This window comes from Hyperoodon ampullatus (assembly GCF_949752795.1).
Source record: "Hyperoodon ampullatus genome assembly, chromosome: 3".
Taxonomy (NCBI): Eukaryota; Metazoa; Chordata; class Mammalia; order Artiodactyla; family Ziphiidae; genus Hyperoodon; species Hyperoodon ampullatus.
This window is the reverse complement of record NC_136916.1, coordinates 60,301,948-60,374,036: the sequence shown is the minus strand read 5'-3', so window position 1 is coordinate 60,374,036 and position 72,089 is coordinate 60,301,948.

The window sequence follows — 72,089 nt, the reverse complement described above, 5'->3', positions numbered from 1 at the left end:
GCTCTCCCACTTAGCACAGTAAGAAAAGCCAGACACAATATTATTTTTAAAAATCTGCTCGAAGACTTGAGTCAGCTAACATAATGGTGAAGAGTATTAAGGAAGAACAGAATTTATGAGAGCTAAATTCAGAATTTGGGGCTCTCAGCGTATGTTCTCTGACCAACATTGAATTAAATGAGAAATCAATAATAATAAGATATCTAGAAAAACACCTACGTATTCAAAATTAAACAATGTAGTTCTATATAATCCCTGGGTCAAAGAAGAAATCCCAAGGAAATTAAAAAGTGTTTCCAACTGCATGAAAATGAAAATACAATAACTAAATTTGTGGATTTAGTTAAACCAGTGTTTAGAGGGAAATGTATAGCTTTAAATACTTATATTAGAAAAGATGAAAGGTCCAAAACAAATGCCCAAGTTTATCCTTTAAAAGCTAAGGGGAAACAAAAAAAGAGAGGCAAAGTAAACCCAAAGTAATTAGAATTAAAAAAAGATAAATGCACAGATTAATATAGAAAAGATCAAATAACACAAAAAATTAACAAGGTCAAAAGTTGTTTCCTTGAAAAAATTAACAAAATTGGTAAATCAATCCCTAGCTACGGTGATCATGAAAATACAGAGAGAAGACGAATGACTAATATCAAGAATAAATAAAGCATTATTACCATAGACATTAAAAAGTTAGTAAGGGGGTGTTATAAATAACTTTATACCAAAAAAATTCAATGCCATAGATGAAATGGACACATAACTTGAAAAATACAGTTGACAGGAAATGTCACAAAATGAAACAGAAACTCAGAATAGCCCTGTATCTATTAGATAAAATTGATTTGTTGTTAACACAACAACAACAACAAAACTTCCCAGAAATAAAACTCTGGACTCTAATGTCTTTACTGGTAAATTCCGTAAAAAAATTAAGGATGAAATAAAATAATACCAATCCTATATGAAATCTCTTAGAAAATAAAGAATGTGGGACCACTATCTGACTAAATTTTTGAAATAAGCATAACCCTAATACCAAAAACCTATGCAAGGTATTGCAAAAATAAAGTAAAATAAAATTAGATAAATACACCTTATAAACGTAGATACAAAAGTTCTTAACAAAATTTTAGCAAATTGAATCCAGAAGTCTAGTGCCCCTGTGTGGCTGCCAGGTCTGAGAGTTTGCAGCAGGGGTCGCTCTTGGTTCAGCAGGCAGGGAAAAGTGAGGACAACCTGGGGTCCAGAGGGACCCCTGCATATGTCTGCCACCATATCTAACCATGATGACCTTCAGAAAGTCATAGCTGCTGTTTCACTTCTACCTTCCAAATCTATATAAGAAAAAATTGGGGGTTAGGAGAGGCGGACAACTGTAACTGACTTATTCTACAGGTAACTCAGGGATTCTGGGAAGCCTAATTTCGGTTTAGCTGAGCTGGCACGTTCCAAACCCTGAAATCAGCAGAGCAATGACCTACAGGGCAGGTTGATGCTAGTGTCATCGAGGGGGCACATGGGGACTTCTGGGGGGCTTGTGACATTTCTTGCCCTGGGTTATGGCTACATGGATGCTCACTCTGTAGCTGTACATTTTTGTTTTGTGAACTGAACGTATGTAATATTACAAAATCAAATAAAAAAAAAAAAAAGCAACTGTGACACGTCTGTTTCCCACTCTACCACCTACTTTGAAGCAACTAGGCCATTCTGTGCTGATTCTTTCTGGAGAGGAGATGATAGTGAAAATGCAAAGAAAAAATAGACTTTTCCCCCTGACATTTTGCATTTCAAAACTTAAGCTCTTCAGGTAATGGAAAATTGCACAAGCACTATACTGTATAGACAAATGTCAATAGTGGACTTGGATTAAAGGAAAACCCAGACACAGGCATTACGTGGGTAAATCAAACAGTGTTTATTTATCTAAAGTAAACAGATGGAGGCCATGAAGTCAGGACACAGAGTGGAGAGACCAGCAACATTATTTGGGACAGGCAGAGGTGACCACGCAATAGGCTCACACTTGTGTATGATAATGTCTGAGCGAGGGTCACAGCAGACCTTTTTGAAGCTTGACTGCCCCCATTTGTGTCAGCTTTGTGTACTGAAGAGAAGTGCAGTTCTATCTACTAAGACTGGTGCTGTTGTCTTTCTCTACTTCATCGAGGAAGGTAATGCCAGGTTTAAAACTTGTGCAGTTCTGCATATGGCTGAGTGTGATTATGTGCCAGGACCACATCACCGGACCCAGAAGCTCTCTTCAGTCTCAGGTGGCACTATGTGCTATGTGGCTCAAAGGAATATGGTATAATCCAGTCCACTTGGGCACAAATGTGCTCTCTTTTGCCATCCTTCACCTCCCCATATCACAACAGCCCAGTCTCCATGCCCAGGTGTCTCTGGGAATCATGCTAACAAGCCCTAGGACCAGGGAGAGGACATAGTGACAAAGTCATTGCAACAGGAAGAAAATATCATGGGCAAGAGCAAGACTTCTGCCATCCCTGTCCTCCAAACTCCAGATAAGCCTTCTTTCCCCTCCCTAGGCTGGGGTTATGCAGAGTTGAGAGATGTGGTGTTATAAGCTGTCATCTCTCCGCTCCTAAAAGCTCTTCTATACTCTGCTTTATGACGGTGAAGGTGTAACTTTGCAACTCAGTTTCCTTGTTGCCAACAGCTCCCTGCCGGGTCCTGCTAATAAGGAACACTAAAGAGAGACCGGAAGACAGGAGGATGGAGAAGGGTCATACTCCTGTGGTTTTGCTGTTACCGTCAGCATTACCCTGGCAGCAGAGTTGGGTCCAGTTTCCAGTGTTTCTCTATGATCCCACGATAGACCCATCACACCCCATCAGAGGTAACTTAGACCTTCCCTCTGGGCTCTTGTGGTTCAATGGTATTAGTTCATGCCCCCTCCTCAGAGATTTGAGTCCCAGCTCTGTGAGACCCCTCTTCCAGGGTGCTGGGTTCTGATCTCTTCCCTTTGTTCTCCCAGTCCTAAGAGTGGTAGCTGTTTCCTGCAGTTACATGTTTGCATGACATCAGTGTTCTTTTTCTGCCTTTTCAGTCCTTTGATAGCCGTCCAGCCAATTCCCTATATTAAATCCTCTCATTGGCTGCTAATACGTATGGGTTTTCTCTTTGGGGGGATGAAAATTTTCTGGAATTAGATAGTGGTGATGGTTGCACAACCTTGTGAATATACTAAAAACCACTGAATTGTACACTTTAAAAGGGGGAATTTTATGATATGTGAATTATACCTCATTAATATTATAAACACTTTATGTTGAATTACCTGACTGGAAACTGATTAATATAGCATTAATCAAGGAGAGTGTGGTGTCTAATTTTATGTGTCAACTTGGCTGGGCCACAGTACCCAGATCTGTGGTCAAGCGTTATTCTGAGTGATTCTGTAGAGGTGTTTTGGGTGAGATTAACATTTAAATTGGTGGACTTGGAGTAAAATAGGTTGCCCACCAAAATGTGGGTAGGCTCAACCAGTCGGGTGAAGGCCTGCGCAGAATAAAAAGACAAGTCTTCCCCAAGCAAGAGAGAATTCTCCAGCACACTGCCTTTGGACTTCATCTGCCAATCTCTTCCCAGTTCTACAGCAGACAGCCTTCAGACCTGAGCTAGAATATCTGCCCTCCTGGGTCTCCAGCCTGCCAGCCCAGCCTGCAGATTTTGGACTTGCCAGCCTCCAAAATTATGTGAGCCAATTCCTTATAATAAATTTTTCTTTATATACATACACACATCCTGTTGGTTCTATTTCTCTGGAGAATCCTAATACAAAAGCAACTGTTGGCAGTCCCAGGGAGAGGAGAATGAACCTTGCTGAGACCCTAACAGATAGATTTGTGGGATCGTGCAACCACAGGATGATTGCCAGGAGCTCGAGAGAGGAGGAGAGAGGGACGTTTGGAGACCATTGACTGAGGAGTAGAGGGACAATAGACATTTAATGATGCTTCCCTGACTTAATGATATTGATGATGTAATAGATCTCCCCACTCTTTGAAGCCTTGGTTCTCTGTAAGTCCTTTGGAACTCAAATACCACCCCAGAGAAAGTGGGATGAAATTAATTAACTGAAATTAAGTTTATACTACCCCAGCAGAGCTCCAAAGAGAAATTCAGGCCAGTTTTGAGAATGTTAGAAAAAGTGTCCTTCCTTGTACATTTGTGCTTGTGAATTGGGATTCACAAACACTTCACAAACATTTGCTTTTACTTGTCTACTTTCAAGATACATGTTGGCATTTTGTGGTATGACATGAAATGACTTTTCAGAGATAGAACCTTCATTTGTAACTTTGCCACTCAGTATCAGGGCAGCTGTGTATCAAGGTTTTACAGTGTCTGGCTATGGGCAGAATGTTTGTGGAACTTCCAAAATATAATCTAAGATTGATGTAGAAGAATAAAAGTCCCCAAATAGCTGTCAAGTTTGAAAAATAAGAGCAAAAAGAGAGAACACAATTTATCAGACAGAAAGATGTGATAACATATGGCAAAGCCATGGGTAGTTCCTGTGCAGGAATGGGCAAATAGATATATATGGAAAGAAGAGGGACCCTGGGAGCAGACCCCTGGACATGGGAGCCTGGTGTGCAACAGAGTGCCCCAAACACCTGGGGGAAGAAAAGACTGTTTTTTAGATGGCATGGGAAAAACTTACTCACTCTATGAAAAAGAAAAGTTGAATGCCTATTTCTTGTCCTATACGAAGGTAAACCCCACTTAGATTTAAGAGCTACATTTGAAAGGTGAAGCTATAAAGTTAACAGGAGAAATTGTTGAAACACATCTTTGCAACTTGATAGCCGAAAACTTCTTAAATGGGACCCTCCAAACGTTTCTTCTTAGGGAGAACAATTAACGCATTTGATGATATCAATATTAAAGATTTTGTTAAATGATCTTCATAGATGATGTTAATAAATAGATGACAGATTGGGAGGTGTTTTTTATGATGTCAAAAATTATCGGGACAAATGGGGAATGTTGAATATGAACCCTAAATCAGACATTAGTAGTGTATAAATGTTAAATTTATTGAGTGGGGGAATTTTATTATGGCTTATGTAGGAGAATGTCCTTGTTCATAGGAGATTTACACTGAAATATTTATTGAAGTGTCTGAATCATTGGTAATCACAGAAGGGAAAAAATAAAGCCAAAATGAGATACACATTACACACATCAAGTTGACAAAAATAAGAAAGCCAGGTTATGCCAAATGTTGGGGAGGCCGTGGGGAACCAGAAACCATGATCTCTATAGTCTAGAGGTCTTAAAGGGCAAGCTGGCAGTGCAGAACGAAACTGGGCATACGTGTACCTTAGCATCTAGCCACCTGCTCTCAAATGCCAGAGAACCTCACTGGGACTGAGATGGTCACCATAGCATTGCTTATCTTAGGGAGGATGTGAAGCCACCTAGGGCCTATCCCCAGGGGATTGGATCGGGCAAATGAGGTAGACACCTACTAGTCGGGGTCCACTTCCTACCCAAGCCTTATTAGAATCAGAAGCCAGAACTTCTGAAAGACCTGGGGAGAGGGGCCAGAAACAGGAGAATGGGCAGGTGGCAGGGGATCCTGTGGGAAGATTCAGGACTCAGGGGTCTGGAATTAGTTTGAGTTGAGGAAAATAAATGTAATTATATTTTTGCATGTTTAAGTTTATGAGTAGAGCTTTACTCCTGCTATACTGTCATTAGCAGCTGTTAGGTTCCCTAACTCCCCAGGAGCCAAATGGAAAGATAATGCTTAACCCCAAAGGACCGGATCCATAGTGGTGGAATTTTAGGCAGAGGACAGTCTAATGGGGGGATATTTTTGTATGATGGTAGTGGGAAACCCATGGTGCAGCACACATGAAATTTTATGCATGGCCTAAAAAAGATTTTCAGAAATTCTAGAGCTTCTTTTTCTTAAGCAAAATGTATAATGATGTCCTAAAAATAAATACCCACTGTTTAGATGGATGCTAGCAAGGTCTTAGCAGTGTATGTGAAGGTCTTTTCAGGGAAGAAAAATAGATCAGTGTTCATTTACTGTGTAGAAAAAAAAAATCCCTCAAGTTTTAAAAGATTAATGTATCCGTTCTTTTTGCAGGTGTTGATTGTTATCTTGTAGCACTCAAAGGAATTTAAATTCCAATGCCTTTGTCTCTCTTGATGTAAAGTAAGGGACTGATATTGAACTTGCTATAACCAAGGGTGAGGACGCAGAGTATCCTCTGTCTAGCATCAAAGGAGTCTTTGCTTGTTGAATTTATGCCGGGACAAAACCTTGGGAAGAGAACTCTCTGAGCAGTGAGCATGTCTGAAAGAAACCGGTTCCAGTTCCCATCCCCCCCACCCCCCGCCCCGTCCCCTTGAGACCTAGGCCAGGGTGAGAGGGAGAAGTGAACTTGGACTGAGCTGAAACCACATGTCAGGGCCCTGGGCTAGGCATTCTATGAGGTCTGGTTTGTATTTCTCACACTTCCCCTCATGAAGCAGGCATCGTTCCCACCCAGCTTACAGATAAGAACACTGAGGTCCAGAGGGATTAAAGCAGCTGGCCCGAGGTCACACAGCCAGTTCATGAGCATGCCAGGATTCCAACCCCAGGTGGAATTCCTACCACACTGGGCTGCCACGCTCAAACAAAAACTGAAAAATATTCTGAAGCTTTATACCAGGCCTCAACAGGGCTCCAGCTAGTTTGTCTGAGCTTGTCCTAAAGATGTCCCCCACCCTTCTTAAGATGCTTTGGCATTCTGACGCAGTCAGCAGAAAATAGCTGCAGGAGCAATTACTGCCCCAAATTGAATCTGTAAATTTCAGGTCATTCAGATCTCCATTCCATATGCAGACTTTATTAATACCGCAGCTTCAGGTTCAAAATGTCATGTTCACTGAAAAATAGAAAAAAAAAACCCAAAACAGTCCATTGTAGCCACTGGGGCTCTTACAGAGCGAGGCTCAGCTGCCAGGGACACTTACCAATAGCCCGAAGAGATGAAGCTGGAGGAAATGCAGTCTGGCTTCCAAACCTTTAATAGGCTATGATTTTGAGGCTCTTTGCCTCTAACCTTTCAAAATTCCTGCTCTGCCGGGAGGAAGAGGCATCAACTAGAGATCAAGGTTGATGAAAAGCTGAATATTCAAACTGACATTCACCAAGAATGATGAAGGAGGGAGCTTTAATGGAATAACAAACGATTCTCCTGAAAGAAAATGTCAGACAGGCAGTTTTTTTTTTCTTGGACTTTCTTTCCTCATCATCTCCGGCCCCCCTCCCACAATCCACCCCCACACACTTAAATTTTGGCTTATTTAAACTTCAGGAGAGTTGCCAGCCAGGCTGGAAGAAGTGAAATTAGGACAGTTCCAAAGCCTTGGTTTTCAGACACTAATAAATTAGGTGAATGATAAGGCATTGGTGAAAACCTGCAAAGGGGCCAATTTTAAAGTGATTCTTCCTGCCTGAGTCAGCACTGGCTTTGGTGGGGTCTGGGATCATGGTAGAGAATCTCTCGGGTCATGGGAGTATGCTCTGCATTCTGGCATATTTGGGGATGGAGAGGTAAAATCCCATCCTGAAGTGGATTCAATGTAATTAGGTCCAACAGAACTTTTCTGCTTCCAGATGAAATGTTTGTTTCAAACAGATCAGCTTTGCAAGGATGTCACTGAAAACCCCGACTGTCCTATTAGGAGATAACAAGTCTGTGTGCAGTTAGTCTGTGGCTCATTTGGCTTTGCCTGGTGTTGGATTTTGTGTGATTATGGGGTCCTCCCTTGGGTTTTTTCTCTAAAGAGGGAAATGACTCATGTACTGTGGCCTCGTTATTTACAGGAGAGTGGCAAGATCTCATAAAGAAGGTTCTAAATGTTAATGTTTCAAATTGAGACGGTAAATTTTTGCAGCCAGTTCTATTTACCTATCTATGTTCTGTCATCCCTATCTGTCTGTCTGTCTATCTATCTATCTATCTATCTACTTACTCAACTACTTACCTATCATGGTCTAAATGTTTGTGTCACCACCACATTCATATTTTGAAATCCTAACCTCCAAGGATGATGATATTAGGAGGTGGGGCCTTTGGGAGGGGCTTAAGTCTTGAGGGTGGAGCCCTCATGAATGGGATTAGTGCTCCATAAAAGAGGGTCCAGAGACATCCCTAGCTCCTTCCACCTTTCAAACAGTAAAATGGCACCAGCTATGAAACAGGAAAGGGCCCTCACCAGACCATGTTGGTGCCTTGATCTTGGACTTTGCAGCCTCCAAAACTGTGAGAAATAAATTTCTGTTGTTTATAAGTGGTATTTTGTTATAGCAGCCTAAACAGACTAAGACATCATCTTTCTTCTCCTTCTTTTCCTTCTCCCCTATCTATCTAATCATTCAAAAAAATACTTATTGAGCTCCTACTATCTTCCAGGTCATAGGAAAAGCCCAAGACAAGCTTTTTTGAAGACCCCAGGGACCAACACTTGAATAACCTCCCAGAACTTATTAAAAATGCAGATTCCAGGCCCCTCTTCCAGGAATTCTGATTCAGCAGCTACTATTCATTAAGCACTTCCTAGGTACTAGGCAAGGTATGTAATAGCATCTAATCTTTACAGTATCCATTCCAAGGGGGATGATTATTCTTCCGATTTTACAGAGGCAGCTCAGAAAAGTTGAATAGCTTCCCCAAAGTCACATCTATTAAGGGGTAGGATTCTAACCCAGATCCATCTGAACCTAAAATCGGTGCTCTATCCATTATACTGCTCTTAGCTCAAAACACTACCCCAGTTCTGATGCCAGCCAAACAACTGGCAATGTACCCAGTTAGTTAGGCTGATAATGGTTTTCCTTTCAGTGGACTTGATTTGGGTCTTCCTCGGATATTTTCTCTGGCTGGAAGTATTTGGCCCCAAAACCCAGTGTCTGCAGGAGGAAGTCTAAATTCAAGGGTTGGCATTCAAGGCTCTATACAATTTAGCTTCCTCTTATTTTATCCCTTTCAGATCCCTGCACAAACTCTGGGGCCAAGTTGGTCTGCCCTCCATCTTTTGAATGCCAAGAGGTTGTTATAATGGAGGAAGATTCTTTCATCTTTTCCAGCCTTTCCACACACTCTGGATCCTATTTCCTTACCTTCAAGGACTATCCTTTCTTTTCCCTGTGTGATTAATCTCCTCTCTTTCTACAGTATCTCTTCAGCAGGTGAAATGCTCTAAGGTCTCCGGTCTTTAAAAACTCCTCCTTGAGCCTGCATTTCCCTCCAGCGATTGCATCATATCTCTGCTCCTCTTATCAGCCAGACTTCTCAAAAGAGTGTTTTCCAATGCAACACTTCCCATTCATTCTTCTGCCTCCTACTGAAATTGTTCACATCAAGGTCACCAATAACTTTCATGCCGACAAATCCAAAAGCTTTCCTACTCTCACCTTAAACTCCCTGCAGTGTTTGGCATAGTGGACTACTCCCTTCTTTATTAAATACTTTTTCCCTTTACTTCTGACTCATCTGAGGGTCAACTGCAGATGACAGAATCCACCCTAGCTAGCTTAGGCAGAAAGAGATTTAATAGGGAGAGTCCAGTGCTTATAAAAGCATTGGAAAGGTTGGAGAGGCAGCTGGAGACTGTCACCCTCCACATCTGATCCAGCAGAAACATCTCTGAGAAGAACACTGAAGAACTGGCCTGTCACAGGAGCTGCTGCCTCTGCCATGGCTGGGATGCTGCAACCAGTCCATTTTGCCCCTGCTGTAGTCCAGGCCAACTGAAGGAATGCTCCATACCTGCCTCTCAACACTCACAAAGTTAGGGACTCCCAGGACGCTCTGCTACAACTGTTCCAAAAAACCAAATGCCCCCATGGCCATGCTTGCCAGGAGGTGCAACAGATACATGCTATAGCCCATATTCCAAACTGTGAGTTAGTGTACCTGCTTGGAGAAAGCTAGGTCACATGCAGATCCGAGCTGGAGGGGAGCCATGGGTATGACATTCTTTGGCTTCCCATCCTCTTCGTGGGCAGGAAGGCTCATTGCAAGGAGGTGGGAATGAAACTGAATGAGCCACAGCTTCTCTGTGGGAATGAAACTGAATGAGCTACAGCTTCTCTGATACCACCTTCTTCTAATTTTCATCCTTCCACAGAGTCCAATATTTCTCCGTCTCTCTGTTCAACTGACCTCTATATATCAAAGGACTTCAGAGCTTGATTCTGGGTCCTCTGCTCTTTCTCTATCCTCTCCCTAGTGATCTCTCCAAGCCCCATAGTTTAAAAAAAAAAAATAATTGATTGATTATTTATTTTTGGCTGTGTTGGGTCTTCGTCTCTGTGTGAGGGCTTTCTCTGGTTGCGGCGAGCGGGGGCCACTCTTCATCACGGTGCGCGGGCCTCTCACTGTCGTAACCTCTCCTGTTGCAGAGCATGAGCTCCAGACGCACAGGCTCAGTAGTTGTGGCTCACGGGCCTAGTTGCTCCGCAGCATGTGGGATCTTCCCAGACCAGGGCTCGAACCCGTGTCCCCTGCATTGGCAGGCAGATTCTCAACTACTGCGCCACCAGGGAAGCCCCCCAGCCCCATAACTTTTAATCTCCCATTTTGATGAGTCCCATTTGTGTGTCTCCAGCCCTGTGTCCTTCTTGACCTGAATATATAAGAAGCATATCAAACAGAGCATGCTCCAAACAGAACCCAGGATCTCAGTAAAACACAGTATCATCATCCTACTGCTTTAACCAAAAACCCAGGAGACATCTGGATACCTTGTTTTCTTTTCCTCTCCGTGGTAGATCCTGAGCAAGTGATGTCACTGCATCCTCCAAAAAAACCCCACTGCATCACAGAGACTTTCCCTGGCTTCCCTATCTAAAGAAGCTTCCTCCCTACCCATTTTTCTCTGTTATATCAACCTACTCCTTAAATTCTCTCTCTTTTTTTTTTCTTTTTTTTTTGCGGTACGTGGGCCTCTCACTGTTGTGGCCTCTCCTGTTGCGGAGCACAGGCTCCAGACGCGCAGGCTCAGTGGCCATGGCTCACGGGCCTAGCCGCTCCGCGGCATGTGGGATCTTCCCGGACCGGGACATGAAGCCGTGTCCCCTGCATCGACAGGTGGACTCTCAACCACTGCGCCACCAGGGAAGCCCTTAAATTCTCTTTTTAATTTATATGTTTACTAATTTGTTGACTGTCTCCCCTTCTAGAATATAAACTTCATGGAGGCAGGGACATCACCTATGTTATTTCCCATTATCCCTCTAATGTTTAGAGCAGGGCCTGGCACATAATTGTTGCTCAATAAATATTTGTCAGATGAACAAGTGAAAGAATAAATGAATGAGGACATGATCACGAAGGCCCCTTCTAGTCTCAAATAGTCAGCCTGCTCAGAATGATCCAAATCTTACCCATTCATTAGTGCTCAGGCCAAGCCCTATCACCTTCAGGAAGTCAAGGATGGGATTCTCTTTCCCTCCTCTGCGCCAGTCATTTGACACATGGCACGCATCTGGGTGTCAGCATTCTAACCACGTTGCCCATGTTCTATCTTTTTTTTTTTTTTTTGCTGTACGCGGGCCTCTCACTGTTGTGGCCTCTCCCATTGTGGAGCACAGGCTCCGGACACGCAGGCCCAGCAGCCATGGCTCACAGGCCCAGCCGCTCTATGGCATGTGGGATCCTCCCGGACCGGGGCACGAACCCATGTCCCCTGCATCAGCAGGCGGACTCCCAACCACTGCGCCACCAGGGAAGCCCCCATGTTCTATCTTTTCATCTAGACTCTCTACTCCTTGAGGGCAGGGCAGTTGCCACGACCTAGTAATAGCGTCCAGCATTTACATAGCTGTTCTTGAGCCATGGGAGGTAGACAAACCTTCTCCCTAAGTCTTATAACAATTTCACTAGCACGAGCTAGTTGCTCTCAGATCCCACTTGATTAGAGGAGGCTCAGGAAGTTAAATGACTCACACAGGGTCACATATTAAATGACAAATATGAGATTCAAGTCCTGAAGCCCACTTCCTGCCTTATCTTTGGATCTTCTGGGTCCTCAGGTTGGGTTCACAGTAGATGATCCATAAAGATTTGTGAGATTGATGAGTAAGAGTGTGGGGTGGCAGAATGAACACTGTTCTAGAGAGCAGGAGACCCAGTTCATGCTTTGGGTAGCTCTAAGCAGGCCCTGCCACTCTCTGGGCCTTGGAGCCCCTTGGCAAAGGGAGTTGTTAGGTTGGATGATTTCTGAAGACTGCGGATTCATACTCTGGTACCCCAAGCAGCAACTCCTTGGAGAAAAGAATCTTTTCTTTCTCAGCTATATCCCCAGTGCTTGCAACAATACTAGGTACACAGTAGGTGCTCAATAAATACCTGTTGACAAATGAATCCCTCAGCCCCTCCCTTCATCTTGGTAGGACGGATGTGATGGAGTGAGGATTCAGCCTTCTCCAAGTTGCAATTAAAGGGAAAACTGACCAGAGGGATATAGTGGTTGGTCTGGCATTGAGTGTGCTGGGTTCCACGTGGTGGTTCAAGATCCAGGAGACTGCTGAGATCTTGGGAAGTGTGGCAGCCTCCAGCCAGACCATATTTCCCTACCTGAATGAGCTGTTACCAAAGGCAGTAAAGATCCTTTGCCATCCTCCGTGTCTCCATTTCTGGTCACTGCACAAGACATCCCTTCCTGGGCTGATGGCTACCAGCTCTGGCTCAACCTGTAATGCTGTCCACTCTAAATGATCTGGCGGAAGCAGCTTGGCATGCCCTCTGGCTTTCATTTTGTGGTCAAGCCCAAAAGCTCCAAATATATGTGACCCTGAGATTATAAAAGAAGATCAAAGGTTTCCTGGCAGGCAGGCCTGAAGGCTGCCTTCTTAAGTCCCTGCATCTGAGTGACCACTAAGGCAGAAGGTGAGAGCAGCCTTCTAATTCAGCCTGCGGTCTGCACACACCCACAGGCCTTACTCTGGGATTTTGACACCTCCCTTGGGAGCTTGCACCAGGAGGTCCAGCCCTCTGGGAGGCTGGCAAACCACCACAATGGCTTGTCTCCCTGCTGAGGGACACAGAATCAGCCCAAAGGCTGGACAAAGCTCCTAGAGCGGCTCCCGTGGCAAATATCAAGGGGGGAGTTTACAAGCCAGAGAATTCGTAGGGGCCTGGTTGAGCTCTCTGGGAAGACCTGGGCCATCCACCCAGAGGCTCCTCCCTCCTGCCTCTCTCTCCTCCCCTTTCACTTTCCCCCCTCTTCCCATCCTTTTCTTCGGCCTTTGACTATGATTTTCTTTGAAGGAAGAAATTATTTTGCCCCAGGAAACTCATTTATAGCAAAATAAGTGAAAGGTCTGGGCATCTTGCCCCACATGGGGCTCGTTTTCAGGTTATTGCCTTAGCGCGCCTTCATCTGGCTCTCTGGAGCTTGGAACCTCTCCCTGCCAACATCACACCTGGTTTCAACTGGAGGGGAAAAGGACTTCAGCTTTTCATCTTCTGGGCCTCTTTGTTATTACTGGAGCCAAGTTTTGGCCTGGGATCAGATAGGGGTGAGGGGTCTGGGAAATGGATCTGGAAAATGTCCCGGAGGCCGGGGAAAAGAAAGCTTCCCAGAGCCTTGGAGGGGCGGTCCCTCCTGGCTGGGGTAGGGCTGACCTGCAGCCAGACCAGCCTGGCGAAAGATGGAGCCTCTGGCCTTAGGGTCGTTGCTGATTTTGGATGCACGAGAAAAGACCTTCTTAGGCCTCTTGAGATGAGGAATTTTACGTGATTTGGCTTAAGTGAGAGATGCATAAAGATGTGAAAAAGCAAAAGGGTTAAACTGGGAGAGAACCATATGCTAAATTTCCTGAGTAGAGAGATTGCTTTTTGGGATAGTTTATAGTTTAGTGGTTAATATTTCCTTAAAAGCTGGATTATTTCTATCCCTTATTTATTATTTTTTTAATGTTGCTTTGAGAAAAACCAAATTATCCTTTAGCATGCCTAAGAGGATTTTGTCTATCGTATGTTTCAGGATCTTTATGGTGTGCATATCTAGCAAAAACCATTTCCCATAAAAATACTAGGGGAGGGCATTTCAATGGAATTTTAAGCTTATTTAAAATTAATTGCAGATTCATTTCACTGCACATTCGTTGAGGGTTTTTCTTTTTTCATTATTAATATGAAGAAATGGTGAGAGCTCTGCCAAAAGTCTGAGAGGAGAAAGTGCTGCTGTAAAAGTTTTCTAGAAGCAGCAGGCAGACATCTGCCTAAGGTATGCATTGTTGGGCTAACCAGGCTTTGGCCTGTCTCTGATTAAAGGGAGCCCACGGGCTCGATTGAGAGCCTGACTCGCGGGGCCTCCATCCTGCTTCCTGCTTCCCTCCCATCTCCTCTCCTGCCTGGGCAGCAAACAGCATCACAAAGAGGATACAAATGGCAGGTTCAGGGTCACGAAGAATTCAAAGATGGCAGAAAGCAGAGACTGGATGGCAGAAGGGTGGCATGCCCGAGGGTGCGGGTGAGAGTGGGAAACAGATTCTTCATGGATTGTCACAAGGCAAAAGTCACATTGGCCCCTTAGCTCTGTGCTGAGTGTACCTGGGAACTTGGAAGGGTACCTACCAGCAGAAACAAGTTGGTCATTTGTGTTAGGTAGCCACTCGAAGGTCTCTGTGAGGAGACCATTGTAACTAAATTTAGTTTCCTTGAACTGCTGAGGCCCCAAAGATGTATGCATTGGAATTTGGTCTTGATAAGTCTATGGGTCCTGGAGATGAACGAAAGGCCTTGGTGGGCATCCAATTCACCTGCTTGTTTTACACTGGGAACTTGAATGGGGTGAGGGACTTTCCCAAGGTCGCATTGCTGGCTGGGGAAGAACCAGGGTTAGGACCCTGGCTCCTAATTCCTAGTCAAGTGTGCTCCATTCCACATTGATGCCATGGGAAAATAATCTCTTAAACTGGAGAGCAGAGATACTGGGAGAAACTGGGAAAGGTTGAGGAGAAGGCACGGCCCCTTTCCATGGGGAACTTGCAGTATCGGGGAGTACCCAAGACTGGTCAGGTGAGAAGACTGTGTTTATTTTTTATAAATTTTTAAATTTTAATTTTTCTGCTTTTCCGTGATTGGTTTAGGGACCAGTTTTCTTATTATTAAGCTGTAAAATAAATGGGCAGTTATCACTGTCCAAGATGATTATGTGGACTTGTGAGCGTGTCATTCAGATCTCTCAGTTCTACGGCCGGTGCTGTCATGATCACCACTTTGTAGAAGAGACCAAGGATGTGATCTGAGAGGGTCCACCCCTACTACCATCCTGTGGTTCCTGCCTTACATAAGTCCCCACTCTACCTGGGCGACCACAGAGGCATTTCAGCTCCCCTGGTATCAGTGTCAGCTCAGATCCTGTGTCCAAGATTCCTTGAAAAGTCTTTTCCCTGCACAGTTACCATAGGAACTGACTGCAGGACTCTTTGGGAAGGGATCAGAAAATGGTTTATCATATATATTTGGGATCATAGTACTGGGTCCTTTCTCAAGGAGATCTGGCCTCCTCTTCAATCCATGGGCTGCAGGTCTGTGAGCTGACTTAGATCTGGAAACTGTATGCAGAACCACTGCATTCCAGTGTGGCAGCTTCTGCTTGCTAGCTCTTAGTATTTTGTTTTTCAGGTTTTTTTTGTTGTTGTTGTTATACATGTCAAATAACACCCTAGTTCACTGTCTATCTATCGTGCCCCCCAGAACAGCATGACCAATTAGCAGTCACCAAGATCCCCACAGGTCAAGGTGGCTTGATTGCCACTCCAGCCTTGCTGCCTATTATAGTAATTATATCCACCTTGCTGCTGCTGATTGAATGCTCTCCTTAGCATCAGCCTGTCTGGAATCCTGTCATCTCCACAAGGATTCTAGGGATCCCAGATCCATGGCAGCATCTGCTACTTTCAACCCTGTCCTGCAGAGAATTGCCCCCACCACCACCGAGCTTCTAAAAGATGCTGGAGAACCCCTTTCCAGTGCCATCTTTATTGCCTTATAATGAGGGGAGGTTCTGGTTGCTTCGAGGAAACAAAGTGAACTCTGTGCTTTCATATAATACATCCATTCTAACATGCCCACCTTCCTGAGAATACTACCCCTTCCTCAATATCACGCTAAACATTCCAGCATCTCCACCTCCTGGGCCATAGGCCATCAATGAGTCCAGCCTTGAATGAGGCCTCAGCAGTATCTTAGGGCTGGCTCCAAAGCTCTTGCCAAGACACTCACTCTGAGTTATGACATGTTCCCATGTCAATAAATAGAAAAGATATTCAACCTTATCTTTAGCTAACCACAGTGAGCCCAAACTCTCAAGATCCACTCCCACACATGGTCTCATGATTCTTTCAGGTGTTCAGCAGCCAGGTGCTGCCATTCCTCCAATGCGTAAGCAGTTTCCTCCCAGAGGAGGGACTGTTTCTCTTCTTGGGCTGTGCTGAATCCTGACCCTGGTTATTGGCCTGAGGCAACAAGTAATGGTACGGGAAGATCTTGAGAAAGCCAAGAATCATTTTGGGAGATGTCTGTCTCAGGTAAGGTTTATCCATGGTCTTCAGGCCTGGGGAGGCCACTCTTCTCTAGCAAAGAGAAGGGAGCTTCTTCTGCCCTGAGGACTTAGGGCATCTGGGGTTCAACATTCTCAGGCTTGTTCACCCAATGTCATCTCTTCCATATCTCAGGGTCCCACTCTTGCTATGAAGGCTTTGACTTTGATATGGGAAAATTGTCCTCTTGGTAGCATTGCCACATTTACCATTAGATCTGGGACTTGAGTTTTAGCCCAGGAGTCCTTCCTTGTGGGTAAAAGAGATGAGGGTCTCCACAGAGACCCTCACAGTGACTTTCACAGTGAACCTTGAGTTGATTGCTAACTGATCTGGGCCTGTCATTTTCTTTCCCTTCCTTTTCATTTAAAAAATAGACTTTAATTTTTAGAGAAGTTTTGGAGTCACAGTAAAACTGAGCAGAAAGTACAGATAGTTCCCAGATATCCTCTACACCTACCCCCAGCACACACATAGCTTCCCCCACAATCAATATCCCACACCAGAGTGGTACATTTGTAGAGTACAAAATAAGATAGGTAAAATGAATTAAAATATGTCAAATATCACAATAAATATAAAGTAGCTTAAAATCTCTTGGTAAAAGACAAAGATTTTTAGAGTTATTTCTTAAATATGCAAAATTCAGTTTATGTGCCATCTACAAGAGACATACCTAAAACATAAGGATACACAGAAGCTGAATGTAAAAGCATGGAAAATACTAAACCAAAGAAAAGAAATGGTGTGGTGATATTACTGTCAGACAAAATAGTATTTAAGGAAAACAGTGTAACTCACAGAAGCAGAGTATCACATAATGATAGAACATTCTTCACCAGAAAGATGTAACAATTCCAAGTGACATGAACCACCCCCACCCAAAAAAATAGGCTTAAAATATATAAGGCAAAAATTGACAGAACTGTAAGGATAAATCCACAAATGTATGATCAAAGTAGATTTTAACATCCCTCTATTATTAACTGATTTTTCTAGTAGATAAAAAATTAACAAAGATATAGAATATTTGAACAACACAAATTTTGACCTAATAGAAAAGTACTGACTCTTGCACACAAAAAGAGAGCACACATTCTTTTCAAATACACATAGAACATTTATGAAAATTAATTATAAGAAAGGCCATGGAGTAAGCCTCATAAATTTCAAAAGGATTATTGTCATACAAACTACATTATCTAATCACAATGTAATTAAGTATTAAATCAACAATCATAATGGCAAGAAACTACAACCCCCCCCCATTATTTTGGAAGTTGAAAAAAGAAACCCTTCTCCATAACTCATGGGTTAAAGAAATCATAAATTAGAAAATACTTAAAATTGAACACTAATGAAAATATTACATATCAAAACATGATGATGCAGCCAAAGCAATATGTATAGGGAAGTTTATAGCCTTAAAAATACTTATACTAGAAATGAAGAAAGCCTAAAAATTAATGAGCCAAGCATCAAACTTAAGAAGTTAGAATAAACGCAGAAAGTATAGGAATGTGATAATAAAGATAAGCAAAGAAAGAGAAAAGAAACATAAACTGGAGGTAATTTTTTAAAATCCCCCAAATAAGTGTTTTGAAAAGATTAATAAACATTTGTCAAGATCAATCAAGAAAAAAGGGCACAGTCTAAGGAATGGAAAAATATCCCCACTATATAAAGGGGTCTCATATCATTCTTAGTTTTTTAAAGATGAGATTTAAAGTTCCTTCTAACTTCATTCTAAGTTCTTCATGGGAAACCTGAGCCCAGAGACTGAGTGTGACTTGCACAGGGACAGACAGTTGATGGGCCTCTCTGCCATCTGCCTTTTACCTGTCTGATCTTAGCACCAATCTTTTCTTTTGTGTGGCCTGACATTTTTCACAGGAGAATTATTCCTTTGAGTTAGAGGCCATGGCACCTCTTAAAATAGGTGGTTGAGTATTGCAGCGTGTGTATCTCAGGGTTCCCTTCAATCAATTCAACCCACTATGGAGCCCCTACATTGTGTGAAACATGATTGAAAAATAAATGTAGTGAGAGTGAAAAATTAGTGCTCTTAACCTCTACTAACAGAATTCAGCTTAGAGAGGAATAATAGCTTTGGAATAATAGCTTGGTAAGCCACTGGGAAAGAAGGTGAGGGTGCTCATAGGAGTCCAAGCCACAGAGGTGACAGTTAAGTTGCTGTGAGTGAGAACGTGGGAGAATTCGGGTTTTGCTCATTCGAGGGCTGGGGAGAGAAGATCAGAGGAGAGGGAAAGAGGGGAGAGGAGGCAAGAGGGTGTGAAGCTGGGGACTACACGAATGGATGTGATCAGAATATGTTCCCTAGGGGTGCGGAGTGGCTGAAGGATTTCTAAGAATGAGGCTTGCTACTCTTTGGTCTGAATAAATGTGAGATGCTACAATGTATCATGTCTGTGTCTTTACTGAAAATATTTTCACTTAACCTAATTCCCACTGTGAAATTGTGAAAATGGAAGGCTGTGGCTTGTCACTTCAGGCTCCAGGATGAAAAAGAAAAATGAGTAGGAGCTGAATTTCAGTGGTGATGATGAGAATGTGAGCCCATTCTCTTGGGTGAGGAAATCGTTTGTATCAGTCATGATTGCATTCAGCTGCAAGTTAGAGAAAACCCTCCAAAGAGGGGTTTAAACAAGGCATTGGTACAGTGTCTCAAGGTTATCATGGAGGACCCAGGTTCCTTCTATCTTACTGCTCTCCTTGTGTGGCTTCGGTCCTCATGGTTGCATGGTAGCTGATCTCCTGCAGACATCTTGCCCATGTTCCAGGAAAGGAAAAAGGGAAGGAAAAAAGGCCAGATGCATGAATCTGTCCTCTTTTGAAAATCTGTCCTAGAAGCCCCATCCAGTGACTTCTGCCCAGGGTGTGTCACATGGTCACACTTAGCTGCAAGAGAGTCTGGGAAGGAGACTATTTCAGTCGGGCATATTGCCTCCCTGAACAAAATCAGGGTTCTGTCATTAAGGAGGGCTCAGAAAATGGCTATTGGGTAGGCAATTAGCCGTGTCCCCCACAAGGCTCATCTAAACTAGAGCTAAATGGGCTGGGAGATCCCAGGAGCCACCTGGGTTATTTGGAGATGAATAAGACAGCCTTTGAGGAGTTCACGATTTAGAGGGGGAAGACAGACACCTAACTGGAACAACAAGAACACTGAATGACATTTTAACATCACATGGTTAGGGGAGGTGGTAGAAGTAAGCACAGGGGGCTCTGAGCACAGAGACAAGGTAGCTTAGCTGGGGAGGGGGAGAAGGCCCAGAGCAGAAGTTAGTCACATGGCTATGGTGAGGGAAGGGGCCTCTTTGGCAAAGGGGTCCCTGCAAGTGAAGCGGAGGGATGCGGAGTCCTGGTGGGGGGGGGAATCACAGGCAGGTTCATATAGGGGACTCTCAAGTCTAAGGTGGGAAGGGATAGGACTGAAATACGGCAGCAGGATCAGACCATCAAGGGCTCTCTCTGCTAGGGTGTGGATCTTTGCCCGCATCCTCAAGGCTCTTGGAAGCTACTGGAATGTTGCACAGGGCAGTGACCTGGTCAGAACTGTGTTTTGGATGACCATTCTGGCAGCCACATTGTGGCGGGCAGGTTGCTCAAGCAGAAGGCAGAGAAGTAGGCAGGATGAAGAGGGAAAGGGGGGCTGTGCAGTGGGAGGGATGGAGAGTAGAGGTGGTCTCTGAAAACTCTCAGATGTAGGGGTAGAGCCCATGCTGCCCCTCCCCAGGTCTGTCGTCCGGGGGATGAGTTTGTGGTGGTGCCCTGTACTAATCCAACCCAGGAGGAGGGTCAGGGCGTGGGATGGGGCTACTCTTCATTGCGGTGTGCGGGCTTCTCATTGTGGTGGCTTCTCTTGTTGCAGAACACCGGCTCTAGGCGTGTGGGCTTCAGTAGTTGTGGCACGCGGGCTCACTAGTTGTGGCTCGCGGGATCAATAGTTGTGGCACGTGGGCTTAGTTGCTCTGCGGCATGTGGAATCTTCCCGGACTAGGGCTTGAACCCGTGTCACCTGCATTGGCAGGGGGATTCTTACCCACTGTGCCACCAGGGAAGCCCCTGGAAAGAGAACTTTAATCAAGATGTTTAGATATAAACAGAACCTCCCCTTTTTCAAAGTTGAGGAAATTGCCCTGAGAGGGGTAAGTGAATTATCCAAGGTCACAGGACTGTTTACTGAACTCCAGTTTCCTGACTCCTACGTCAGTGCTCGCTCAGCTCACGGACTGTGCCTTTCTGTCCGTCGTGTTGGCTTGACTGTCACCTTAGAAGGAAGGGGAGTCCTTGTCCTGGGGAGATGGCATTCAGGATTGCCGAGGGGGCTTTGAGGCTTAGCAGCAATTAGATTTGGCTGCACTGGTAAGGGCTGAGGGAGGTTGCAGGGAAGCAGAGGTGTCTCGGGAGGGGGAGTGGTAGGCATGGAAGAGGGGTGTGGCGAGACTGGGGGAGAGGAAGCGAGGCACTGCCAAAGACCTAACCTCAATTGCTTGTGGTCCTCCCAGCAGCTCAGGAGGTTGGGTGAATCCTTCATCTGTGCACGGAGTGGCGCTCACAGGTGACCTAAGTTCAAGTTGTCCAGCTGGCCTCGAACCCAGAACCCCTTGAACCCTGTGCTTGTGAGACCAGCTGCTGTCTTAAGTCCTCACCGAGCCGGTTGGGCCTCTGATGCCCGCTGATCGACCGGACCCTCGGCTAGAAAGGGACCGGCGATCGGTCCGCAGGTGGCGCTGCGCACCCGAGCAAAGACGCAGCGCGGCCTGCGGGGCCTGGGGGTGGGACTCTCTCCTCTGCCAGAGAGCCGCTCGGCCAACCGCAGCGCTTAGGCAGGAATTAGAGGAGAGGGCGCCGGAATGAAAGGGCTCCCAGACTTCAAAGGAATTTCCCAGACTTTCCAGAGCAGCGAGGACCGGCGAGCGCGTTCATGGCCGGAAGTGCAGACCTGAGCACCTCGGCAGGAAGAGGGGGCCGCTGGGGTCTGTGGGCGCGTGGAGCCCCCGCCCCTCCATCCCGGACCACCGCCCCCCCACCCGCTTTTCCGGGTGTGTGGTGGGGAACGCAGGGCTCTGCCAGGCGCCACCTCCCGCTGACCCGAACCCCCAAGGCCACGTTTCACGCGGAATCTGCCCAGATGACTCTCATCAAAGGCCACAGCCACAAGGGATACCACCTAAGAAAGACTTGCGAACGGGTTTATAGCCATGTTTTGCTGAAAAGCATGCTGCAGGTATCCAGATGGAGTTTATTTTGCTTGGGGGGTGAGGGTCAAAAGACACGTGGTCCCTCGCTAGCTCTCTAGGGACTCAGCTTTCTCATCTGGTAAGTGAAGGGCTAGGGCTTGGCCTTTGAGCTCCGACCTTCTGAACTTCTGGGGGCGACTTGTTCACAACCCCACCTTCGCCACACAATTGAGATCAGGCCACTCGTTTCAGCAGGAGATTGGGGTCACTTGTGAGTTTTTCTGGAAGTTATTCCAGTTTAGCATAAGGGAGGTAGAGAGGCTCCAATGTCAGGATTTAGCGGGGACAAGATAAAATTCAGACATCCGGTGCGGTGCGGGGCCTCAGGGAGGAGGAAAGGGGAATATGGCATGGTGGGTGCTGGCTGGGGACCAACAGAATTAAAAACAACCGAAGGAGGGGCCGTAAAGGCTCTACCCTCTTGCTTGGCACACCATCCTGAGGTTTCTGGGGGACCCCCAGCTGCAAGCCCCTGAGCCTCCTTGGGACAGTCACCCCATTGTTGTAGTAAATGCTAAGCACTAACCAGGTGGGAGGGGCCACCCTATCACTCACACTCTGCAGTTTCTTGCCCACCCTGAGGTCCAGTGAGTTACAGCTGAGCTTGGTCATGGCAGTGCCCAGGTCACACAAGGTCAGGAGACTTTGGGAGGACTGAGATAAAGTTGGGACAGTGGAGGCTTGGAGGGCCGGCAGCAGGGTGGGGCTTCCCTCTTATCAGAAGAGCTGAGTCAAGAACCTGACATCTTCAGGGGCAGTGAGCTTCTGTGTGCTTGGAGGCTAAATCCTCAGACTCTCATGCTCATAATCTTCATTATACATCATTATTATTTCAGTTATGATTAGTAGCACCTCCCTTTTATTGGGTGCTTCCTGCAGCATCTACATCAGTCTTCATAACCATCTATGAGGTAGGTAGAGGCTCTTGTTATTCCATTTTGTGGATAAGAAAACTGACGCTTAGTGCAGAGTTATGTTACCAGCTCCCCCATCCCATGCGCAACTAGACAGCACACCTAGAGCTCAGGGTGAGCTGGCAGTAGCCCTGGGAAGTCGGCAGGGCACTGTTGGGCTCCTGTTTATGTAATGGGAAAAGTGTGCACCTGTGAGCCTGCAACCCACTGTAGGTATCAAAGTCAGTGACCTGAAGCCAAGGTGGCAGTCCAGGCCCGGCATCTCCTTGGGTCTCTCTCTGTGGGTCTTCATCCTGCCCAGCTCATCCACATGGGTGTGTTGGGTGTTCAACCCAGGTGGTTGAATTTCAGGCTAGTGGGGTTGGAGGACAGTTTAGTTTTGAAAAAGAAGATGAAGGAGAGGGCCTCTAGCAAGCCCTGGAACTGTAGTGTGGAACGTCAGGCGTCATCGAGGTGAGAGTGCGCTGACTACCCACACTGTCTGTGTGTAGGGCCAATCGAGAGCCCCTGTGGCTTCACCTCAGCATCCATGGCCTTGTTTTGGTTTTACCCTCTGGCCTGACGTGTCTTACGGAATCTAGCCTGGGCTGTCCTCCAAACTCAGGTGTGATCTGAAGGGACCCAGTACAGAAGCCACAATAATCTAAGACCCCTCCCTCTCCAAGAAGCGAGTGGGATGTGTGCTTGTGGGTGAGAAGCCAGGTCAGCGTGGCCTGATGAAGACATTTGCAGAAACCACTGACTTCCGGTCACCTCATCTTCCCTACTGCCAGCGCGTTAGAAGGAGGTCCCTGTGCTTGAGCTCAGAAATCAGGTTGGGCCCCAATGTAGGGTTGGAATTCCACCCCAAGGAAAGGCTGAGAGAATCTTCTTTTAAGACCTCAGCTGGGTGTGGTATCAGTTAAGCCGAGCATACACAAGGCTGGAAGCAATTTCTCTGCCCAGCTTCTCACCCATGGCAACTCTTTTCAATCATCCATTTGAACTGTTCCCCAAATGTGGTTCTCACTGTGGAGGGTGGACACTTTCCCCAGCTCCTTCTAAGCTTCAAGACCCCTCCTGACTCTACCATTCTGGGCGTTGACCTGAGTTTTTTGAAGATAGTTTGTTTGGGATTTAATCTTTTTAAAAAATTATATAAAAATGTATGTTTATTAAATTAAATAACAAGCTTTCATGACAGGCTAGTAACTATGGTAAATTTTAGATACGAATATAAACTATGTTTTGAGATATTTCTAACAACTATCACATGACATGAAAATAATCTGATTTCTATTGGTGCTAGTCACAGGCACTATTAATACTACTTTTTTGTTTTTTTAATAATTAAAATATTGAAGTGTAGTTACTTTACAGTGTTGTGTTAGTTTCAGGTATACAGCAAAGTGATTCAGTTTTATATTTATACATATATATTTTTTTCATATTGTTTTCCATTATAGGTTATTATAACATATGGACTATAGTTCTCTGTGCTATACAGTAGGTCCTAAAAAACAGATACTTCTCGGTTTTAGCCCATACTATCCTTAAAGGATGAGGTGTTTTGGATTTTCTACCCTTGTTTAAAGTGTCCACAGGCCAAATCCACCAAGTATAATATATAATACATACAGTGCTCCCATTAGGAAGGGTGAGGCAGATACCTGGGGAGCCACCTGGGCAGGTCTCCAGACATGTTGTGAATGAGAAAAACAAATTGTACGTGGAGGATACAGCTACTCACAGCCACAACAGCAAGCAAGGAAATAAAACTCCCTCCAAAGCAATATTATGAGCTTGTTTTGGGCACATTATGTGGACGTGTAAATAAATAGAAAGAGGCTAGGACGCATTCTCAGGAAGATGAGGGGTGGTCGTCTTTGGGGAGGGGAGGGAAGAGGTAGAACGGAGGTTGGTGCACAGGGACTTTGGCCTTATCTGTAATGTTTTAAAGTTTTATGAGAATTAGTTGTCTAATTAAAAATTGATATTTAGGGCTTCCCTGGTGGCGCAGTGGTTGAGAGTCCGCCTGCCGATGCAGGGGACACGGGTTCGTGCCCCAGTCCGGGAGGGGATCCCACATGCCGCGGAGCGGCTGGGCCCGTGAGCCATGGCTGCTGAGCCTGCGCGTCGGGAGCCTGTGCTCCGCAATGGGAGAGGCCACAGCAGTGAGAGGCCCGCGTACCAAAAAAAAAAAAATTGATATTTAAAAAACTTTGCTCTTTCTGGTGGTGGCTGCAGACTACCTGTTTTAAGCTCCCAGCTGGCATTTTGCACCGCGGGGAGCAGGCTTGTGGGCTTTCCATCCTGGAAACCCAAACACGTGCAGAACACCTTGCATACCAGGCGCTTTACCTGCGTGAGCTCATGTGTCATCAGCCAGCCCTGGGTGCCTGCAGCCCGATCTCTGGAGCCTTTGATCTGGTTCCTCTCAGCTCCTGCCCCTCCAGACTCTGGACCTAATTTCTTCAGTGTCTCCACAGATGGCAGCCCCTCTAGCCAGGCCGTGTTTTGTTGTTCTTCTCTGGCTGCCCTGACAATCGTTCCCTTTCTCTCTCTGTCTCTGCCCCTTCTCTCTTCATCGGCACAGTTCGTGGCTGCCAGTGGGGGAGGACTAGGCAGGGAGGAAGGCGTTTTCAGTTTTGTTTCTAATCTGCTTCCTGAAGCTGCCCCTGGGCTGGATGTTACAGGAATTTCTGGGGGCCCTTCTGGGCTCAGCATGATCCCCCAAAGACCTGATTATTGCACCCTGTTCACTCACTTGTCCTTCAGGTATTTATGGGTCATCTACCATGTGCTTGGAGCTGTACTAATCACAAAGTGTGCTGCTCTGTGGACTTGGAACCCATCCACCTCCTCCCATTCCTGTGGTCACTCCTCCAGCCAATGCTTCCTCATTCTCCCTGGCTCATTTCTACTTAAGCTTGAGGTCTTAACTTAGGCAGCACTTCTTCCTGGCAGAAGCATCCCCGAACCTGACCCTCCCACCTGAGTTCTCTGCATCTTTCTCTCAGGCCGCTTCTCACACTCTGTGTAATTGTAGCTTAAATTTGTCTGTCTCTCCCACCAGACTCTAATGTCATGAATATAATGTCTTGAATAATCACAATGACAACGCCTACAACAGAGTGAGCTCTTTCGTACCTTAACACGTGCCAGGCACCATGCTAAGCATTTTCTGTGCCTCCCACCATCTAATTTTCACCTCCCTTTGAGGTGGGAACCATCATTATCTCCATCTTGGAGGAGGAATTGAGCCCTACATCAAAAATGTGCCACAGTCGGCCAGTTAGTAGATGGTGGAGCCAGGACTCACACCCCAGAGGTCTGAATTCAGAGCCCACACCTCCCTGCACTGGGAAGGGCAGGGCTGTATCTGTCTGATTCACGATTATATCCCTAGCTCCTAACGCAGTGCCTGCCATCTAGAAGGAACTCAATAACTATTTGTTGAATGAATAAATAAATCAAGAGATGTTCGGCGATGGGCAGCAAACATAATCTCTGCTAGGATTAGTTCCCTTTAAATGCAGTGAGGGGAAGCACAGCTACATTATTGAGTCACACCAGAAAGCACTGGCGTACGTAACTAAGACAATCTGAAGACTCTGTAGCCAGGCAGCCCCACTGTGGCTGTCTGCTGGGCTCGGCTGGGCTGCCAGGCCAATGGGATTTGATAAGATGGGGCTGGATACACAGAGAAGGTCCTGGAGTCTGGGGTAGGGGCTGGGGACCTCCTGGACCTGGTGGGGAAAGGGCCGTTTTGGGAGTTTCAGGTTAGCAGAGACCCGATAAGATCTGAAAACAGCACTTACTGTGGGGAGATTGACGGGGAGAAAGTCCATAGGGCTCGAATTTATTTTATTCTGTCCAAAGTGGGATTTCTGCTGATGATTTAAATCGGTGGTTCTCAACCAGGATAATTTTGATCCTCAAGGGATATCTGGCAGTATCTGGGGACATTTTTGGCTCTCACAGCTGGGGGGTGGGGAGCAGTCCTGGCACCTGGTGGGGAGAGACCAGGGATGCTGCTAAACACCCTACCGTGCACAAGACAGTCCCACCAACCCCAACAAGAAATGAACAGGCCCCAAACGTTGTTAGTGCCAAGGTTGAAAAGCCCAGATTTAAATGATGCAATGGGTGAACCTGGGGAGTAAATGACGTGTGTGGACGTGCCTCCTGTGCCGGCCTTGACTCCTAACAACGCGGGCTGTGGCAGGGGAGGGACTAGAGGTGACAGATGCCCTTTCTACTCCCCCACTCTTTCCCCAACCCTGGAAAACATTACCAGGGACTCGGCCCCTCTCTGCGGTTTCCCTCCCCTTCTCCCCATTCCTCACAGTTCTGTTATCGCTCCAGGATCAAAAGTTTGAAACATTTGTTGCCCATATTTGAGAAAAGTGAAGCGGCTGGGTCTCAGATGTGAGCATGCTTGGCTCACTTCCCCCAGGGACTCTGATGTAGGAGTGTTCACACTGCTCATAACTTTGGGGGTCACTACCAGAAGGGAGCGGGATGAGAACGGGATGGGGCAGACATTGGGCGCTGTGACGTGCTCTCCCGTGCCCCAGCTTCTGGCAGCCTGACCCCTTCCCCGCGGCCTGTGCATATTCATGCTGTAAGTGTGTCCTGAGCACTTCCTATGTCCCGGACACATTGTCAGGGGCTGTTTGGTTAGCGGGATGCTTCAACCTTCAAGGTGAGTATAGTCTCTTAGGAGAGAATAGGATTCTCTATCTCTTACTCTGTTGTTTCAGGTCCTACGAGAAGCAGACCCCAAGATAGAATTAGATGTGCAAACAGTTTACTGGGGGAAACACCTGTGGAGGATGAGGGATGAGGAGTAGGCAGGGGTGTGACACCTGTGAAAGGAGAGAGGGCAGGAACAGGGATTGGACAGGAAGTGTCTCAGACCGCAGGGCAGCTCTGAGAAGGTGTCATTTGCCGGTTACAGCCCGCATCCTGCATGAATGGTACCAGTACCTACTGTGCCCAGCTACTGGCTCCTTCCCACCCTTGACCCTTGGCATTGCTTCTGTGGCCTTTTCAGACACCTCTGCAGGAACCCTGGACCACTCCTCCTCCTTTCTCAGAAAGCAAGAAAACGACGGAAGCCCAAACTCCTGCCTTGGAGCTGTCCAGGCCCCCAAGTCTGGCTTCACGGCCGCCATCCCTCCTTAGTCCTTTCCCTGCCGCTGGCCCGTCACCCTGCCCAGGTGGCTGGGGTTTGTTGCCCGCTTAACCAGGCTGCTTTCAAAGCCTGCTTTTGCCCATCTGCTCAAGTCATCCTCCTGCCCAGAGTGCCTTTTCTTTTCCTTTAGTCAAAACTAAATCTACCCGTTGCCTGGCCTGAGCCAACTCTCACTCCTCCCAAGATTTCTTCAGCCCCCCACTGGAATTTATGTTTTATTCAGAAGCACTGAGGAGTTCCCTGGTGGTTCAGTGGTTAGGACTCGGCACTTTCACCGCCATGGCCCGGGTTCAATCCGTGGTCTGGGGACTAAGATCCCGCAAGCAGCACGGCACAAAAGGAAAAAAAAAAAAAAAAAAAGCACGGCCATAAATGAAGACCTCATTGCTTTCCAGTTGTCTCAGCTGTTATGATTGTATTTCTTTCCATTTTTAAAAATTTTTTTATTTATTCATTTATTTTTGGCTGCATTGGGTCTTCATTGCTGTGTGCAGGCTTTCTCTAGTTGCAGTGAGCGGCGGCTACTCTTCGTTGAGGTGTGCAGGCTTCTCATTGTGGTGGCTTCTTTTGTTGCGGAGCACGGGCTCTAGGCACACGGGCTCAGTAGTTGTGGCTCGCGAGCGCTAGAGCGCAGGCTCAGTAGTTGTGACCCACAGGCTTAGTTGCTCCACGGCATGTGGGATCTTCCCGGACCAGGGCTTGAACCTGTGTCCCCTGCATTGGCAGGCGGATTCTTAACCACTGTGCCACCAGGGGAGTCCCTATGATTTTATTTCTTAAACTAACTTCCAGGACAGCTAAGGACACGATGAATCAGTTCTCTGTCCACCATCTCTTCTTCTTTCCTTCTCATCTTTCCTTCCTTCCTTCCATTTATCAAGTATAACGTTTGTCAGTAGAAACTTGGTCACCTTCAAGGTCCCAGCTGGGCCCCAAGTTGGCAAAGTTGGGGTATTTTTTGGTCTCTAACTGGCCTGATCTTGCCCTTTCTCTTCCCTCTCTGGGTCCTGGTGACCTCCAGCTCCCCTTTCTCCGGCTTCCCCAAATTAACCAGTATTCTCAGTGCCCGGATTCATACAGAGGAACCAGTTACTGGTTCCAAAATGTAATTTCTCCCTAGGGAAATTTTTGACTAGGCCCTAGAGAGTTGAAAGGACAAAATTCTAAGGAATTTGATACATGAACTGGACCCTGTACTGTCCAGTACAGTAGGCACTAGCTGTGTGTGGCTATTTAAATTAATTAAAATTAAAATATAGTTCCTCAGTTATAGTAGCCATATTTCACGCATGGCTAACAGTGACTATACTGGCCTGCACGGATAGATTTCCATCATCACAGAAAGTTCTCTTGGACAATGCTGAGAGAAGGAAAGGCATTTTTAAAAAGCAGGTGTGAGGTATAGCGGGAACTTTCTTCAGTCCTGAATCAGCCCCGTTTAGGGGTTCTTGCTCAGAGAAGAGCCATGTCTTTAAGGCTTCCTTGTTGAGCTGAAAGGAGGCCCCTCTGAGCCATTCCCAGTCACCAGAGATGCCCCTGCAGTGAGCACAGGCCTTGAGGTCACGGGAGCAGTGGTTCTGGGGGTAATGAACAGGCCCCTGGTCACCTCCCAGGCCTGGGTCCCTGCCCTCTGGTTCTGAGATGCATCTCTGGATGGCCAGATATCTCTGGCCACTCACAGCTACCCTCCACTGCCCGCAGGAAGGGGAGGCCTGTTCTGCATCTGCATCGGCCCAGGTGCAGAATTCCTAATGCACTGGAGAGTCGACATTCTGCAGCAATTGGTATCAATTATTAAGCAGAAAGCCCAAGGAGAGTCTGTGGAGCAGTGGAGAGTGTGGAAGGGGAGGGGGAGGGAGACAGTGCTGGGGAGGAAGAGGGGATGGCAGTGGCGTGGGCACTGGGCAGAAGGTTCGAGTGCTGTCCCTCCCACACAGAGAATAGAACCTCAGGAACGGGGAGTGAATGGTCCCGGCCCACTCCTGCCAATCAGTATTTGGGGTGATGCTTCTCCTTTAAGTGGGCTTCCGACAAACCTGAGTGTGCTCGGGAGTTAGACACCAGGATGCTGAGGGGACTTGAGGCCTGAGATGAGCTGGGAAGAGGGCAGGGCAGTGCTCCTCCAGGTTTGCAGGGTGGTCATCTAGAGCAGGGACGGGCACACTTTTTATGTAAAGGTCTAACTATTTTAGGCTTTGTGGGCCTTACGGTTTCTGTCGCAATTGCTCAACTCTGCTGTAGCACAGAGGCAGCTGGAGACAATATGTAAACAGATGGGCGTGGATGTACTGCAGTCAAATGTTGTTTATAGAGACAGGTGGCAGGCTGGTTTTGACCCTGCTCTTCATCTAGGACCTCTATCCTCAAAGTGGGATCCTTGGACTAGCAGTATCACCATCACTTGGGACCTTGTGAGTAACACAGAACCTCAGGCCCCACCCCAGATCTCTAGAGACAGATCTGCATTTTATTTTTTATTTTTTATTTTTGTGATACGCAGGCCTCTCACTGTTGTGGCCTCTCCCGTTGTGTGAGCCCAGGCTCCGGACGTGCAGGCTCAGCGGCCATGGTTCACGGGCCCAGCCGCTCCGCGGCATGTGGGATCCTCCCGGACCGGGGCACGAACCTGTGTCCCCTGCATTGGCAGGCGGACTCTCAACCACTGCGCCACCGGGGAAGCCACAGATCTGCATTTTAATAAGTCCCCTGTGCCTATGAAGTTTGAGGAGAGAGTTTAAAGTTATTCTGGGGGGGATCTGGTCAGAATCAGGAACAATGGGTAGAAATGGCAGGAAGTGAAATTTCATCTCAACATCAGGATGTAATTTCTATCCAACAGAACTGTCCTCAAAGGCAACAAGAGGCTGTCTCTGGAGGTAGTGAGCACCCCATCACAGAGGTGTTCAAGGAAAGGCTAGATAACCACTTGCTCGGGAAGGTAGGGAGGACTTGGGCAGGATAAATAGCATCATGGCTAAGAGGCCTTGCTGGGAGGCAAGCTGCCTGGGTTTGGATATTGCTTGGGCAAAAGGATGTCTCCCCCATCCTTACTTCAGATTCCCTGTCCATCACATGGGGTAATCACAAACCTCACAGGGCTGTGTTGAGACTCCCTTCACTTAAAGTACTGCAACAGCCCTTACTATACACTAAGTGCTAAGTGTTTCTATAGGTTACTTAATTCTGTAATGGCTATCCATATTTTTGTTGGGATTGAGGACCAACCTTTGTATCTTAGGTCTCGTCTGTCCAACTCTGAGATTCGAGGTGGGGAAGAGGGAGGATGTGGGGAGTAGCAATCCTAGCCAGTGTTTTCTTGGGTATTTGGTGTGAGCCAGGCATCATGCAAGCCTCGGTTAATGGCTCTCAAATTACTTTCAGATACTTGTTGCCCTGGAAGAGCAGATAGATTATAATCTGTTGCTGCTCAAACACTCAAACACAGCTTTGGAAAGTCAAATGGAGCCCAGAGATGAAGTGCTTGGTTTTGTCATCAACAGATTCACGCGGTGTTGAGGGCACAGAACTCCCTAGAGCTGGTCAAAGAGCCACCTTGTTTGGACACATCACCAGCTCAAGTCTCAAGATGGCAGGGGGGCCAGAACGCTTGACTGCAGAAAAATAAGGAGCCCGCTGACTCCAGATCCTATTCGTATGGAGGCACCCAAAGATGTAATGTCCCTTCTGTCCTCGTTGTTTTGCGTTTATGATCCCCAACCATAGGTGTTCGCGACAGACCTTGGTTTGGATTCTTGCTCTGTCACGTCATAGCTGTGTGGTCAGGGGCGAGCCTCTTGACCTCTCTGAGCCTTGGTTCTTTCCCTTATCAAAGGGACTGATAATGCTGCGTGCTTCACGGGGCTGTGGTGAGGATGAAGTGAGAACGTGTGAGACTTCTAGGAGCCGTACAGATGTTGGCTGTCACTTTAATGAATCCTATAAGCCTTTTGAAGTCTCTTCCTTCCCCACAGTGCTTGCCACATAATAAGGGGTTAATACAGACTTATCAAATGTGAGAGGAACGAATGACCTTCTCCTACAGAAGGGGAAGGAACTGCTCCTGGGGAGCGGTGAGGTGAATGCCCCCTCCCTGCCCTGTCCCCCTCCCCTGAAGACTACCCCTCCCCACCCCATGTCCACAACTCCCACCATCATTTCATCTCAGCGTTCCTTGTGTGCTGCAGAAGTTTCCATCAGCTGGTGGCGGGCCTACCTACCTTTCTTCCTTGTAACAGCCTTGCCTTGGCTTTGTGGAAACCAACACAGAGTTCTTATCTTCCCAAAGAAACCTTTCAAAAGACAACACACTGGATTTTTTATGGTGTATGTGTGTGTTTTAGTTTCAGAAGGTGGGCTGGAAGGAAAGTAAAGATTGCCCTTTGTACCCAAGGGCAGTATCCAGCCAAGCTTAGGAGCCCTTTCTCACTGTTTTCAACTCTCCCCCATCTCCTTCCTTCCCTCCTCCCCCCATCATATAATTTTTTGGTACTTTTTGGTTAATTAATTTAAAGTGACGATAGTCCCAGATGAAGCTGTAAATTAGTTTCAAATGGCGCAGCCGGGCCACCCACTACTGGAAGATCATATTGCAGTGACAACATTAAAACTTGAACAACCCTCAACAAGGCGGGAGGAGGGGAATCCTAAAACCTCAAGTAAAAACACATTTCCAGCTCAATTCCTTGCTGCAGCCCTTAAGAAAGTGGAAACAGATGGATGGTGGCTTTGATAATGAGAGAGGCAATCAACTTTAGATTAAAAAAAAAAAAAACCACCCTGAACCCTACCCAAAAAGGATGAGTCTGACAGTAAAATCCCAGACACATAACGTTCCATTTAAGAGGCTATTGACATATTAGCCGGGAACAGAGCGGGTTCTGAGAGAGGTCAGTCCTCCTCTCCCGGAGCACTCTGCATTGTTCCCTCGCCTCCGAAGCCAGAGCACTCAGCCCCCTAATTGAAAACATTGCAGTATCTTTGGATGTTATTGATGGTCAGATTTCCCCTGGAAATCACTAAGTGTTCTCGGGGGGCTTGGCTGTTGCCTGCTGCCCGATTCCAGAGAGCAGAAAAGACATTTCTGTTTTTAATTTAACTTAATTATTATTATTTTTTGGTTGTGTGTGTGTGTGTGATTTTTTTGGAGGCGGGGGACAAGATACCAGGAACAAAGAGAAGCAGTTCAACACTAAGAGAAAACAAAATGTTGAAGTCATGAGATCAGGACGCATGCCTCGATCTGGCAAGCTGTGTAGCTTGGGACAAATTCTGACATTTCTTGGGCCCAGCTGCTCCGCGGCATGTGGGATCTTCCCGGACCGGGGCACGAACCCGTGTCCCCTGCATCGGCAGGTGTACTCTCAACCACTGCACCACCAGGGAAAACCTGAGATTTCTTATGCCTCCATTTTTCGTCTGTAAAATGGGAGTGAAAAAGCCTGATGGGCAGGTTCTCAGTGATGGAACTGGGAGAAGCTGTTAGAATAGGAACCAGGGGTCTGGGGCTATTTTTCCAGCTCTGCCGCTTGCCAAGCCTGGGTTTTGGAGCCAGTTCCTACTGTGGGCTGACCTTCAGCTTTCTGTCTGTCTGACCAGGGCTGCCATTCCTGCCCTGCCCAGTGGCCAAGGCAGGGAGTGAGAGCTAATGGATGGTGTGCACCTGCTGGACTACCAGCCCTTTGTCCACACCTGGCACATGCTGGGCCCTCGATAAATCATTGTCAAATGAGTGAATGAACCCGTGAAGAGGCTTGGGCAAGGAAAAAGTAATACTGCTGGAGAGTGGTGTGCTTAAATCGGCTTCCCGGTAATGGCAGCACTTCCTCTGGGGACTTTGTCGGAAGAGACATGCCATGTGAGTTTCTGTGATCCAGTAGGTTGCTTGAGCCCCCAAAGAGAAGAAAGACTCAAATGGAAAGAAATCTTGGTTTGGTCCAGAGAACATATGCACGTTCGCCGGTTCAATCTTTTTGGAAAATATGGAGATTTGGTTCTGATTCAAGTTTCTGCTCAGGCTTATTTTCAAAGGCTTTTTGGTAATATTTATAAGCATCATGGGGACAGGGCCTTGGCCTGTTTTATTCACTGAATATTCTAAGCATCTAACAGGTGTCTGACACACAGGAGATGCTCAATAATTAAGATAGAAGTAAATGCAGGAATCTCTCTCTCTTTTCTCTCTCCACCTCCCCCACCCCCACCCCCAAAGCCAAGATGAACACTGAGCCTTGACGGCTTCTGTACAAAGTGGTACTTGAGAGCCGTGGCCTTCTTGCGTGGAGAAATTGACCCGGACAGGTAGCTGATGCACCTGCAGAATTGCCCAGTGGGAGTCAGGGGATCACAGGGTGGGAGTGGGTTCTGAGTGCTTGGGGCACTGCCATTATTATAATAGCTCTGCTATTATTCATATCCTCCCTGGCTGTAGTCACGATCTCTGGAGATGAGCTTCTTGGGTTCACTGCCTTTTCTGAGCCCCGCTCGCTGCTCTGGGTAGTTCCGGTTTGAGAGGACCTTCTCTATCAGATGTTCTCCTCCAGCCAGGGCCGGCTCCCTCCACCAGCTTCTCCACGCTCTGCAGCCTCCCAGTGTGTCAGAACCCACTTGTATTTCTGGTGAAAAGGTTTTTTACTTCAAGGGTCCTCCGGGATGGAAGGAGCAGCAAGTGAGAACCAGGGCCCTGTTGATGGAGCTGTGAGGGCTTAAAACTCATTCTGATGGCTTGTTTGGACCCTAGTCAGTGCCCCTGGCAAGACGGCAGCTGGATTATGTCTGTGGTGTGCTTGACCTGAGCTCTTGTCATCTCCTCTACTTCTCCCTTCCACCTCCACTTCTCTCCTCCTCCCTCCTTCCCTTCCATCCCGTTCCCCTGCCCATCCCCACTCTGAAAATCTAGGGTTGGGAGGCATTAGGTTGAGGGGAGATCAGGAGGTCGGCTGGAAGGAATTCTTCCATACTTTATAACAAGCAGCTCTGGCAATAGCATGCTCCTCCAGCCACTGGTGGCCAGCCATGAAGAGCGTTGATCCCCTAGCTGTTTCTTTGACTGGACGAGTAGCTCAAATCATGGCACTGGGATAGTTTTGAGATGAACTGGCTATTGTTAGAAACATTTAGAAATGTCTCCCCTATGCTCCAATTTCCTCCTCTCTGCCAGTCTTGGCTCTAACAGCTGGAAGAAATTTCTCCTTCATCTGCTATATTCAGTCTTTCACTAAGCTCCATCAATTTTGCCTTTGAAATTTCTTTTGTACCCGCCCCTTCTCTCGTCCCCACTGCTAATCCCCGAGGCCTGGCTCTCATCTCCTTTGCACGCTGAGCTGCCTCCAGAACCTCTTGGCAGAGTTCCCTGCCTCTGGTCTCTCCGTCTTCCATCCATCCTGTACAGCCAAGCCAGACTCATCTTTCTCCAGCTCCTTTTGCATCTTAGGATGCCTCAGCTCAAATTCCCCAGGCTCTCCAAAGTACATGGCATTGCCCAGACAGTTTTGCAGCTCCCTCTGCCTTAATTTCTTCTTGGAGCAGTGGCTGTATTAGTTACCTGTGGCTGCTGTAACAAATTACCACAAAGTTGGTGGTTTAAAACCACAGAAAGTTGTCCTCTTACAGTTTTGGAGACCAGAAATCTGAATTGAGTCTTATGGGCCTAAATCAAAGTGTCAGTGGGACTGTGCTTCCTTGGGAGACTCCAGGGGAGAATCCTTTTCCTTGCCTCTTCCAGCTCCTGGTGGCTGCTGACATTCTTAGCCTGTGGCCATATCACTCCTCTGCCTCTGTGGTCAATCTTTTTGCCTCTGTGGTCACATTGTCTTCCCCGGGTCTGTCTGTGTGTCAGATCTCCCCCTTACAGGGACACTTGTGATTTACTTAGGGCACATCTGGATAATCCAGAATAATCTCCCCATCTCAAAATCCTTAACTTTATCATCTCTGCAAAATCCCTTTTACCAAGTAAGGTGATATTCATGGGTTCCAGGGATTAGGATGTGGATATTTTGGGAGACCATTATCTAGCCTATCACAGACTTCTTATCTAGTCAACACTTCAACAAATATTTATTGAGCATCTATTATGTGCTGGATTCTGTTCTAGGCAACAAGAGTCATTAAGACTAATGATCCTTTTCAGACCCATTCTCCTGCAGGGTGAACTACCCTTATCTGGGCTCTTTCCCTCCTGGAATGTGGTATTATTACATAGCGCGATCATCACGTTGTACCACACTGGTAACTGTTATATACCTGTCCTCTTCCATTTCTATGAGCCCCTTAAGTTGAAGCTAACTTACTTATACCGGTATTTAGGGCTAGATGGGACTCGGTGAAGGTTGGTTAAATCAATGAACAAGTCTCTTATTGCTTCCCTTCATTCTTCCTAAATATATTTCTAATTTGCTTGGATACTAAGATGGCTCCAATAATACAGTCTGCCTCAGAATTCTATGTTTAGGGTCTGACCTTCTCGGTGGTCATCTCCTTGGGTCTGGGTGATGGGATGTAGCTGCTGAGGGCATCTATCATTCTCTTTGCCTGGTCCCCAGCAGTGTTATATACAATTATTTACTTAATGCTTCCCATCAGTCATTTCTACTGCCCATTGGCTTTGAGGGGGATGTGGGATAGGGGAAGTGAGAACGTTAGAAGACTGCGGTCTGCATCACTCGTGGGTCACATTTCCTGAGGGTGTTTCTTCTTGGTGTCATCCAAGCATGGCCCGTCTACATCCACTACCTCCAGTAGGACAGCACAATCAGTTCAGATCTGGTAAAACAGTACTGTCTGCTTCCATTGGCAGGTGAGACAAATCCTCTCAGTAGGGCCTTTTTCCACAAGTCCTGACATAATATAGAAGTGGGACAGACCCTATTAGGTACTGCCTTGTACTGTTGGTTTCTGATTTTAAAGTTGATCCCTATTTCCCTGCCTTAGGAAAGCAAAAGTGTATCTAGGACAATAAACCAGTGGTGCCAACTGGAGGCCCATGGATTTGTACACAGCCCTTGGAAGTAAGGGGCATGGTTGTAGCCTAATGTCTAGAAAGCATTTTAAAAGGCAGTGTGACTCATAACTTCACACTTACTGTCTTAGAACCTTGGGCCTTCCCCATTTCAGTTTTCTCTGTGGCCCCCGCGGGCACTGGCATTAAAACCTCACCGATGGGCTTCCCTGGTGGCGCAGTGGTTGAGAGTCCACCTGCCGATGAAGGGGACACGGGTTTGTGCCCCGGTCCGGGAGGATCCCACGTGCCACGGAGCCGCTGGGCCTGTGAGCCATGGCCGCTGAGCCTGCACGTCCGGAGCCTGTGCTCCACAATGAGATAGGCCGCAGCAGTGAGAGGCCCTCGTATCGAAAAAAAAAAAAAAAAAAACCTCACCGATAACTGTTTCCTTAGCTACCGCAGTGTGTGTTGCTTTTCCAGGTGGAAAAGAATCTAAGAATAAAGATCATCATCACACACACACACACACACACACACACACACATCCTTGTAACTCTCTGGTCTCCCATAGAACCTAACAAAGTAGAACTTGGGTGATAGATACTTGGATGTCAATTAACTGTACCATGCTTTCCAAGCTGTGTCATTCACTCACCTCTTAGATGACCTTTGTTACACCCCTATACCACTCATTCTGTCATTTGATTAACATTTGTATTTAATTTATCTCAAATGTTAGCTTGTATAAACTTATTTTAAAAGGAAACACTGCATCATTACCATAAATAGAAAACCAATATCATGTATCATAAATAGAATGTAACTGTAAAAATAAATATACTGAAAACCAAACAATTATTTACCCAAAAATGGAAATAAACAAGGAAATGCAGAGTAATAAAAATCATATTGATTCACAAAATCTAGCTGATTCACAAAAACAAGATCCTCAGTGAGAAAAACAGAATGGCTTACGACCAGTCAGTAATAAGAGAATATTAAGCTTAACGTCATTTGATTTAATATGACTGTGTGCTTCTATGTCAGTTAAATTACAATGTCTTTTAGTTTTGAGAGTGATCAGCACTAAAAATTCCACCTCACATGCGTCCATGGTCAGAAAGGAGACCTTACCATTGCCTAGATGGTAAATTTTAAAGATATAATTTTTATTTATTTTTGGCTGCGTTGGATCTTCGTTGCTGCAGGCGGACTTTCTCTAGTTGTGGCGAGCGGGGGCTACTCTTCGTTGCGGTGCGCGGGCTTCTCTTGTTGCAGTGACTTCTCTTGTTGCGGAGCACGGGCTCTAGGTGCGTGAGTTGCAGCATTTGTGGCTCACAGGCTCTAGAGTGCAGTCTCAGTAGTTGTGGCTCACGGGCTTAGTTGCTCCGCATCATGTGGGATCTTCCCAGACCAGGGCTCGAACCTGTGTCCCCTGCATTGGCAGGCGGATTCTTAACCACTGCGCCACCAGGGAAGTCCCCAGATGGTAAATTTGAAAAATTAAAATGTTTTCATATGTATTTTTTGGTACCTGTGAAAGAATATATGTATTCATCACTTTCTTCATGTGACATTATGAACCATAATTATAAAATGAACCTACTCCCATCTTAAGAACATTACTAATGAGTGTGCCTTCCTCTCTGATTCCCATCCCTGCCTCCCTCTCCTCCCCTCCTCGGGTAAAAATTGTCTTGAATTCCTTTACATTTAAAAATAGTTTAACCACCTATGAATTTCCTGAACAGTATGTTATTTAGATATGCTTGAATATGAGCTTTTTAAAAATGCTGTCATACTGTCAGTATCTTCTAGGAGACTGGATAATCAGTTATGGTGTGTGTATGCAAGGGGGTGTTTTTTCAAGTGAAAATGAGCACGTTCAGACTGCATGTGGCTACTTGGATTAACCTTGTGAGGTAACTCTCACTCTGCTCAGGCCAGTGTCACCAGCTCTCACTCTGCTCAGGCCAGTCCCAGCTTTCACGTTAAGTGGAATTTAAGGGTGGGTGAAATGAAAAGGATTCCCCTTCCTCCACCTTTCGCACCTCAATTACTTCCTGTGGAGAAAAGAGTTAGAGCTGCCCGAGGTTGCTCTCCTCAGAAGGCCTGCTTGCAAAGTTGTCCCTTGGCCGGCAGTGGGGAACTTGGGTTAGGGAAGGGTTCTCACCATTCCCTGGGAAGAGTAGCTCACTCTGCCTAAACTGTCCAAACAGTATGATTCATGCTGAACGCCTGCCTTCCTCCCAGGAGTCAGAATTTTGGTACATGGCAGACAGACGTGCCTATGTGGCCAGCACTCCCTCCCTCCTTCCCCCAATAAAAATCATGGGCACTGAGTCTCTGATGAGCTTCCCTAGGAAATAGCATTTCACATGTGTCATGACAGCTCATTGCTGGGGAGTGAAGTGTGTCCTGTGTGACTTCACTGGGGGAAGACTGTTGGAAGCTGGGCCTGCTTTGCATCTGGATGTTGCCCCATGCACCTTTGTCTTTGCTGATTTTTCATTGTATCTTTTTGCAGGTATAAATCATAGCCATGAATATGACTATGTGTTGAGTCCTGTGAGTCTTCCTGGGACAGGTCTTTGGGATCCTGAGACTCCTCCAAACCTTTTTTTTTTTCCTGCACCACCCTGAAACCTGAATAGAGGGGCCTTGGCTCTGGGCTTTATACTTTGGAGGCCACTGAATCTCTCTTTCTCTCTCTCTCTCTCTCTCACACACACACACATACACACATACCTCTGATACTTGGAATCTGGAGCTCAGGGCTGGCCCAGCAATCTGTAACCCTAAAAGACCAGCCCTTATAACTATCACCATTCAGGCCCACGGGAAATCCTTCTGCACATCTCTTGCCTTATGTCCTGGAAAACGCATCAAATCCCATGAAGGTGGTGTGCCATACACTTCCAACAATGTCAGAGGCAGGCACCACCTCAGAGAGCAGGAGAATCTGAGCAGGAGAAGTGCTTGGGTAAGAGAAAGGCAAATTAATTAACTTGTCAAATCCTTCCTCTCAGCTTGAATGCAGTAGATTCTTGTATAAAAAATTATTGTTTCTCGGCATGCCAAACATTCATTTTCTAATTTCTCTTCATGTTCCAATTCCTGGTTCTGTAGATAAGAATTAACACAGTGTTCACAACATTTGCACATGGATACTGAAGCATATTTTACTACAGTAAGCAATTCATATGACTCTTAAATTTGTATATATATGCAGTTCCAGACATAGTATGTGTGAAGCATGACATTAGGTCCTTACACTGATAACTAGCTGGACACTGAATCATAGAATTGCAAATTGTTCTATTTTTATAAAAATATTTAATATCTAAATTCTCAAGAAATTAAAAAGTTTCAGCTTTATTTGAGTACCTTTGGTTAAAATATTTGTATTCTCTCCTTATTTTCATACTTATCCAAATATCACCAGCCCATTAATGGAACAGCCAGATGCACACAGTGATAATTAAGTTCATTTGTCTTCGGTGGAAGACTTTCAGTCATATAGAAGCCACAACTTCATTAACTTTTTATGTCTTGTTATGCTGAGGATATTTTTGTTGAGGTAGAGAGGGCATAGAGCATCATATCTGATGTAACATTTGGCTTGTGATTTAACTTTTGCCCATGTAGACACGTGACGTGTAGCCCTCAGGTTCGGGCAGGCCTGCTTCCTCCTTTCTTTACACACAGTGCTAGAAGGACCTGGGTTCTGGTGTGCAGCGAGTGCCCAGCAGCTGTGTGGACCAGGCCACAGCTGACTCAGTGTGTGAGTGTCCCCAGGACCAAGGTCACACCAAAGCCAAGGGAGGGAAGAGCCCCGGGAACCTCCCCAGATGGCCTCTGTGGGAGGCCTGGAAAAGCTTTTGCTATGCACACCCTCCGGTTTCTACTGAGCTGGGAGCATGGATGCTGGGAAGGCACTCAAGCTGCGGGCCTGGCGAGGGGTTTCAGTTTTAGCTCTGCCACCTTCTGGAGAGGGAACTCCAGAAGGGCAAATTTCCTGAACTTCTTTGATCTTGTTTCAACATGTGTAAGATGGGAACACTCATTCTCACTTTTCAGCCTTGTTGTGAAAACTGGAGGCTTGTATTTAAAACTCATAGCACGGTCCCTTGGATGTGGCTTAATACATGTTAACCCATGTTTTTGGACAGCGAAACTGAAGAAAGATGTTAAACAAGAGGCTGAAGTCATCCTGGTGGTTAGTAGAAGGAAGAACCTAGGCAGTTTAGTGTTCCTTCCATTCGCTGGGCCCTGGTAACCCGCCGTTCTTCTAAAGCCCACCTGCTTTCCTGCCCACACCCAGGTTAGGAAGGATGCCTGCCCTGCGAGGCATCCTGGTCTGAGCACCAGTTCACTTTCCTTGGAATCTAGCTCTGAGGATTTACAGCCAGGGTGGGCACACACTGGAGGTCCCCTTACCTGTAAGTTATTCCACCAGTAATTAGATTTCTTTCTACTGTGGGGAGCCAGCCTGTGTAAATTCACAGAAACCTGGGAACAGATGATATAAGGGTCACTGGAGCCTCCTTGCTGCCTAAAATGCAACATCCAGGAAAATGATTTCTCTGGGCACATAAGTTACTAGGGTCCCGGGGTAACCATAGCTCAGGCTCTGACTATTCCCCTAATGCTGTGTTCAGTGATGGAGTGTTCATGGCCCCCTTGGCAGCCCTCCTGCCTGGCCCTGCTCTCTGAGTGCAAGAGCCTCAGTGACACCTGCTGTTGCCAAGGGAGGTGATATATGTAGAGGGAGGACGGGCAGAGGGGAGGGAAGACCACTCCTTTCCCAGCCCCTTTTCTTCCAGGCCAGACTGACTCAGGTTCAGAGACCCTTAGTCCTTCTGGTGAGCCACTTGGAGGGCAAAGACACTTTGAACCATAGCACAAATCACTAGTCATTTGCAAGAGGATAAAACTAGGTACCTACGTCATACTACAGTAAAAAATTCCAGATGGATTAAAGATTTGTGCATTAAATATACAGTACGAAGAAATTAAAAGGCAATATAGGACTATGTATATGTAAGATTGTTTAGTTTTACCTATAGTCTGAGCTGTCATCCTTTTCTAATATAGTTTTACAGATAATTTCACGTATATAGTCTTATAAGTCCAGGTAGAAGGCATATGTCATATATCTCAATCTCGATCCTTATATCTCTATGTCTTGGGGTGGGGAGGGCCTTTCTAAGTCTGGCACCAAATCCAGAAGTCAAAAAAGAAAAATTTGGTGTATTGGACCACCTAAAAATTTTTAAAAAGCAAAACAAAACTGTACCGTGAAAGGCACCATAAATAAATCAAAACATAAATACATAAATGACAGCCTGGGAGAAACTATTTGCTATACATTCTAGCAGGAAAACTGTAAATATCCATACTATAGCAAGTATTCCTCCAAATCAATCAGAAACAACATAAATGGACAAATGCATGATTCACACATACACACACACACACTATACAGATGGTCCATTAAAGAAGAAAAAAAATTTTAATTATTTGATATCTAAAACTGGAAGAAAAAACATTGCTTGATCTCACTGATAATTAAAGAAATATGGATGAAAACAACATTGTGGTATTGTTTTCCTTTTTGCCTATCCAATTAAAAAGATTGATAGCCTTCAGAACTGCTGAGAGTGAAGAAACGAGCTCGCACCCACTGTTGGTAGGAATGAAAATCCTCACAACCATTCTGAAGGTAATATCTCAAAAGATATATAAACTTAAAATGCGCTTACTGAATAACCCACCGATCTCTCCTCTAGGAATTCATCCTCCCAAACCATGGCATGAATGAGTAAAGATGTAAGGACAAGGGCATTCATTGTACTTACTTACAAGAGCAAACATTTGTACAAATTTATTTCCCCGGCAGAGCATGGTATATCTGTGTAGTGGAATCCTCTTCAACTCTTAACAAGAAGGCAGATCCGTGTAGCAGGAGGTAACATATTTCTGAGCATTTGCTAGGCACTGTTCTGAGTGCTTCCCATCATGACCTCGTTTAACTCACTCAGGTCTTCATAAAGTAGATGATGTGGTCATCATCCACACGTTGCAGAAGAGGCCCAGAGAGTTTACTAACCTCCACAAGATCACACAGCTGTGAGAAGTCAGAGCTGGTATTTGAACTGGGCAGTGAGTTTCCTGAGACACCAACCAGGAAGGAGGGGTCACTGATAAAAGTTGTGTTAAGTGATAAAGCAAGTTGCAGAAAAATATAGCATAACTACATTTTGGTGAAAATACATGTGACTATATATATAATATGTACTATTTATATGTATGTTGCATTACAATAATTATGGAAAGATTAATTTGGTGGGAGTGATTGAACGGGCAGATTTATTTTCTTCTGAAAAAATGGTGGGATTAAAAAAATAAAACTAGCTCCCTTCTGTTTTTATTTTTATTTTATTACCCATGCCCACTTGACTTGCATGAAATAGAAATGGCCCAGTCTGGTAACAAAAAGACATCCTTGAAAAATAACATATCCTGTTCACACCAGTAATAAAAAATCCCAGTTTGGGAAATACAGCTTTTGATAGTTATTATTTAGCAGTAGATAAATTACTTTAAATAAAGGCTTTAACAATGATTTAAAAGGTAGTATGTCATCATCGTAGAAAAGGTAGAATTATAGAGCTGAGAGAGTGAACTGGTCATCTAGTGGGTTCCAGGAAGCTGGGACCTCCTGCTCCGTGGTCCATGCTGCATTTATTTCTCTGTTTTCTTCCCAGCATCCTGTTTCCATGACATCCTACTCCAATCCCCCAAACCCAGAGCAAGCCTGGTCAGGGGTGGGGAGTCACCATGCCGTTGAAGAGCCCTGACCCAACCAAGTGATGTCACAGGGGCTGGTCCAAGATGGAGAGCCTGTCCATTTTCTGGTGGCCAGAGTCACAGGGTCACAAGACCTCCAGCTGCTTGACTCGAAAGGGCGCCCAGGGCACAGCAGGCACTTGGGCTCTGTGGTTCTCAGTCTGGGGTGACTTTGCTTCCTGAGGACATCTGGCAATGTCTGGAGACACTTTTAGTTCTTACCACTGGGGAGTGGCTGCTACTGGCATCCAGGGAAGAGTGGGCAAGGAAGGCTGCTGAACATACTACAGACCAAGAATTACCCAGCCCCAAATCTCCATAAGGCTGAGATTTCAAAACCCGCCCGCCATTAGATCCCCTGGTCGGTCTTGCAGCAGGAGGGATGGGGTCCTGAGGGTCCCACCTGTGGAAGTTTCTTGGCCGATATTCCCCTGTTCTAGAGGAGAGGCAGATTTCTCCAAGGCCAGGTGGAGAGAACCAGCCCAGTCCACCCCAGGCGCTGCATTTCCCGGGAGCTGGGAGGAATCAAACTATAATATACGGACTAACATTGATACAGCGTGTGACAAGTGACACAGTTCTTCCTCTGTGCTGGGATTCAGTACAGACTGGGGTCCTCTGCACTGCCCCCCATATTGTTGGGGTCCTGGACAGGTTGGGGGGAAGGGGAAAGGCTACATCTGCTTCTCATTCTCTCATGAAACGAGTTCCTTGCCATAAACTCCCCAGTCTCTCTTTGATCACAACTCTGACAGTTCAAACCCTGCATGTTATTGCAGGTTCCACTTATGGGTAGGAGGCCTTCCCCAGCAGATGTGAAGGCAAACATATTCTTACTCCCCATGCTGTGGTATCCTGGAGACTGGTGAGCTGGAGCTAGGATGCCATGACATCAGGTGGGTTAAGTGTGGGCTTCATGTACCCGATCCACATCATATAAGCTTGGAGGGAGGGCGGGCAGCAAGGGCTGGCCAGGGAGGCTGGGCATTCGGGAGATGGACAAGGTTCCATGTGTCAGGCACTTCACATATGTTATTTCACTTGCTTCTCATGATAACTCCTTGAAATGGGTTTTATGATCATATCTATTTTTTAGAGGAGGAATTCAAGCTCAGAGAGGTTAATTAACTCCGCCAAGCTCATGTAACTAGAAAGCTGAGCTCCTGGAAAGGGTGGGGGGAGCTCTCTGGGCTATCATGGGTTCTGCAAGGGCGGATGAGAACTGGACAAGTGTAGACTGGCAGGAGAACCACGGCCCTGGGACAGGTTTGTCCTGGGTTAGTGGGCACCATCACCATGCCATGGGGCAGGGCAGCTTCAGGCTGGGATGAAGGAGTGGGATCACAGTGGCCACTGGACAGAGCATGGCCTCTCTGGGAATTGGAGGAGGTAGGGTGCGGGGAACTGGAAATGATCAACGGAGGGCAGAGGCCACCAAGGTGGGTGCTTAGAAGGGCCTGCAGACCCGAATAGGAGTGGAAATACCCTGAGGGGCTGAGAGGTGCTCTTCACTGCATCACGTGTGTGCCCTGTGACGGGGAAATGGGGTGTCCTGTGTTAAACAGCATGTGACTCCCTGGGGAGCATCTCCCTTCTGTTGATGTCTGTGGTTTAATGCACTAGCTTCTTGGCTCCTTTGAGTGATTTAGAAAAAGTGCCCCTCTGGGTGTGTGCATAGTTCAGAGCTTGGGCTTGATGTCTACCCCTTTAGTCAGGTGCTGATGGAGGACAGCTGTAGAGGAGGTCCACAGGCCGGGCAGGGCGTGCGTGACCAGACAAGAGGAACCACGGAGGGTGGGTCGCTGCGTCCAGGCCTTCAGGAGGGCAGGGACTAACTCGTACCTGCATCTGCATATATAGCTCCTGGACCTGAGCTGGCACAGAGCGTGCCCAGGCAGTGTTTGCCGAGAGGATGAATGAAAGAGGGTCACCTTCCTTTTGACTCCTTGGGGTGAGTCTTCAGCCCTCTTTGGAAGAAGATTTGGAAGTGAGGAAGAGAAAGCGATGGGTCAGGTAAGATGGAGGGGGAAGCTTGACTCACTATGTCAACTTCATAGTAGATGCTTTTGAATCCTAAAAAAAATAATAGCTGAATGTTATTGAGTGATGGGTTACCAGGAGCCAGCCACGGAGCTCACCCTTCTGCGATGGGCAGGTTTTTTTTTTTTGCGGTACGCGGTCCTCTCACTGCTGTGGCCTCTCCCGTTGCGGAGCACAGCCTCCGCACGTGCAGGCTCAGCAGCCGTGGCTCACAGGCCCAGCCACTCTGCGGCATGTGGGATCTTCCTGGACCGGGGCACGAACCCGTGTCCCCTGTATCGGCAGGCGGACTCTCAACCGCTGCGCCACCAGGGAAGCCCTGTGATGGGCAGTTTTATATGTCACTTTGCCTAGGCCTGAGTTTCCAGCTATTCAACCAAATGCTAACTTAGGTGTTGCTGTGAAGGTAGATGTCCTTAAAGTCCCAAACCAGCGACTTTAAGTAAAGGGGATGATCCTAGGCAAGCTGGGTGGGCCCGATTCAATCAGTTCAAAGGTCTTAAGAGCAGAGCTGAGGCTTCCCTGAAGGAGAAGGAATTCCGCCTGGGACCTGCAGCTTCAGCTGGTGTCTCAGTTCCAGCCGGCCCTTCCTGATGGCCTCCAAGTGGATTTCAGACTCACCCAGCCAGCCCCACAATCACATAAGCCAATTCCTTGCAACAAACTGCTTAGTGTATATCTCCTACTGGTTTTATTTCTTTGGCTGAAGCCGGACTAATACACCTTCATATGGATCAATTTATCTAATCCTCGCAAGAGCACTGTTAGAGTTTATTGTTGTTATTCCCATTTTAAACTGGAGCCCAGAGAAGGCAAGCAGTGCCAGCAAGCAGTGAAGCCAGGATTCAAACCGCAAGGCTCTTTCCTCCAGGGCCCAAGTTCTCAACTGCTACCCCAGAGAATCTCAGGGAGTGAGTCATGTCAATAGCAGCCAGTGCTGGATAGCTGACAGGCTTTAAGATGGACCAGGCAGTTGTGATCGGCTGATTGGGACGATGTTGTAAGGGAGGGAGTGGCCGCTACCCAGAGCAAGTCACCATAGCAGTCGGCCCTGGGGGACACACACATCTCGATGTCACCTTCCAACAGTAGTCTGTCCTTTCCTCTGAGCTCCTTGACATTCTGAGTGTGCACAGAATGTTCCCTCAACCTTATATTTGCTTGTATTTTGTTTTAGAGTTATCCTCTGGTGGTTGGTTGTTTGTTTTCTCACAGGACTGAGCTTATTAAAATTCCCTGAAATGTTCACCATCAGTCCTCTAACCTGAGCTCTTTCCTCTGATTCATTCATTCATTCAAAGTGACATTGAGTTACCCTTCTTAACTAAGCAACCCCAGCTTGCCCAGAAGAAGAAAGTTAGGTGTTGGCTCAAAAGGAATTCAGGGGCATCAGATGACTTGGCAGGTGCTCCCTGGCTGTACACATGCCACACCTGGGTGAAAATTACCCCTCCAGAGTAGCAAGTTAAAGAAAAACCTTTGGGTCCAATGTTTGGGGTGCTGATTTTCCATAGTTTAAGATCATGGAATAGACGTGAGCTGCATTCGATTTGTCTCCATGTAACAGCTCAGACTCTGGATGCCGACCACCTCTGCTCCCTCCTGGTTCCCCTGCCCGAGGCCCTGCAGTCCTGAGGGGGGCTGAACACGAGCAGACCAGGAGCTGGAGGATGGAATGTGTCCCCTTCTAGCAATGCCTTTTGGAAAATGCAGAGTGGAACACGAGCCAAAGTAGTTGTGTGTGAGGTGGGTGTGGGGTGTGTACACGTGTGTGTATGTTTCTCTGTGTCAGGGGAGTTGTGGGCAGCGGGTAGAAGGAGGGTGGCTTGATAAAGAGCAGGGACTGGGTATTTGTTCCAGCCTGAGGGGTAAGGTTTGAAGCCATGGGACAAAACTGGGCTCTGAACTCATGGGGCCTCCAGGAGCGTGGCTGAGGACAGAAAGCTCAGTCCAGAGGGAGCAGAAGAGGGACAGAGACCAGTGCCTGTGGTTTAATGACAGTTCCAAGGATTAGAGTATTTTCATTCTTTGTTTCTTTCTGTCTCTTTGTCTCTGTGTCACTGTCTTTGTGTCCCTGTCTCTCTCGTGTGTGTGCCTGACCACTCTTTTTCTTTGGAAACAGGAAAGCAATTGAGTGGCTCACAGAATCCCGAGGAAGAACACTTGGACCTTCTAAAGGCACAGGGACAAAAGGAAGAACCACAAGCAAAATCACTCCCCAGAACTACTGCTGATGCCCTGCTGGCTCCTGGGTGTCACCCAGTGGCACTGCGGCCGTACAGCTGGTGGACCCAGGTTGCTGCCCAGACCAGAATCAGGGAGACCTGATTCATAGACCTGGCAGACCGCTGCAGGGAGACTTAGGGGTGACATGAGTCCTCAAAGGACCCACCAGCTGGCTAGGTGGGGTCAGCTAGAGACAGCTTTGGGATTCTGGTTTATGGCTGGAAATAAAAGAGACAATGATGGTCAACTCTTGTGCTGGTTGGATACCATGTGTAGACAAGGAATTTCAAACTCTAATTTTACCCTGGAACACCAACAATCCCTTCCCTAGATTCCCCCAGAGATGTTAGGGCAATCTCTAACCTCTAGTAAGATGGATGGATTAGCGAGACCTTCCTTGTGTCTCTAGTTCATTGGGTACAGAGTCTTCTGGAAAATGTGTCGGCCAAAAGGCACTGGAGTGGGAGAGAGGAGAAGGGAAAATCAAGGACAAAAGATACTGTGAAAAATGGAGATACTGGAATTTTCCAGCTGTAGATCCCTATTTGTTTGTTTTTGCTTTGGGCTATGGGGCTTTGTTTTAAGCTGAGACCTTGGCCTTCAGGAGCAAGCTGCTGTGGTCCTCAAGGGGGCGGGGCAGTGATGGTGGAGTGGGTGACATCCAGAAGAGGAGTCCCACCCTCTCACTGCAAGCAGGTTGCTATATTGTTACTGTAGCCAGTTAGAACCCGCTCTGGGAGGGGAAACTTCTAAAATCCTGGGAAGTGAGTGTCTCAAGGTCTCATCCTGGAAGAATAGTCTGACCCTAGAAGAACAGGTGAGGGGTGATCTCTCTATTTCTCAGCCAACTTCTAGAAGATGACAGAGAGGGCCAGCAGTGAGCTTAGCCTCATGGAAATCACAGGCTTTGCAGCCTTTGGGATACGTAGGCTCTCTGGCTTCCTTCTTCTTTGTACCAGAAAACCAGACCTGCTTCCGCCAGGCTTGGGGCTGCAAATGGAACCTCTGTGACCAGAGCTAAGAGGAGAGACAGCCTGAGACCCGTGGCCTCCTCAACACGGGGAGAAGTGGCTCCTGACCAGTGAGAACTGGCTGTGCCTGGGATGGTGTGTATCAGTGTGTGTGTGTGTGTGTGTGTGTGCGTGCGTGCACATATATAAATGTGTGTGTGTGTTTTAGTCAGGGGCAGAGTGGAGGCTGGTCCCCCTGAATGCCTCCTCCTCACATCCTCCAAGGGAGAAGGGCCATTCTCCTTGACTCCTGGGAGCTGCAGAATATTGGAGAGAACACGTTTGCCCAGAACAAAGCAGAACCTTCAAAGGTTCTTTCCTATCTCTGATTCTAGAAAATTACCTGCCCTTTCATCCACTTCTCACATTCACGGCCTGTCTGTGTCACTGTCATTTTCCACCTCCTGGCATCTCAGCGCTCATCCTTTCTCTTTTGTCTCTCCGTCTGTCCAGGCTGGTTTGCATCTCTTTGTCTTTGCAGGGTCTGCATCCCTGCCTCTGTCTGTCCCTCCCTCCGCCTTGGCCGGCTTCTCTCTCAGCTGTCGCTTTTCTCTCCTCTCCTGGCTAGCGCTGAGCAAGTGGCTGTCGGCCGTCCCTCGCTAGAGCCGAATCCCAGAGAAAACCAGTGTAGGAGCTGATGAGTGATTTTGGCTCCCCGTCTGATTTCCCTCCAGCATGATTTTGAAGCTCTGTGCAGCCCTGGGCCGGCTGGAGGCCGGCTGGGCCGCGTTGGGCTCTGCAGCTCAGGGCCCCCAGCCTTGGCACCCACGGTTCCACCCCTTCTCCTGACTTGGAGTGATCCCGTCGTCCTGTCTTACAAATTGGGATTGCTCCCTGCATGTGGGCTTTGGTGACAGCCACCAGATGGCGGGGACTGGTTTTTATAGTAACTCATTAACCTCTTGCCATCCTGCAATTAAGAAAGCATTTAATTGCTTTTTCTCGAGCCATCCTATGAGTGATTTGGGCGGCTCGTGTTCCTCATGTGAACCAATTTGCAGCTAGAGCCCGAGAGAGTGGGCACAGTGGTGTGTGAGGGCCCAGGCGTGGTGAGCACCCTGGGCAGCCCTGGATTGCCCTTTGGGGCCTTTGGGTGGAGGGGAGCACAAGCCTTAGAACCTTCCTGATTGGTTTCCTGCTGGGTGATGAGTCCTGGGTGATGAGTCCTGTGGATTAACTCTGGATGTACCTGAGAGGCTATCTAGGTTTTTCCTTCTCATTAAACCGTGGGTAGGACTAAGGCCAAATAAGTCAGGGAACTTGCCCCAAGTCACACAGTTAATCACTGGCACCACCTGGGCTGCAGCCCAAGCATTCATTTCCCACCTGCGGTGCTCTGGGCTTCTCCTTGCTTTGCCAGCATTCCCTGGGAGACGTGCTGCTACAGCGCCTCTGAAACTGTGTTCACTCCCGTACTTGGCCTGCTTTTAGGTACATAAGTGCCCAAGAGTTATTTACTCAGGAAATAGCTCAGATCATCCCTGAATGGATTAAGCAACTCCATCCAAAGAGGCAGGACCCACTCCCCTCCCCCCCCAACACACTCCCACGCAGCACACCTGGCAGCCTCCCTGCGGCACTGGGGATCACTGAGTGCACAATGCTGTGACCACAGAAGCTCCAGCCCCCACCAGCCAGAGCTCCCACCAGCCTTTTTTAGGTGCCAACCCTGCACCAGCTGACCCGCTCACAGCAGAGGCCCTTTAGGCCTCCCAGAGAGGAGGTGGGAGCAAGGTTAGCAGCTTGCCTTCCATCCCTGTGTCCCAGCACCACCTCCACAGGGCAGGTCTCCAGGCATCTGTCATTGCTGTGTCTTCGTTCCCTTACTGCTTATACCTTTCCCCCGCACCAACCCCCTCACCTCCCAAACCCCACACCCTTCCACTGGGCTTTGGGTGCTTCTGTTCCACAACAACGGATCCCTCCACCCCCAGCAGGGTGGTCAGGGAGACATGCCACCCAGACCCCCATCAACGAAGGCTTTACCTCGGCTGCTGGGAGGGTGGTAGGCAGGCCACCTTTGGGGGCTGTCTTAGCTGTGGAGGGCTGCCTCGCCCACAGTCATGCCCTTCTGGAGGGGGTGCCCCATCTGATGACTGATCAATGAGGGAGTATAAGGATCGGTTATTTTGGTCCAACGCAGGACAACTCTGATGGGTCCTTTCGGCTCCAGAGCTCCCACAGGGTCAGCCGAGGGCCTGTCACTGGCCAGCATCACAGCTTTACTTCTTCCTATGACTTCTGCTTCATCCCAATCACATCCCCAGGTATTGATCCCAAGAACATTCCTGCTTATGAAGAAATATTAAATGTGATAACTCTATATTTAACATTTTGAGGAAGTGCCAAACTCTTTTCCACAGGGGCTGTACCATTTTAGATCCCCAGCAACAATGTGTAAGGGTTCTAATTTCTCCACATCCTCATCAGCACTATCCATCTTTTTGAAAATGGCCATGCTGGTGGCTGTGAGGTGGTATCTCATTGTGGTTTTAGTTTGCATTTCTCTTATGACTAATGATCTTGAGCATCTTTTCCTGTGCTTAATGATCGTCTGTATATCTTCTCTAGAGAAATGTCTATTCATATTCTTAGCCCATTTTTAATTGGGTTGTCTTTTATTGTTGAGTTATAAGAATTCTTTGTATATACTGGAGAGGAAATCCTTATCAGATATATAATTTGCAAATATTTCTTCCCACTCTGTGGATTGTCTTTTCACTTTTAATACTGTCCTTTGACACAAAAAAAGGTTTTAATTTTGAGGAAGTCCAATTTATCTGTTTTTTCTTTTGTTGTTTGTACTTCAGTTATCGCATCTAAGAAACTGTCTCTTAATTCAAGATCACAAAGATTATACCCATGAATTTTATAGTTTTTAGCTCTTACATTTAGATCTTTGAGTTAACTTTCGCATATGGTGTAAAGGTCCAAATTCATTCTTTTGCACGTGGGTATACAGGTATTCCAGCATCATGTGTGGAAATGACTTTTCTTTCTTCATAGACGCATCTTGGCTTCCTAGTTGAAATTAATGGGCCATAGATGTATGGGTTTATTTTTGGACTCTCAATTCTGTTCCATTGATCTATATGTCTATCCTTATGCTGGTACCTAACTGTCCTGATTACTGTGGGTTTGTAATAAGTTTCTTAAAAATTAAAATAATTGTTTCCAGCTTTATTGATACACAATCAACATATAACTTTGTGTAAGTTTAAGGTGTACAGCGTGATGATTTGATACATACATATATATATATATATATATATATATATATATAGTGAAATGATTACCACAGTAGGGCTTAGTTAACGCCTCCATCACCTTTTTGTGAGTGTGTGTGTGGTGAAAACATTTGAGATCTAATCTTTCAGCAACTTTCAATTATACAATCCAGTATTGTTAACTATACTGTACATTAGATGCCCAGAACTTGTTCATCTTATAACTGGAAGTTTGTCCTTTGACTCATATCTCCCCATTTCCTTCACCCTATAAGTTTTGAAATCAGATCTAAAAAAGTGTTAAGTCCTTCACTTTGTTTCTTCTTTTTTAAGATAGTCTTGGCTTTTCTGGGTCCCTTACATTTGCATGTGAATTTCAGGATCCCAGGAGACAGGAAAGGGAGGAGGGCTTTTAAAGTTGCTGACAGTAAGGCCTGCGATGTGGGACTCCCCCAGGGTCTTCAGTAAATTCAACTGGGCATCTGACTAACTGGGCAAGCATGTTTGCTTATGTACTTATGTATTTTGTGGAACAGGGGAAAGGGGCTACGTGTGGTGTTCCCGTTGACTCAGTGTGAAATGGGGATGGAGGCCTGAAAGCAGGAGGCCGGCGCAGGGAAGACCCTGGGGGTGAAAGCTTTCTCAGACCTGGGGCAGCTCCTGGCTCCATGTGCTGTTCCACTGGGGGACTGAGAAATCCCCACCATCGGCAGGCCTGTCGGTAACACAGAGCACGAGGCACAGAGACGGAGCCGCTCTCTGTGTAGGGAAGAGGGAGGAGGGTGGCACCCCAAAACGCCTCCTCGGGCCTCCGACCTCTGTGGAACGGAGTTGGGCATCAGAGCCCCTGTGTGGCTTTAAAAGGGTTGGTTTTGTAACCCATGTCTCACTTGGGGGGGCGGCTCTCCCCCACCCGCCGTGGACAGATGGGGTTCACGAGCTCCCCGGGACTCCGTCTGTCACGTCTCCCTGCAGCCTCATCTTCTCTGGAGTCGACAGCTGGCCTGGCTGCCTCTGCGGAGTGGCAGCCCCTCTACTGCCTGAAGCCAAGTTCCTCTCAGCGCTGTCACTCTCTGGGCTGTTCCCATGGCTGCTGCGATGGGTGATGAGACCCCGTGTGACTCGTGTCCTCTGCACAGACTCCAGGGCTAGGCTCTGAGGCCCAGGAGGTCTGAGGTCCTGGCCAGAGGGTGCAGGTGTGCGGGCAGGTGGGTGTGAGCATTCCAGTTATCCCTCTTTCAGGAGTTCTGTTTACTCATCCTTTCCTCAGTCCTTCTGGGAGAGAGAAAGCATTCTGCTCCCTTTCCTGGGACTGGAATTCTCTCCCACTCAGGACTGCCCAGATCTGGTTCCCAGATGCCTCTTGGAGTATCTTACTGGAGAATGCTTGCTCACTGGTCCTTGAGCCTGGAAGAATCCTGGACCTTCAGAGCCACAGGTAAAAGGCAGCCTAGTTCAGGAGAGGCCACAGACTTCAGAAACATCCTGACTGGGATCCATCCCAGCTCTAATGCTCACTGGCTGTGTGACATTGGACAAGTCACTTACGTCTCTCAGCTCCCATTTCCTCCTCTGGAAAAACCTGATAGGGTTGTTGGGATGATGAAATTAACACACAACAAAATTCCTGGTGACTTGTAGGCCCTGAAATGCTGCATTTGTATCTGTTGAAGATTGGGTTCCCAGGGAAGCAAGCTCTGAGACAGAGTTTAGCAGTCAGGATATTAATTAGGAGTGCCCTGGGGATCAACATCCTTGCAAGGAGAGGGATAGAAGCAGCAGAGGGAGAGTGTGTCCAACTCTCACAGAGCTCTGAAACCAAAATGGCCTTTTATACCCTGTGCTGGAGGTGCCCACGTTCGATGACTCACAGGGAGGACTCCCAGGACTCAGCATACAGTGGTACTCACAGCAATGATTTATTACAGCGAAAGGATGCAAAGCAAAACCAGCCCGGAACAGCATACAGAGGAAGTCCAGAGGAAACCGGGCACAAGCTTCTGAGAGCCCTCTCCTGGTGGAGTCACACAGGATGCACTAATTCCTCCAGTGGCAAACTGTGACAACACGTGTGACGTGTTGCCAACCAAGCAGGCTCATTGGAGACTCAGTGCCCACGGCTTTTGTCGGGAGGAGGGGGGAGAGCCGGCCGCACAGGCCTCTCTGCCTGCCCCGTACCACGATTCCCGACTCGCAGGAGGAAGACGGGTGTTCAGCATGAAGCATATTGTTTTGGAGCCACTCTTATCAGGAATTGGTGGGGACCCTCCAAAACCCAAGTTCCTAGATACCAGCCCAGGGCCAGCCTTGCCAGCAGGCCTTTGAAGGAGGGCAGCCACAGGTGTTTACGATAACTCTTTAATGCACATTTCTCCACTTAAATCAGTCATCAGATATGGTCCTCTGGGGAAGAGGTGTGACCTTGGTGCAGCTGTCCTCTGGCTGCCGAAGCCTGCGTGCCACAGCCCGCCTGCCACAGCCCTCCCAGCAAGACCTTCATTAAGGGGGAATCTGCATCCAAGCATCCACCACAGGCATGAGATGAGTAAGGTGCTCCTGGTCCTCACGGTTGTGGGATGCTGAAGAGCTCCAATGTTGGGAATCTGGCCACCTCTCACCTCGTGTGGACCCAGGAGAACTAAGCCAAGAGGGAGCCCCTGACATTGTCCATCCATGAATCATTTACAGAATGTGCACAGGTCAGATAGCAGGAGAGAGAAAGTGGAGCTTGGTGTTCAAGGGGGAAGTGAGGTGGTGCTAGGGAGATGGCTTGTCTGTAAACACAGATAAGCAGAGTGGAACAGAATAGACTGGTAGTAAAGACATATTTGCTGAATTGGCTTGATCCTGCTGACCACATTCCCCAAGATGAGAGCTGTGGATTTAGAGACATAAATAGGGGTTGGTTTCTGCCCTTGGGTGCTCATTGTCTACAGGAGGAGACTGACCTATAATCAGAAAGACGTGGTAATTGAAGAAGCAGAGAGTGGCGAGAGCCTGGGTGACCCCTATGCCTAGTAGGAATGGAATGAGGAGGGAAGGCTTCCTGGAGGAGGTGTCATTCACGTTGGGACCTAAAGGATGAGTAGGAGTTAACCAAGCAGATAAGGAGAGAGGAAGGAGATTTCAGGAATGGACAATAAAACAAACCCTGGGTAACTCGAAGCCTGTGGATTCTTGTGATCCCTGGCATCTGACCCTTTTGAGTGATTTCTTCTAGATCAGGAAAATTTCCTGGAGTCATAGAATCTCAAATTGGAGAGAAACTGAACAGCTCCCATAGCTAAGTGTGCATCCACATCAAGCTGTTGGGAAGTCTCACCTGCATCCCTCTGATGACAGGGAGCTTACTACCTTTTGAGACTGTGCATTCATTTGGATGGCTCAGCATGCTAGCAAGGTCATCCTTCTACTGAGCTGGAACCTTTTTCCTTGGTTCTTGCACTCACTTATCCTGATATTATCCTTTGGATTGATGACAAAGTTAAATCTTTATGGATCATGAGGGTCTGTGGGTTTTCCACTGTTACTCTCCAAGTAGTTAGACCCTCCATCTAGTAGCAAAGGAAAGAGGCAGCAGCAGCTGGAGCTGGAGAGCTGCAGAGAAGCAGTATAATGAAGTGATTAAGAGTGAGTCGCTGGAGCCAGACCATCAAGGGTGGAATCTCAACTATGCCCCTTATTATGTAATCACGGCAGGTAACTCAACCTCTCTGTGCCTCAGTTTCTTCATCTGCACAATGGGGATAAGCATAGTAAGCTATGTCATTGGGAGGTGGCAAGGATTAAGCTGATACTTGAAGTGCTCAGAACAGTGCTGCCAGACAGCACTGTCAATGTACAAGCTTCAGCTGCTATTCAAAAGCGACTGTGACAGTTGCCAGGCCACAGGAATGGTGCCGCAGACCTACTGAATAAAATTAGATGAAAATAGCCACCACGGCTGGATGAGGGTAAGGCTCTGCCTGTGAATGAAGGCCATCAACCTCATTCATACCGTTTGTCTCCACTGTTCTCTCTGCTTTTGTAATCTGTATGTGAGCCATTTGACTGTCCCCAAACTCCCCCATGTATGGGGTCTGCTTTTGCTATTTAAATTACACTGCTGCAGGTCGCCATTTCATGAATAATGGGAGAACTGTGGGGTGGTCCCTTCCACCTGGAATCCCTACAGCAATCCAACTTTAGGCTGTTTCCTGTTCCACTGTGGATCATGGGTGTGTATTTGTGTCACCACATAGCACAGTGAACTTCAACTTGGATGTCGCTCATGGCTGCTCTGAAGGTCCGAGGCCGCTCCTCCCCCGCCGTCCCCTCCCCCAGGCCCTCCATCTGCCCCTGGATTCCCGGCTCCTCACTCCCTTGGGACCTCCCCACATCTCTCCCTCTTTTTGTTCTCTTCCCCTTTCCACTCCTCTCCCTTGGGCTGCCCCCAGAAGTTCAGGATTCCTTTCCTCTATTAAGAAGAGCAGTGTTTGGCCCTCCACCCTCTACTTGGGCTGGGACCCATTTCTGTAAATCAAAAGCATGAGCAGGAACCAGCAGAAGCTCTCACATGTCAGTTTCCCTTCACCGTGATCAGTTTTTCCATGTGGCTCCCGCTCCACCACCAGACTCCGTCAGTAAAGGGATCCAGGCCACGATGTAATCTTTCCCTGATATAAATTATTCTACACCCCTGGCCCTCTTTAAAGGCAGATGGAGATACCGTCTTTTACTTTTTAAAGCAATTTAAAATCTTGCCTGGGAAGCCTGGAATAGTCTTCCTTCCTTCTCTCTGGCTCTCCAAATTCCGCCTGCCTGCCCTTTAGGAATAAGCTGAGTCTGCCTTCTCCATGAAGCTTCCCTGATCAAGTGGCTTTGAATCTCATGGCAAGGCCCCCACTTGGCCATTAGTTACCTGCTACCTGGAGTTAGATAATCCAAGTCCCAAATTTGTGTGACTTGTCACCCCAATTAAAATGCTCTTTCCCAGAAAAGTCATATGAGACTCAAAGTTCACTGGAAGACCCCTGGCCTGAGGACAGGAGGAACAAGGAGTCAGAGAGGCATGGTTTTTAATCCTGGCTTCCCCATCTGTTGGCTGTGTGGCTTTCTATCTCTTACTTAACCTCTCTGAACTCATTCTCTCATGTATAAAAATGAGGAAGAATGCTTATATCACATAGTTGCTCTGAGTATGATCAAAAACCAGAAAACAAGTGTTGGTGAGGATGTAGAGAAAAGGAAACCCTTGTGCACTGTTGATGGGATTGTAAAATTGTACAGCCACTGTGGAAAAGAGTATGATGTTTCCTCCGAAAAATTAAAGATAAAATTACCCTATGATTCAGCAATTCCACTTCTAGATATATACCCAAAGGAACTGGAAGCAGAGTCTCAGAGATATTTGTACACCCATGTTCATAGCAGCATTATCCACAATAGGCAAAAGGTGGAAACAATCTCATTGTCCAACAATGGATGAATGGATAAACAAAATGTGGTACATCCATGCAATGGAATATTATTCAGTCTTAAAAAGGAAGGAAATTCTGCAATATGCTACAACATGGATGAACCTTGAGGACATTATATTAAGTGAAATAAGCAGATCATAAAAAGACAAATACCGTATGATTCCAGTTGCATGAGGTATGTAAAGCAGCTAAAATAAAAAAGACAGAAAGTGTCATGGTGGTTGCCAGGGTCTGAGGGAAGTAGAGAATGGGGAGTTACTGTTTCATAGGTCTAGAGTTTCAGTTTTACAAGACGAAGAGTCATGGGGATGGATGGTGGTGATGGTTGCCTAACAATGTGAGTATATTTAATACCAATGAGTGGTGCACTTAAAAATGGTTAGGATGGTAACTTTTGTTATATATATTTTACCACAATAAAAAGAAGAAGAAAATAAAAGGTGTATGTCAAATGCCCCGCAGAGGGTCTGGCACATAGGAGGGGTTTATAGATGTTAGATTCCTTCCTTCCTTTGGAAGAACCCGCAGAATAAGGGAGGAGCAATCAGACAGTGGGCCTTGGATGATGCTCTAGGGGGACTAGAATCTGAAGGGCAAGTGTACCTACTGAAGAAGTCAGGGTCAGGGATGAAAAGAGCCAGCTGGGTCCAGATGCCACCTGACAGACAAGCAGAGCCCTTATCTGGGGCCCGTGAGAAGAGCTGACACGAGGAGCAGCTGGTCTCCATCTTCCTTTGCTGCCCAAATGTAAAGGCAGCTCTCAGGACTCCTCCTCTCCAGAGCTGCCGACTGGGCCAGACTGCTGCCTGAGGTCCCAGGGCTTGCCCCAACCCAAAGGGAAGGAGAAGTGGTGGCAGGGCAGACTCCAGGGAGATGCACGCGCACAGCCCTGTGAACTTGGACTCCAAGGAGCCTTCTGAAAGGACGGACTGAGGTATGAGGGTGGAGAGGGAGCCAGGAGAGGCCAGTTCTGCCCCTCTGAGCCTCAGTTTCCTCATCTGTGCAAAGAGAGCATTGGGCTCTAGGATCCACAGAAGGAAAGCCTTCCACTCAGCAAGCTCAGGAGTTTGGCCGTGTGTGTGTGTGTGTGTGTGTGTGTGTGTCCTTGGAGAGCTCTGTGCACTCAGACGTGGCTAACTCAGATCCCATTGACTCTGAACATGTAATTTTTTTGACTTGGACTAGGCTGAAGGCTACACTTGCATAATTCACACAGAAATGGGCTTGACTTCTCACAAGTAGTGTTGGTGTGATGATGGAAGAATCACTTCCATAATGCCAGGGTGCCCCTCCCACAACACCTCTCAGGTTCCACCAGCATTGACAGAACACCCCTCCCCAAGGACCCCGCTGCCCCCAGTCATCTCAGGCCATTCCCTTTGTGTCTGGGAGACTTCTCCAACTCCACCATCCAACTTATTAATTGGAATTATTAATTGATTTTAATTTTTATATTCATGTTTTTCATGTTCAAGAATTGCTGCTTTTCACTGCAACTTTTTTTTTTTTTTTTTTTTTCTGTACGCGGGCCTCTCACTGTTGTGGCCTCTCCCGTTCCGGAGCACAGGCTCCGGGCGCACAGGCTCAGCGGCCATGGCTCACGGGCCCAGCCGCTCCGCAGCATGTGGGATCTTCCTGGACCGGGGCACGAACCCGTGTCCCCTGCATCGGCAGGCGGACTCTCAACCACTGCGCCACCAGGGAAGCCCCTAATGGAAGGATTTTTTTTTTAAACTTTTTATTCTGTATATGAGTGTCATCATCTTGACTCTTTCTGAACATATTAGTTATTATTCTAAATTTGTCTTCTGTTTCTTCTATAGATGCAATTCCCTCTTTGTGAGCTCAGGGCCTCTATTTTATAGTGTGGGTTTTCCTCAGATGTTCAGTGGTTCTTGGCTGTCTCTTCACATTTGCACGTAAGAATCTCTATTTGTTTCTTAAGAGACTCCTCATCTCTTGGACTGTGATTTTTCTCTGCACTCGTTCCTCTGTTAACTTAGTCCCTTCTGCTTACTCTTTTCCAGGAATTCCTCAACATTTCTGGTCTGCCAGCTCCACCCACCCTCCCTCCCTCCCTCCTTCTCTCCCTCCTTCTCTCCCTCCCTCCTCTCCTTCCGTCATATTTTCAGTGTTGGTAGAGATAGACCTCCTCTGCCTCCTCTTTTTTTTTTTTTGCGGTACGCGGGCCTCTCACTGTTGTGGCCTCTCCCGTTGTGGAGCACAGGCTCCGGACGTGCAGGTTCAGCGGCTGTGGCTCACGGGCCTAGTCGCTCCGCGGCATGTGGGACCTTCCCGGACCAGGGCACGAACCCGTGTCCCCTGCATCGGCAGGTGGACTCTCAACCACTGCGCCACCAGGGAAGCCCCCTCTGCCTCCTCTTTATCTCCTCTTCCATTCCTTCTCCTCCTTCTTCTTCCCCCAAATGTATCACTTCGGTGATCACAGACACTTTGTCAGGAGGAGAAAGACGTGGCTACGCTCCATCTGACATCTTTTGGTTTGACCCTTTTATGTCTCTTTTCACAAACCTTAGAATAATCCACAAGATGATTATCATTTCCCTCGCTTTATCGATGAAGAAACTGAGAGATTAAATGACTTCCTTGGAGATGCACAGCTTGACATCAAATTCTCCGACTCCCAGTTCAGTCTTGTTTTCCTCTTCCATCTTTCTGAAATCCCAGAGACCTTTAACCTGCTCCCACTACTCAGAAAGCCCAGTTCAAATCAGTGGTCACTGTGCATTTGGGTCCAAAATGGCAACATGAAACTGTGTGCTCTCCGTGGAAGCTGGCCCAGGAAGACCCTGATGCATTGTTGTGTTAGCAGAGATGGGTAGGATTTTCTCATGAGCTACCAATCAGTATTTACTTAAAACTGTTCCAGAATTTAGATTATCCAACAAGTCAGAACAACTTTCTTCCCCCAATAAACCTTAACTCACAGTGATTAGGCTACATTGTCTGATTTATTGAATTGTTTATTGATTTTTTTCCAGGCGGTAGTTCTTAATAAAGTTAATTTCTTAATAAAGTAAATAAACTAGTGTGGTCATGATGCGGGGTATAATTGGGAAACCTCCTCTCAGAAATGCTGGAACGCAGGAGCAGCTGTGTCTACACTGGAACTGAGACTTTCAAACAAAAGGGAAATTTTCCACTATGTCCTGGGGGCCAGGAGGAGGTTACCAGGTCCCCTGAAAGCTGGGACTTGAACTTGAAATAGGAGAAAATCAAAGTCCATGACACCCTGGGTGGGTGCCCAGTTCAGGTTTGACACTGGCCAGTGAGTGTGTTTCTCAAAGGGCCCTTTGAGTCACCTTGAGGGCATTGTTCTAAGTTCCTAGGGAAAGTGGCCTGGGAAGCTGAGCATGGGCCCTGGAAATGAGCTGTAGTCAGTAGAAGCAACTAGTCAAGGTTGGTGGAAAGAGGCACATCTACTTGTGAGGGCAGTAGCAAAGGAGCTGTGAGCTGGAGAATCAGAAATATGTCATGTCACGGTGGCAACAGGCCCCTGGGCCTATGGGGAAGGCAGGACCTGGGACCTGGAGCCCAGGAAGGGAACTGGGTGGAGCTCAAATTCAGAAACCTCTACGATTCTCACTCAAATCACTGCTGGTTCCCAAGGCTGATAGGACCTGGGAAGCAAGAGTCACAAGAGAAAAAGTGTGAAGATACAGAAGTGAATTTTAACAGTCCCCTTGACTTCTCCCCCTGTCTGCTCTGGGCCTCTTGAGACTAGGGCTGGACAGCCATCTCCATTGCTGCCTCTGAAAAATTCATCGTGGCCCATCCTCTCCTGGACTTGCCAGGCACTAGGGCCACTTGCCTGGGATGAAAGAGTTTGTGGCATGTCTGAGAATGAGGCCCCAGCATCCTGCCCTCCAGAGGCTGGTTTCTCCATGGACTGATGGATGAAGTCTTCATGGGGCTGGGATAAATCAGGTGCCAAGTACAGGTGGGGACCAGGCTAAATGTGGTATTCTGAGTTGGGTTATGAATTGTGAAGAAAATTGTTAATAGTAATAGCCATCCATATAAGAGATTATTCCAGGCAAGATGCTACCAGGCAGATGCACACGTGTGGGCATCACTTTCTAGGACCCAGGTCCCTATTAGAGAAGGGGACCCCAGTGATGTTATCTCCCCCTGAGACCAAGGGCCACTCCTCTCCCTGATCAGAGCAGAAACTCTATCCTTCCCATCAGTCTGGAGGGTCCCCAAGGGCAAGCGCTGTCTTTTTCCCTTCCCTCCATTCCAAACACATGGGTTGGTCTTCCCAAGGGCACAGTCCTTGTCTTCTCCACCCAACCAGGAGCTTCAAAAGTTCATGTGTCTTCAATGAATTTGAGAGCTTCCCAAGGTAGGGAACGTTGTCTTCCCCGGGAGGTGTCCCAAAACAGGGACCGTGTCACCCAACCAAAGCAAGAGCTTCTTGTGTCCAGGCACCATATTTCTAATTTTGTTTCCTCTCTCAGTATGCAAGACTGAGCCCTGCACACAGTGGATACTCAGAGCTTGTTACTGACTGCCTAGGACCACGGTGGTGGGCCTGGCGATGGTGGGGACTTAGTGCCGAATTGGAGATGGAGCTCACCCTTTAATCACCTGATTCAGGTGTTTTCCCCAGGTCTGCTTCCCCAGGTAACCTTGGCCTTCCATCTCCATGAGTTCTTCCTAATGAAAATGTTCTCAGAAAAAAGGGCAGTGCTCACAGCTTGTCAAGGGCACCACACACATGGTTTTAATTCAATCTTCTTCAAGCGAAAAATGTGTGTTCCGGGAGCTCACCTTAACCCTGGGAATTATTGAGCAGCCATTATAGAATTCATTAATTTGCTAACAACCTTTCAAGAACACCCCACCTGTGATGATGTGACTGATGCTATGACAAGTCACCCCAGAGTCTACTTAATTTGTTCTTGGAGGCTGTGTGTGTGTGTGTGTGTGCGCATGTGCGTGTGCATGTGTGGCCTTCAAGATAATGATGCAGGAAGTGGAAAGGAGGCAAGAATCATTTATTGAGTGTCAGGCAGCAGGATTCTGGTCCGGATTCTGGTCCCACAAATTGTGTGACCTTGTACAAGTCACTTGACCTATCTGGGCCTCAGTGAGTTTATAGCCTGGAAATGAAACAAACTATCCTGCCAATCAACCGGCCTTTCTTGTCCACAGACTCCTCCCCTCCCACTTTCTCCATAACCAGAGAAAATGAAATGAAAAACGATTGCTTCTCTTTTCTCCCACAATTTTTTTTTGAGATGGTGAGGGGGAATCACATTTCTACTCAAGATCTCAGTTCTGAATTTCCCTCCAACATAAAGCCAAGGGAAATATGCTTGAGAGAGCTAATATGGATCTCTGATGCTGGTCATCACACTGGAGTTGGCACTCAACCCTGAATAAGCTTGCCTGTTTCATTTGGGCTGGCTCATACAAGGTCAAGGGAGCCAGGCCCAGCTGCTGCAAGACCCAATGTTGACCACATACTGAATCTGAAAGACTTAGACACCAAGTCCCAAGTATTAGGCAGAAACATGTTTCTACCTGTGTAATCTCATTACTGATCGAGCATCTCACATTAGACATGTCTCGCTCGCCCAAGATCAAGGTCATCTTCAATGTTCAACAACTCACTGTGTGCCAGTCAGCACTTCACCAGGAAGGCCGAATGCCCACTGGTTGAGAGAATGAGTTTGAATCGCAGCCCTGCTTTTGTTTTTGGTGTTTGATGTTTTGGTTATTCCACGTTTTTTGAGACTCAGTACCTTTACCTTCTATTACAAGGTGACCAATGGGAAGTTCATGGAAACTCTTCCAAGCTAGAAGAACCACCACTTTGCAGGCTCTCAGTGGTTGTCTCCTACGGCGGAGTCTGGGAGGGGCTGCTGAAAGCCAAGAGCACTGGCACTCAGCATTCTGCTGGAAGCCCCGATCACAGGATGTTTCAAGTTGGTATTAAATGTTCTGTTTTGTACTCTGCTTGGGTATAAGGGACCCAACTGCTTCCCTATGGAGTTAAAGAAAACTGCTCCCTCTAAATTTGGAGAGACTGTGTTCCCCACTTGTATATTATTATTTCTCCTAGGGATGTGTTTGGTGGTGCTTGTGTGTGTCTGTGTGTCTGTCTGTTCTTGTCTGAGCTTTTGCTCCCAGGAGTCAGGAAGTGAAGACTGCCAAAGGGACACGTGGGCCTGGCTTTGACCCTTCACACTGCAGATGGTGAAAGGGACAACTCAGCCTTGACTGGGTTGCTGGCCCCTCGTGAGCGGTGTTACGTGGGTGTGATTTGGGACCTTGGACTGTACACTCTTATGAATGTCTTATCTGGAGTAAAACCTGTTAGGGTGCACATTTTGCTCTGAAGCAAATATAGCTTGGCACTGTCAACTGTTGGGTTTACACTGCTTAAGAACTGTCCTTTTAAGGCTTAAGGGTTTCAGGCGTAGCCACTTCTAGTAACAGTCATACATTTTCCTCTGGCTGCCATTCCCTTCTCTTACCCCCAAGGCTTCACTCAAGTAAACTGGCAGTGGGGGGACTGAGAGGCACAGTGTCCCCTCACGGCTGCTAAAGGGGAGATTCGGATGCACAGAACACAGTTTGATAATCCCTGGTCTTAAGGAAGCAGCCCCAGCTCCTTAGCATGGTATCACAGGCCCTCCAGGACCTGGGCCTTCCCGTCATTTCCTTTCCCACACTAATGCCTCACCATCCCTTCCTACCCCCAATCCAGGCTGTGCACATAGCAGGTGCTCAGGAAATGTATGGGTTTTGAATGGAACTGAGCGGCTATCTTGGTCAAAACCCTGTGGGTCCCCTTGGCTCAACCTCTCCCTCCACACCTGCCTGCTCTCCAATGCCAGGCCTCTCGAACCCTTCCATTGTCAGGGGTTTTCATCTCTGTCTTCCTCTCTATTCCCGCTGTTAGTCTCAGGTGAAGGGTCCTGCTTGGACTACTGTAATAGTCCCCAAGCAGGTTGAGCTATGCTCAGATTCTCCCCATCTCCCGTCTGCTCTGCAGGTTGTTGCCGGGAGATTCTCTGCAGATCACTGCTTTGATCATGTTCCTCTCTGGCTCTAAGCCCTTATTGGCTCCCTGTGGAGTATAGGTAAAATCCAGACTTCCCAGCCTGGCCTTCCACAATCTGATGTCAGCCTACGTTCCCCATCCTGCCCGGCAGGACTGAAGGTGCACCAGCCAAATTAGCCCACTTGTCATTTTTGTGCATGCCCCTGTGTCTGGAATTGCTGTTAGCAAGACCTTCCTTCTCCTTCAAGGAGCAGCTTCAATGCCAGCTTCTCCCGTCATTTTCCTCACTCCTCTCAACTCAAAGGATCCGTCTCTTCTGAACTCCGTGTGTGTTCTGTTCTCTTGGCACGTATCACACACTACTGTATAGTGCTGTGTGTACACTGTTCTTCCTCAAGCTCATAAGCAGGACCTGTGACTTAGTCGCCTTGGTGTCCCCAGTGTCCAGAGCAGATATTTGCAGGGAATTGGAGCTCAATAAATGTTTGTTTAATGAATAAATACATAATTCAAATCCAACACCCTGCTGTCTTCCAATGACACTCAAATCATCCTAGGCAGAAAGCATATTTATCTTTCTAACCTGACCTCCCACCATTGGTCAAAATTAGAATAAGCACTTTGTGGATTAAGAGCTGTCACTCTGTATGCGGCACCTTTCAGACTCAAGGTTGGGAGTGACACACAGTTTACCATCCATGGGTCTGAGATGTTGGCAACAGTATCATCTGCCTGACAGAATGATGTCTGGGCTTCTAGGCATGCAGTAACCCGTCCTTTGAGTGCTCCCTCTGATTTCACATGCCCTGGGCCCTGGGTTGGTGTCTCTTTCTCTGATTCAACTCTCCCCCTGGATCATTGGGCCTTTGATCTTGGTATTTGTTCTTCCCTTGCTTTCATTTTTCAGCTCTTATCTGCTGGGGAGTTTTGGGTGCAAGCAACAGAAAGCACTTTGGCTAATGTCAGCATAAGGAGTTTATTGGAAAGATGTGGCTGAGCTCATGGAATTGAAGGGAGGGCTGGAGAGCCAGCCCAGAGGGCCTGGAACCAGGACAATGTACGGGGTGGCATATGGGTCTCAGAAACAGGAGGAACTGATAAAAGGACAGTTCTTGAAAGGCTGCCATTGCTGCTACTACTGCTGGTGCAAATGAGAGCCAATGACTTTTAGTCTTTTTGTTGCTCTAGTCCAGATTCAAACTCCAGGGAGAATCCAACTGGACCTAGAATGTGCTTCCTTTTCGCCATCCACTGCCCTGCCTCCTGAACATTTTCTTGTTACCAGCTGGTCACTCACATTTCCACCCATCACTCAATCCCCCTCCAGGCCTGTGTAGTTACCTGACAAAGGGTTTCCAAGTTGCCTCCCCCAGGGTGCCAGACTTCTGCCTGATCCAGGTGACACAGCCCTCTGAGTGGCCACACAAGCAGCAGCAGAACAATTAGACACCAATTGTCCTCCTGCTTAGAAAATAAAGCATTTCCTTGTTTAGCCAAGATGACGGGTCATTAGTGGCCAATAACATAAAGCAAATTTTGATTCAATGAGTCACTTTAAATTTCATAAACATTATATTTTATTTCCCATAGCACAAAACATATAGGCCAATTCTGAAAACTCCAAAGTGATTTGTTCTTACAATATAAGTGCAAACCTGAGGATGATTTACTAATTAGCTAACTGTTCCTCCTTCCTGGGCTTTAGCAAAGCAATCTTTAGGCACAACAGATAGATTCAAATAGTTGATCCCAGTTGTTCCAGTACCAACATAAGCTTCCTGGGAAACAGTTCTGAGCAGAAGTCATAAACACAGCATTCTCAATTTCTACCCATTGGACTTGTGGGTTCGCTTAATGCTAGTTTTCTCCCTAATGAAAGGCAAGGGAAATATCAGCTAGAAATTTCATAATCGGAGTGTTTGCCTAGTTTGCTATTTCTAAGCGCCACGGGCTTCACTTGAAATGAAGGATATGCATTAGGCCAGCAAACGCGTCTGGTGGAGAGTGAGGTTCCTGTCTGCAGAGCTGTGCTGGAGAGGACAAAGAGCGGGCATAAATAATGGATTAAGAGTGGCTCCAATGAGAGCCTATTTGTCCAGCAGCCTCAAAATGAAAACACGCTGCTGATGACTCATTGGATAATAGTAAAACCGCTGGTTCCCACGGGGGCTGTTCCGCAGCCTTTGTCTGGTCTTGAGTTTGTTATGTTCGGAAGCTACCAATTTAAACCTCCCTTCCCCCAGCGAAGACATGGCTCCTGGATGCAGAGAGTTATTTGGGTGATTTGCAAAGTCTGGATGGCACAGGGGGAGGCGGCCTGCCCCCAGCCTGAGACACTCCTCCGCTCCCCTGCCTGCACCCTGGGCCTGGGGCCAGCTCTGCGCCGGGCCCCATGGAGCCCTGGATGCTATATGGACTTCATTAAGGGGAAGGCAGAGCCCTCAGCCCCAGGGAACCCGAAACCGAAAAGAGACATGGCCTTGACGTAAAGTGAGGGCTCCGAGTCCAACCTGGGAGATGAATAAAGAACATAAACATGTCTTCCCTCCACCATCCGAAGCATTTCCAGCCAGAGTGCCTCTGATAATAACAGAAAGAATATGGTCTTCTGCAGGACTCTGGCTGCAGTGAAAGTGGTGGTCTTCAAACTGGGGGGAGCCATGTGGGCAGGGGGATCTCGTGGGTTCTCTGAGGTTGCAGAGGCTCCACCAGGACCCATGAGGTGAGGGGATATGCAGAACGAGTTGGAGAAAGGTCAACATTAGCCTTATCCAAAAATGGAACGGAGTTTCCCACCACTGGAGGTGTGCGGGAACATGCTCCTGCATTCACTGATTTCCTTCAGCCACTGATGCCTTAAGCATAGCTCGGCCATCCACTTGTGATAACAAAATAGAAGGCCTGAGTGCTGACTTCTGTTTGCAGATGCCCTAAGAGACAGGTTCTTGACGTAAACTCCTCAAGTGTAGGAGTACCAGCAAAAGAGGGAATTAGCCTCAACTCTGTTGCCAAACCACACAGGCAAAGGGGCACAGGTGGGGAGATTAGAATGGATTGAGTTTATCCTGTAGTCTAGGTATCAGACTTGATGCTTTGCAGAACAACTCTGGACCAGGAGTAAGGGATCCAGGGACCGTTTGGCCTTGTGCAAGTCACTTACCCTCTCTGGCCTTCAGTTTTCTTCACAGTCAAACCACAGTGGAGGGGTAAGGTAAGTGTTATTTTCATTTGTAATCCACTAAGTATTGATGCATGTATCCATTCAACAAACACGTTCCCGTGGCACCTTGATGTGTTAGGTGCTGGGGGAACAAAGACAGTTGGGACCAGGCCTGCCCCTGAGTGGCTCATAGCCTCATGGGTGCACATATGATGGTGAGGTGTGTTCAGTGTTAGCTACTCTGATGATGATGATAATAATGATAACGTTTATGATGAAAGAGATAACGATGATGAAGAAAAGGACTCCGTGTCACTCCCTTGGGCTGCCTGCTTGGTATCTGAGCTCCCCTGAGACCAGGACCTGCCTGGCTCCTGGGCTCTCACCTGCAGGGACTGGTACCCTGCCTGGGGCCCCATCACCTGCTATTTCACTTCCTCTGTGCTGTTTCCTGGGATCTCAGCATGCTACCTGCCCCTGGTGTCCCTGTCTGCTGGTGAAATGGAGCAGGACCCTATGATCCTCCCCTCCCCACCATGTCCCCCACCTGTCTTTTGTCTGTGGAAAAACTTTAGTCAAAGAATAAGTTCAATCAGAGAAGTAAAAAAAAAAAAAAAAGCAGAAACAAAGAAAAACAGTCAAACAGGACAAAATGATAATAGTTTAGTCATTAAAATCAAGGGCCTTTAGTTCCTCCTCAGGGGCTAGAGGTAATATTCTGAGCCATGTCCTTTGAGCTGTTTTGTAGATACTGAAACCGCCACCAGGTGGAAGAAGTTAACTACATGATGACCAGACTAGTCATCACATCAGCTGCCACAATTCTGAGAACTGGGCTCAAAAACATGGAAACAAACCGACTCTGGAACTGAAGATTAACTGTACTTAGAACAATCAAGATGATGCTGATCAGACCACTGAATGACCAGTTTCAAGATGACTGTCAGAGCTGACTGTGCTCTGCATGTGACCCCCTCCCTCTGTCTATAAAAGCTCTTGCCCACTGATTGTAAGTGGGGGGAGTCAGTCTTTGGACATGTGTCTGCCGTCCTCCCCAGTTGCCGACCTCCAGAATAAAGCAAATTTTCCTTTCCACCGACCGTTCCTCTTTATTGGCTTTGAGCGGTGAGCAGCTAGAACCCCACTTTCGATAACAAGTTTTTGCGCCCAACATGGGACTGCTGCACTCTTACGGCATCTGGCTCGCCTGGGTTTTAGAAAGTAGAGCCACTGGCCATGACAACGGGCCGGGATGGCTGCGATGAGCCCGCTGCTCGTGGCTAGTTGGCCCCGAGAAGGGGATTTGGGGGGATGTTCCTAGCAGCTGCAGAAACCATTTGTTTCGGGGTTCCTCCCTGTTTCTCCCCTGCTCAGCACTGATTGCCAACTTCCACTTTCCCTTGGTGGAATGGAAAGATGCACCTGGATGAGCTGATGAGCTCCAAGATTAAGTCCACCAGTGTGCACCTGGGCAAACTTCTCTTTTGAGCAATGCTTCTTGGGCATTTTGCCAACTGGTTCTATCTGCCATTGAGGACCATTTATGTTGGGGAAGTGTTTGTTTGGGACTCTACCGATCATCCTCTATGAGGATTTGTGGCAGTTCTGTCTTCTGGTGTATGAGTGCATATTCCATTTGTATGATTGGTATTCTTGTTGCCTTTTGTAAAATGGGCAATTCAGGTTCATTGCATTAGAAAAATTTAAACTATGAAACCATGAAAAAGAAAGATGATTTTTTTTAAAACACTGTATGGCAACAGTATTCTTTAGACTCTGGAAAAAATTGGTTAAGATGAAACTCATTTGAAACTCCAAAACTGGCTCTTTTTGTATGTGTAGTTAGAGAAAGTGGGCTTGATAAAATACTTTCTTCAGAATTCTGACCCTGAGAAAATAAAAATATGACTAGGAGAAAGCTTGACGTTAACTCTTATCATGTCCTTGAAATACAGACACAGCCCACTTTGCCTGAGACTTCAGCCTTGGGTTAATTAGTAAAATTTCAACCCAAGGGGGAAAAAAAAAGGTGAAAGAGGGCTTGGATTTATTTAAACACACATCTTGTACCACATTAAAGAGAAATTATGCTATAAAAAATGTATGTTTTTAGAGGTTATGGATTATGTTCTTAAGTTTGCCAATCAGAAAATGCTGATGTAATAGTTCAGTTTCTTGGTTTTGTTAAGGCTTTTAGGGGTTAAACATTGTAATATGTAAAAATGATAAGGAAAGCATTTCAGTAAGTAAAGCAAGTAGGATATGTGTTGTCAGCGAGAGAAAGTATAAAGAATGGAGATATTTTTGTTGAGAAAAAATGATGGTAATAATTTTTTCCTACACAAGTGGATAAAGAAGATGTGATATATATGGAATATTACTCAGCCATAAAAAGAATGAAATTCTGCCATTTGTAGAAAAGTGGATGGGCCTAGAGAATATTTTGTTTAGTGAAATAAGTCAGATAGGGAAAGACAAATTCTGTATGATATCCCTTATAGATGAAATTAAAAAAATAATACAAATGAATGTATATGTGAAACTGAAACAGACTCACAGACATAGAAAACTAGTGGCTGCAAATGAAGAGAGGGAAGTGGAGAGGGACAAATTAGGAGTATGGGATTAGCAGATACAAACTACTATACATAAAATAGATAAGCAACAAGAATATATTGTACAGCACAGAGAATTATAGCCATTATCTTTTAATAACTTGTAATGGAGCATAATCTGTAAAAATACTGAATCACTATGCTGTACACGTGAAACTAATATAATATTGTAAATCAACTATAACTTCAATTTTAAAAAAGAATATGAAACAGAAAAAGTGAAAAACATAATTTTGTCCTACAGGTGGAAGTTTCTGGATGGGAAAGAATGGGACAAATTAATATAAATACATGAATCTGCCCTCCTCCCCCCGCAACCCCCAGTTGCTGACCTCCAAAATAAAGCAAACTTTCCTTTCTTCCAATCTTGCTCTTTATTGGCTTTAGAGCAGCGAGCAGCTGGACCCCACTTTTGATAACACTGGAACACCACTTGGGCACCTCCCTGACTCCACTGTGTGTGATCCGGCCTCTGCCTCCTGCCTGGCCCACTGCCCTTTGTTACCGGCATCCGGTTCTACCCCTAAGCACCTGGTATTCCTGGTTGACCATACCTCCATGCCCCCATCTCTCTCTTCCAGGAAAAAACCACCCACTTGGTGCATGCTGCTGCCTTTTACTTCCTCAGACTTTATTTTGTCTTCGGAGAAACTGCCAGGAGACCACCCATGTCCTTACAGCCCTTGTCTCCCCCTGGAAACCACCTTGCAGACTCCCTGACCACCAGTGATGCTGGAGGGCCGATTGCTTGGTTCTTATTTATTACACATACATTGATATTCAGCAGTGGAAACTGGACAAAAGATCAAACCCAGGACTTTCTGGGTCTGTCTGTGGTCGTTTTTCGTCCCATCATGTCCAGAGAAGAGGAGAGTCCAGCTGAAAGTTGGAAACTTGATCTTAATCATCGGCTCTACAAAGCTCACCCTCACCCTCTCACAATGCTGTTTCAAAGACTGCTTGGGGGCAGCCGAATATACCATATGTTATGAGGCTAAGTTCAGAAGTAGAAAAATAAATTGTTACTATTATGGATGAAGCAATGATCATAAATCTATTTTTAATCTCTTCTTCCTTTTAAAATAATGGAGGCTGTCTTTTCATAAGAGGAAGAATCCAGACTTTGATATAAGGGAAGGTGCAAAAAGCTCTCTTTTTTCTAGCTGAAAATGCTAATTGAGCCACACTTATTTTTTTAACCTTCATTAACTGCATTAGCCTGCATTAACACCTTTCAAAACCTCTTTAAAATTGTGTTCAATTCACTTTCTGTAATCTCTCCGTTTCCGGGAGTGTGGAATTACTTTGATCCTCATCTTCATCTTTTCTTTGATGACAACTTTGGGTTTAGTTTGTGTTTGGGAATTGAAATGCAAATTTGCCGTTACCCTCACTCCCCTCCTGCTCCTGCTCTGCTAGGGTGGTGAGAACCCAGATGAATATTGATGCTGCGTGTCCCTGGCCAGAGGACCCTCCCAGCCCCTTCCAGGTCCCAGGTTGGGATAACACAGTTTATTCTGCTCCTGGGCATTCAAGAAAGTTGCATAAAGTACTCAGCGTTGTGCCTTCCCTTGGTAA